The sequence below is a fragment of the Cyrtonyx montezumae genome, unplaced genomic scaffold, assembly GCF_038088225.1.
Source record: "Cyrtonyx montezumae isolate F1298 unplaced genomic scaffold, pur_monq_1.0 scaffold_15, whole genome shotgun sequence".
In the NCBI taxonomy this organism is placed as follows: domain Eukaryota; kingdom Metazoa; phylum Chordata; class Aves; order Galliformes; family Odontophoridae; genus Cyrtonyx; species Cyrtonyx montezumae.
Window position 1 is genome coordinate 8,753,451 of NW_027071881.1, and position 60,948 is coordinate 8,814,398.

At 50.3% G+C, this 60,948-nt stretch overlaps 2 protein-coding genes across 2 annotated transcripts; both read left to right on the top strand.

The window, feature by feature from the left end:
* The first annotated feature begins 8,802 nt into the window (after positions 1-8,802).
* Positions 8,803-13,074, top strand: LHX1 (LIM homeobox 1). The gene is made up of 6 exons (XM_065732115.1): positions 8,803-9,000; positions 9,777-10,003; positions 10,107-10,384; positions 10,712-10,877; positions 11,270-11,670; positions 11,748-13,074. The coding sequence occupies exons 1-5, from the start codon at positions 8,831-8,833 to the stop codon at positions 11,647-11,649; spliced, it is 1,221 nt and encodes a 406-aa protein (XP_065588187.1). The 5' UTR covers positions 8,803-8,830; the 3' UTR covers positions 11,650-11,670; positions 11,748-13,074.
* A 6,727-nt stretch (positions 13,075-19,801) lies between these two features.
* On the top strand, positions 19,802-58,365 carry AATF (apoptosis antagonizing transcription factor). The gene is made up of 12 exons (XM_065732102.1): positions 19,802-19,892; positions 21,037-21,225; positions 21,777-22,187; positions 22,632-22,769; positions 36,547-36,661; positions 36,972-37,176; positions 37,664-37,828; positions 38,572-38,655; positions 46,709-46,776; positions 47,341-47,421; positions 49,985-50,056; positions 58,296-58,365. The coding sequence occupies exons 1-12, from the start codon at positions 19,808-19,810 to the stop codon at positions 58,357-58,359; spliced, it is 1,677 nt and encodes a 558-aa protein (XP_065588174.1). The 5' UTR covers positions 19,802-19,807; the 3' UTR covers positions 58,360-58,365.
* Positions 58,366-60,948: the final 2,583 nt, after the last annotated feature.

A 60,948-nucleotide genomic window follows, 5' to 3' on the forward strand; every position in this document is an offset into this window, starting at 1 on the left:
AAAAAGCGTAAATGGATTATCTTCAGGTAAGGATGATTTATTTAACTAATCAGTCTGATCGCAGCGAGCATATAGACCAGAGATGGAAATCATGAGGTGGAAATGGGTCCTTCCTTTTACTGTCAGCCACGGAGCTGCTGGGACCGCAGTACGGATGGGCACGGCTGCATGGGTGCAGGACCCAGGGCTGCCTCCACCACGTCTGCTGCGTTGGTGTGCGGGGTGCTGCTGCCCAGGCATCACAGAGTGCCTTCGTGCTGGGACTAGATGACCTTTGAAATCCTTTCCAATCCATTCTGTGGTTCCGTGAAGTGATGGAGGGAGAGGAGGTGCACTGCTGGAGTCCAAGAGGCATCTGGACGATGCTCTCAGATGTGTGGTCTGATTTTTGGGTGGTGCTGTGTGGAGTGAGGGGTCAGACTCTGTGATCCTTGTGGGTCCCTTCCTGCTCGGGATGTTGTGTGGTTCCACGAAAGCCTTTGGTGGGGTTTTGTGCCACGTGGGGCTGGTGGGGCAGAGCTGTGTGCTGTGCCCGCTGTGCTGGCAGGACTCAGCTGGCTGCAGGATGTCCCCTGCCCTGGTTCCACGTGCAGGGAATTATGTATAGCCATTGCAACGTGACCTGGGAAATAAGGCACCTGTGGTGTTTTCTGTTATTCCCAAGAAAATTCTCCTTGTGTTTAATAGGTGATGTTTAATAAAAATGAAAATGAGCTTATCCTGAGCAGGCATGCACGCCAAAAGCTGGCATTTAAATTAGAAATTATGATTTAATAACTTGTCAAGAAACTCACCAACGTAACAGCGTGATAATTATTGAAAGAAAGCTTCATAAATAGGGGGAATACTGAGATCTGTGTGAGGGCCGGGCTCCGAGGGTGCAGCTTTGGGGCAGTGGGGGGTGGCACAGTGGGCAGAGCAGTAGGTGTGGGCTGGGGCTGGGGTTGGGGCACAGGGATGGTGGGGCTGGATGCAGCCAGAGCTGCTCCGAGCAGGGTGGGCTGGGCAGAGCCTTCCCCTTTTGTGCCATCAGCACTGCTGCCCCACACCCTGCCAGCCCCCAGCCCCATTTGCCATGAAAATGATGGTCAGTGGGGCCCTGCGATCTGAATCATGTCCCATCTCTTAATTTAAACAAGATGTTCACGTAAGGACTGCTTAATGTATATTTTAAATTACAGCCTTGACTTTCTGTTGGTTGATTGCGGCATATGACTCTCAGTTGGAAGGCCATTATTTCTGCTATGATTTACAAAGCAGTTAAAGAGAAATCAATGTGATAAATATTGAGGCATTGTAATAGATAATCCCGTGTATTCTGGGGTATTCGGTTCTCTGCTTCCACTGCCAATGGGACATTCTCAGTGTGGTGAAGGCACAGTGGGACCACAGCTGACCACTGGGTTCCCAGTTATCAGATATCCCAGTTATCCAGTCAGGTCAGGACTTCAAAACAGCCAAGGAGCTTGTGGGCTTTCTCCTAAGCTCAGGGAGTCTGCCAGTACTGGTGGCAGCTACAAGATGTGCACAGCTGGGGGAACTGTGGCCGCGGTGCTTGGGGACTCCCAGCTGCACATCCCAGAGTGTTTTACAAAGGTTTGTGCTTCAAAACCCAAAACCCCATACCAAGAGGGTGATTGATTCCCGTTCTGTGTTGGGTAATAGAGCCGTGAGTGGGAAGTGCAGTGCTCCCAGAATGACACAAGTAAATGCTGCCTGAGGCACAGGGACAGCAGTCAGCCCCCAGGTCCCACTCTGCAGCTCCTCGATCAAGGATCAATGGCTTACAGTCATCGATTATAAGTTCCAGTTTTGCTCAAGAAGGCAAAAAGGTCTATGAGAAGCTGAGAAACTTTGCTTTACAAAGAAGGCATCGAAACCTGAGCTGACTTCTGGAACTGGAACATTTTTATACGTGTTTGGGAAGTACTGGGAAATAAGACACATCGGTTCACATGAAAATCACGTCTCCTCAGAGAAACTTCAGGTCACTCCATGACCAGGAGGTGACTGTGCTTTGTGCTCTGTGTGCTCCAGCCCCACACAGCCATGGGGCTGCAGTCAGAGGGAGCTGCCTGGCATCGCTCCTCAACACAGAGCACAGGGCACAGCCTGGGGGGCCCCCACAGCACAGCCCCAGGTCCTGCTGCTGTCTGACAGCAGGTCCATGTGCTCCTCCTGGAGCTGAGTGGGTAAACCCAGGTGTCAGTGTGTCTGGAAGTGGGTTCAAGCCTTTGTTTTTATTAAATCTGCATAAAATCACACTTTTCCATGGTGTGGCTCTGTGTAAATCCCACTCCTGATTGACTCAGCACAACTCCGGAGTAATCCTCGTGTAAATGTGTTACGGTATCTTTTCACATCTGACTCAATCACGGCTGAGCTGCCGCTGCCCCACTGCTCTGCTTGGGGGGGCATCTCCTGCTGTGCACTCGGGGCAGTTCCTGCTGCACCAAGATGGGGAAGAGAGCAGGCAGCAAGGCCTGGGGGGCTTCATCCCAAGGAGCTGGGGATCTCCTGCTGACCCCAGCACGAGCGGGACCTGCCCTCAGCTCCTTGCAGGTTGGGGTGGGGGCTCAGAGCTGGACCTGCCCTCAACAAAGGGAGAGGAGGGGGACGACAACGGATGGGCCTCCCCTGTGCCCAGGTCTCCATCGTTAATATTAAGCAATCCCTGACAATACCACTCTGCTTTCCTCGAGAATAACTATGAGCCGGGTGAACAAACCTGGAGGTGCACAGAATGTCTCATCCAGAGAGGCTTTGTGAGAAATGCAACAAGGCAGCAGCTATGGAAAAAAATATGTATGTATTAAAATGTAGGAAATTGACACTTGGAATTGAGCTGGGACGTGCTGCAAACACCGTGGTGTTGGGGGGGGGGGGGGCACAGCCCTTCCCCAGCCCCCCCGACCCCCCCAACAGAGGCTCATTTATATGCAGTTATTCACGTGTGCAGTAAATTCCAATTATGTTTACAGATGTCTGCTTAACAGTTATGGAAAAGGAACCTCAGCATGTCTGAGATGTCCTTATAAGGGTTTGGACGGGGCTATCCTTTTTATTTTTTTAAAGCCAACCCCAATTTAATTATATTTTGCAGATTTACAACAACACACACACACAAAAAAAAAGGTAATCATTCCAACTGAGCTCTCTGGTAGAAGGTTTAACACGGAGTGCTTGTGCTTGGGTTGCATGGCCAGTTCCTAGATGTCTCAACCATGTTTTTGTTTGTTTGTTTCTGTATAGAGCTCAAAGAGTTGAGGGCGATGGGAGGGATGAGAGGGAGGGGGGCTGCTTTGGGGCAGGGTGCCCCGCTGGTACGGGATGCTCTGATCAGGGCGGGATGCCTCATCCTGTGCTCCCTGCACCGTCCTCACCCGCAGGTGCAGACACAGCAGGAGCGTGCACAGCCCGGTGGATGCTCTCCATCCTGGCTCTGTGCAAGTGACAGACCCGGGGACAAGCCGTGAGAGCAGCAGAGCTCTGCGGGCTCTGCTCCCGTGGCACCACACGTTCTCAGCTCAGAGCAGCGGGCGTGAAGCTGCAGCGTGCAGAGGTCGCAGCCCACTGCCAGGAGCTGCACAAACACTGCATGTGCCGAACAGGAAAAGCAGCAGGTCGGGCTGTGGCATGACAAAGCCGGGTGTGAGCAGCCCTTCACACCACGCGTTTGCCTCTTTGGAGTGGTAATGCCGCTGTGGGATGGCGTCTGCGGGACAGGCAGCCCCGGGGAGCTGCTGGGTGCTGCCAGACAGTGGCACCCCCGGGGGACAGCACTGTGTGCTCTGTTCTCCCTGTGCGTTTTGGTGAGGGGAGCTGGGGGCTGAGAGGAGTGGGCCGTGCCCGTCCCGCCGCATCCTGCCCCCCATGTCACTGGGGATGTGACAGACCATGAGACGAGGAATTGTTTTTCAGAACAATTTGATGTTTTCTAAGCAAGCTTCTGAGCAGGATGTTTGGCCCTTTGCAATGTTGTGCTCATGGGAGGGGCTCAACCTGAGGGGCAGCGGCACACAGGGCAGCACAGCATCCCCACACGGGGCCCTCCTGGGGACTGAGCTGTCCCATAGCTTCTGCTGGAAAAATGTTCTGCATCCTGTGACATGTCACACTCCAGGACAAAACGTTCTGGTTGTCTTCACCTTGAAGGCCAGCTACGGATGTGTTCCAGAGTGATGGGATTGTGGCTGCTCCTCCCTCCGTAGCGTTCAGATCGGCTGCAAATGCTCACAGCCAAACCCGGGGCGACGCTCACGGCCGTGCAAAGACGGAGGCGATGTCACAGTTGAGAATGTGCGTCTTTCTGAACTTGTTTGGCCGCACCTTACCGCAACGCTCCGGTGTCACACTGTGCAGCGGTGCCCCAGTAGGAGTGGGGGGGTCTCACTGTGCTGCTCGGGTGTTGCAGAGCGGTGTTAACGACCCTTCACCACCCCCCAGAGTGCCCCCGCGCTGCTCGGGGCCGGGCAGCGATGGGGCTGCCCCCGGGAATGGAGATAAGGCTTCAGCTGTGGAAGTGTCCCGGGAACAAAGGGTCCGCCCGAGGGGCGGGGGGAGACCCCCACGGCCCCGCACGGCCCCGCACCGCGGGGCTCCCGCTCCCCGGGAAGTGCAGCCTCTGTGAAATGAGTGAGGGGCACAGCCCCTCTGAACTTGGAAAAACGATATCGTCCTCGTGTGTGTGTGCATGTGCGTGTGTACGGAGGCGGGGGTGGGGGGGTGTGTGTGGGGGGGAGATAATTAATTCGCCAATCAGCGACGCTTGTTTGGTTTTTTTCTTTGTTTTTTTCTTTTTTTTTTCCGCCGTGCCGCCCGGCTCGGGGCGCGCCCCCGCGCTGCCGCAAATCACGGCCCGCCACTCGGCGCGGCCACGCGCCGCAATTAGTGCGGGGATGCAATTAACGCGGGGACGGGGCGCGCCGCCATCCATTACCGCGCGGCGAGGGATGCGAGCCGGGCAGGGAAATGATAAAATACGCGGTGAAAAGCGGCGGCGGAGGGAGTGCCTGCGTGAGTGATCGCCTCGGGCTTGTGCGCCTTGAACTTTGCGCGCCGGGAAATCCCCGAGGTCAAAAAGTAGGAAAATTGTTGTAGCCCGGGGAGATATATATTTAAGTTCGCAGAGGGTCCGCGCGAACCCGGCCCCGGGGAGGATGCGGACTGCCCGGAGCGCCGCGTTCCCCGTTCCCGGTTCCCCGTTCCCGGTTCCCCGTTCCCGGCCCGTGGCGAAGCGGCACTGAGCGCTCCGGACCGGCCCCGGGAGCTGAGTGCGGGCGGAGCGGTGCGGGACGGTCCCGGTTCCCCCCCTCCCCCCCGCCCGCTCCCAGCCCCCTCCCGCTGACCGCGCGGCTGATTTATGGAGAGCGATGTTTTAGCAGAAATCCCCCAGAGTCGCCCATCAGCCCTAAATCCCCAACCTGCGCTCCCTGGGAGACCTCATGACACAGAGCATGCCAAAACAGCTCCGTTTTGCCTATGCATTAGCAATCTATTTTACCTTTTTGACATCTCTCACACATAAAACCGTAAGAGAGAAATAAAATATCTGTCTCTGGGCGAAAATAAAGCTTTGCCTCCCTCCTGATCTATAGGATATAAAATAAAGCCATGGCTTTGATAGTGGCTTTTCCTTATACCGGAGTTGCTTTTGCACACACGGAGACAATGAAGATGGATGAGCGGGGATCGGTGCCTCCTCTCGGGGTTTGTTTCACCCTTTTTTATCGTCTCCCCCTCCCCACACCTCTTTACTTTTCTTTCTTTCTCTTTGATTCGCCTTTCCCTGCCCTCCCTCGCTCTCTCCCGGCGCGCACAGCCCCGTTCCCCGCGGCCGCGCTCGGCTCCATCCCGGCCCCATCCCGGTGCTTCCCGCTGTTTCCCAGCCCCTTCTCGGCCCTTTCCCAACCCCTCCCGGCGCTTCCCGGCCCCTCCCGGCCCGGTTTCAGCTCTCACTCAGACGCGCACACCGTCGGAGCTGTAATTATTTATTAACTGTATTTTCCCATAAACAACTCGGGCGCTTTGGATGTAAGCGACGACATTTAGCGACATGCGAAGAGCCCCGGGGAGGTTCGGCCGGGTTGGGGGGGGGGGGGATAGAGGGGGATGGGGGGGGCGGGGCCGTGCGTGCCCCCACATCGCTCCGCGGGCGTCACAGCGATGCGGGGCACCGCTCCGCAACTCCGAGGTCTTTTCTGCGCTCGTTGGCATTAACGCGGAGCTGAGTCCCGTTCCGCCGTGGGGAGCGCGGGGCTGTGCCACGGGTGGGAGCACCGCGACGTTCGCTCGGGACATCCCCCCCCCCCCCCCCCTCCCCCATCCCGCGGACCTTTGTTCAGGCGGCGTCCCGGCCCCGCGCCCTCTTCCTGCGGGGAAAGTTGCGGGAGAGGCGCGGAGGGCTGCGCGGGGCCGAGGGGAACCGAACGGATCCCTGCATCCCCGGGCCCGGCTGAGGGCAGCGGACCTCCCCCCCCCCCCCCCCCAAATCCCCATTTAGAAATCACTCTCGGGGGGCGAAGGGCCCTCCCACCCCCGCAACGCACCTCCACCGCCGGAGGCCCCGCAACGCGACGGCCGCGGGAAGGGCGAAAGCGAAGTGATGCGGAGCGCCGGGCCGAGCTCACAGAAAGGCGAGAGCCGACGGGAACGCTCCCACGGCCGCGCCCGGGGGTGTCCACGCGGGGAACGGGGGACAGTGGGTGCACCGAACCTGGCGGGAGCGGCCCCACCAAAACGGAAACTCGGCCTCGCCTGGAAAGGACGTTTTGTTTCCGCGTTAGATTTAAAATAAGTCGTATTTTATTATGATTATTTCTCCTTTTGGAAATTTGCCCCTTTTCCGGCGCCGCGCACCCCGAGAACGGAACGGGGAAAACGAAACGAAGTGAACGAAACGGAGGAGCGGCGCCGGGCGGGACTCAGCCCCGCGCCCCGACGGACGCAACGCCCCGGGGGTGCGAGACGCGCCCCGGGCACCCGCGGCTCCGGGGAGGGGGGGGACAGCGGAGCAGCCCCGGCGGAAAGCGGCCGGGAGCGGCGGGGGGGCGGGGGCCGGGCCGAGCAGATGCTTTCGCTAACGCCTGGGAAAAAAAAAAAAAAAAGGAAAAAAAAAATGGCTGTGAAAAAGTGGTGCTTGATGGACGTGAGATGCTCATCGCCTCCCGCGCATGCAGCCCCCGACACATGGCACTGGGGGCCGCAGTCAAAGGGAAGCGGTCCCTTGGTAGCAGCGCCCAGCTGGCGGAGCGGGGCCGCCCGCGTGAGAACGGCCCAGATGGGGCCGGGGGCATCGATCCCGGGCGGGCGGGGCGCGGGGAGCGGCCCCGACGGGGCGGGCAGGGCCCGGGGCCGCGGCTGCCGGCGGGGAACCTCCCGTCTGCGTTCTCCTTTTTATTTTCCCGTTCCCCCATCCCGCGGCTCCGACCACACGGAGGACGTGAACGCTCCCGTAGGAGGGCCGCGCGCTACTCGGGCGCGGGCCGGGCCGAGGGGAGGGGAGCGACCGCTCGGGGTAGAAGCGGCCGCCTCTCCATCGGCCCAAAAAGTGCTGGTGGCGGCGGGCGGCTGTCAACGGGACCCCGACGGGACCCCGCGCGGCCGCTCCGTGCCCCCCTCCCCGTCTCAACCCCGGCCGATAGCGGACAGGGACCCCGCGATGCCATTCCCCCCCCCCTCCCTCGCCCCACACCTACCGCTGCGGCGCGTCCCGGGGCTCCGCGCGGGGCGCACCTGTACCGGGCGAAGGCGACGGCCGCCGGCGCCCCGCGCCCTCACGGCTCTATAAAGGGGCGCGGACGCCCCGTCCGGCGGCGGCGCGGCGCGGGGGGGGGGGTCCGCGGGGGGGGCGGCGGCGGCGGAGGCGACGATTGGCCGCGGCGCGCGGTGACGTGAGCGCGCGGTGCATAAGGCTGCGGCCGCGGGGCTGCCGGGAACATGCAGTGCGCCGAGCGCTGCCGGACGGCGCGGGCCGCGCGGGCAGCCCCGCTCCCCTCCGCGCTCCGGCCCCGCCGCGCCGCTGCGCCCCGCCGGGAGGCGCCCCAGTGCCGGCAGCGCCGGGAGATGCGGCGCGGGGCCGCGGGGTAGCGCGGGGCAACGCAGGTAGGAGCCGGGGACGGCGGGGGACGGCGAGCGGCGGAGCCGGGAGCGAAGCGAGCGAACGGAGCCGGGAGCCGCGCTCAGCGTCCCTCCGCGCACGGACGGCGGCCCCGCTCGGGCCATGTCGCCGCGGCTGCAGCCGGCGCCCGTGTGACCGGGCGGCCCGATGCCCTGCGCCCGCGCTGTCCTCGTCTCGTCGTCTTTTTTTTTTTTTTTTTTCCTCCTTATTTTTCTCGTTTTATCTTTTTTTTTTTTTTTCCTTTATTCCTCCTTTAATTTCTGTTTGGGAAAAGCAGATGCACTTTGACTTCTGACTGCTCTACCTCAGACCTGAGAGAAATAACTCGTCACGCTCCTCGGCGGTTTTGTAATTATCGCCGTTTTCTTTTTTTTTTTTTCTTTCTTTTCCTTTTTTTAGTTTTTTATTTTTCTTGAGCGCCGATTTCTGCGTCTCCGCCGCGCGTCGGCCTCAGCCGGGCCGGGCCCGGGACCCGCGACGGGCGGCCCTGGGACACCGACCGACCGAAGGCATTATTCTCCCTCCCGTTCTTCTCTTCCACTTCTCCAAGGCTTTTTTCTTTTTTCTAATTAATAATAATAATAACATACACACATAAAAAAAAAAAAAAAGCAAACCTACGCCGGTGTTGTCGTCTTTTTGTTTTTATTTCGATTTTTCGCTCGCCATCTGGGACGCCGATACCCCAACTATCAGAAATAACCAAAGACAATGGTTCACTGTGCGGGCTGCAAAAGGCCAATCTTGGACCGGTTCTTGTTGAATGTACTGGACAGGGCTTGGCATGTGAAGTGTGTTCAGTGCTGTGAATGTAAATGCAATTTGACAGAGAAATGCTTTTCGCGAGAAGGCAAGCTTTACTGCAAAAACGACTTCTTTCGGTGAGTACCGCAGCCGCCGCCCGGAGCCGCGGCTCTTTCCGATCCGTTTTCCATCTTCTCCCGTCCGTTTATTTCTCCTCTCGCCGCGGAGCCCCGTTCTCACGGTGATGTCGGGCCGCTCTCCGGTGCTTTCCAACCCGCCCGGGGCTGCGCGGAGCCACCCCACGGCCACGGCCGCTCCGCGGGGAGCCACGCTGCGGGGATCGCTGCGGGCCTGGGTCGGGGCCCGGGTGCGGGTACCCCCGACGGGGCTGAGCCCCGGCCCGGCCCGGCCCGGCCGCTCCATCGTGCTGTGCGCCGGGGCGGCCCCGCAACGCCCGTTCTTACGGCGTCCAACTCCGCTCCCGTTTGTCGGTGCCGTTATCGGGGCGCGAAGGAGAAAGCCGCACCGCGCAGCCCGGTGCTGAATTCATGTTCTCGGCGTTTGCCCTCGGTCCCGATCGCGGTGGTTGTGTTTTCTTTGATCGTTTTGCGGGGTGTAAATCAGGCGGGCGCCCGCTGAGAAAAGGGAACGCCGGGAAGGGATGGTTTGGGATTGGATTTGTTTTGTGTTTTTTTTTTCGTTGGTTTGTTTTGGGAATTTTTTCTTTATTTATATTTTATTTTATTTATGCACGCGCGTGCGTTTTTAATTTATTTACTGCGGTTTCGGTTTGATTTTCGTTTCTTTCGGTTCGATGCGGTTCCGGGGCCGCCGCTCTCCCATCGGGGCCGGTGCAGGGCGCTGCCCGCTCGCTGCCCCCGTTCCCCCCCCGACCCACCGCCTCTCCCCGCAGGTGTTTCGGGACCAAGTGCGCGGGCTGTGCCCAGGGCATCTCCCCCAGCGACCTGGTCCGCAGGGCGCGGAGCAAAGTGTTCCACTTGAACTGTTTTACGTGTATGATGTGCAACAAGCAGCTCTCCACCGGCGAGGAGCTCTATATCATAGACGAAAACAAGTTCGTCTGCAAAGAAGATTACCTAAATAACAGCAATACTGCCAAAGAAAACAGCCTGCATTCAGGTGAGGGAGCGCGGCGCGGCGGCTCTCCCTCTCCCGTCCCTTCCCTTCTCCCCCCGCCCCATTCCCGCACCCCCGCTGACTGTCGGCCCTTCGCTGCCCGCAGCTACCACCGGCAGTGACCCCAGCCTGTCCCCCGACTCCCAAGACCCCTCCCAGGACGACGCCAAGGACTCGGAGAGCGCCAACGTGTCCGACAAGGAGACGGGCAGCAACGAGAACGACGACCAGAACCTGGGGGCCAAGCGGCGGGGGCCCCGCACCACCATCAAAGCCAAACAGCTAGAGACTCTGAAGGCCGCCTTCGCGGCCACCCCCAAACCCACGCGGCACATCAGGGAGCAGCTGGCACAGGAGACCGGCCTCAACATGCGCGTCATCCAGGTACCGGGCTCGGGCTGTCCTCCCGGCCCCGCGGAGCTCGCGGCTTCTCGGGAAGGTCCTAACGGGGCCGCCAACGGCAGCGGAATTAATAAGCGGAGACGTGAGGAGTTAATGCATAAGTAAGGATGACGATGCGCTGCAATTATTAAAAGGTTTATAAACCCGCAGCGCTGAGGGTAATGGGGGGTTAAGGGACCATTAAAGGCGAGGTTGAATGGGGGACGCGCGGAGCGAGGGAGCGGGAGCCATCCCGTCGGGGCGCCGGGAAGGATCACCGGTACCGGTGCTGTGCCCGTGACCGACCCGCCTTCCCCCCCTCCCGTCCAGGTGTGGTTCCAGAACCGCCGCTCCAAGGAGCGCCGCATGAAGCAGCTGAGCGCGCTGGGCGCCCGCCGGCACGCCTTCTTCCGCAGCCCGCGCAGGATGCGGCCGCTGGTGGACCGCCTGGAGCCCGGCGAGCTGCTCCCCAACGGGCCCTTCTCCTTCTACGGAGGTGGGTACGCGGCCGCCGCTTTCCGTCCGGTGCGCGGGGCGGGGCGGGCAGCGCGGCCGGGGGAACCGCGGCCGGGGGAAACGGGGCCGGGGGAACCGCGGCCGCCGCGCACCGGGCCCGGCTCGCAGCGGGCGCTGCCGCAGCCCTGTGCCGTCGGGCGCGGTTCCCCGCCGCGGGCGTCGCGGTTCCCGGTCTCGGCCGCGCCGTCGCGGTTCCCGGTCCCGGCCGCGCCGTCGCGGTTCCCGGTCCCGGCCGTGCCGTCGCGCTGCTGCCGGGTGCGTCCCCGCAGCTCCGTGCCCGCGGTCCCCGGCCCCGCCGCGTCTCTCCTGCTCTCCGTTACGCTCGGGCGCTCGTCCTCCGCGCTACCGCCCGGTGTCTCTCCTTGCCGCCAGATTACCAGAGCGAGTACTACGGCCCCGGGGGCAACTACGAGTTCTTCCCGCAAGGCCCGCCCTCCTCGCAGGCTCAGACGCCGGTGGAGCTGCCGTTCGGGGCCGGGGGCGGCCCGCCGGGCACGCCGTTGGGTGCGCTGGAGCATCCGCTGCCCGGGCATCACCCGCCCGGCGAGGCGCAGCGCTTCCCCGACATGCTGGCACACCCCGCCGGGGACTCGCCCAGCCCCGAGCCCAGCCTGCCCGGCTCCCTGCACTCCATGTCCGCGGAAGTGTTCGGCCCCAGTCCTCCGTTCTCCTCGATATCCGTCAACGGCGGTGCTAACTACGGCAATCACTTGTCACACCCCCCAGAAATGAACGAAGCGGCCGTGTGGTAGCTCGAAGCGAACTGGGTCTAAGTAAGTGATGATCATCTAGTCTGCTTGTTGTTACGGTGTACAGAAATGAGTAAATCTAACATCTCTCCCGCCCTAAGACAATGTCACGTTGGGAACGAACTGCGCCCGAGCGGAGCGCTGCTGCAGAGCGGGACGATCCCGACGTGCGCCGGTCACGGACACGGGGACCTGTGTGTGCCATGACAAAGGAAAAAGGAACTGGGGAAGCTGTGCAGTGACGTGCTGCCGCGCCGTGGGATGGCGCGAGTGCCATTACCCCGCCGGATGTCATCCCGAGAGCCACAATCCTTAGGAACTTCTCATTAAAAAAAAAAATAATAATAATAATGATTGAAGGACGGGAAGGTGAAAGAAAAGGGGGAAAAGCTGCAAGAACTCTAGTGCTCCCGATAAGGATGGTTCTGGCGTTACGCATTGGTTTGTTCATTTTTCTCTCTCAAAGTTCAACGAGAAACTCTTTAGCTTCAGCCATTGCAGCCTGCTGACTTCCAGGTGGGACAACTCTTTTTTTTTTCCTTTTTTTTTTTTCCCGTTTGTTTTTTCGCTCCTTGTTTTAATATTATTATTATTATTATTATTATTATTTTTCCCTCCCAAAATAACAAATACTAAATATTAAGCCCTCGGCACCAACTCTTCTACCTTCACAAAGCTACACATACAAAACCTCCTCATCATAGCGAAGGTCTCCAGCAGACCTCTGACGCAAATGACTTGAAAAATACAGGAAAAAAAAATACAAAAAAAAATACAAAAAGAAAAATACAAAAAAAAAAAACAAACGAACAAAAAGCATTCTACCTTCACAAAGAGAGAAAAGCTAAAACGAAAAGACTCTATTGAACTAAAAGCAGTCAACTGTTTACGTCTAACGTTAAATTCAGGAGCTCGGTGTTTTGCTAACAGATCCTGTTTGAGAACCTCTTGTTCAAAAGCGAAATATTTTGAGCAGCCAACCAAAATAGTTCCTTTTCTTTTCTGTAGCTGTGCTAACCGATCGCAGGGCTTGTGGTTCACTGTGCTAGTTTGTCAAAGGTGTTGTTTACAGAAGGCAAAGAGAAACCCGCGACTCCCAGACCGCTGCCAAATAAAGCAAACCTATAGCACAAATCCTGTCAGGTGCTCCGCACCAGCAACACGGAAAGGCGTTTCAGAATGTTACACGGTTGAGAACAGAACAAAACCGAACATCTTTGCTGATTTTTAGTCCTGTTGAACGTTCATGGGATTGTTAATATGACTTATATAGACCCACACAGGTTTTATTTTTGTGTCTTTAAAATGAAAGTCCAAAATATTTAAATTTTATGGTCAAATATGCAGTCAACAGCTGCTACTTTTTTTCTTTATATATTAAATTTCTCATATGTCTTTTATTGTTCGAATAAACCTAAGCTTGTGTGACCTCCAGTGCATATTAGACCATTCACTGTATGAAAGAAAACATGTTGGATAAAATTTGTGCGTTTTTAATAAAATTAGAAAAGCTGATGTTTAGATAACTGGTGTTCATTGGGTGTTCGGAGCCGCTCGGAAGGGACTCTCCCCACCAGAACAATGCAAACCAAACCGAACCAGCCCCGAGAGAGCTGTGTGCAGGGAACGAAGGGGAGCGGGCCGCTCCTGGGCCGTGCAGGGAGGGAGCGTCCTCAGAGCGCTCATTTTCCTCATTAACAGGAGTGTTTCCGCAGCGGCAGAAGCTGCCAGGTCTGTGTTGGTAATGGACGAAGGGGAATTCTGGTCATTCTTCAGATTTGATTTTTAGGTGTTATTTTTTTTTCCTCATTGGACGGTCTGGGAGGCAGCAAATCCTCAACGCCGTGAATGTGATTTTATTAGTAGTAGTCGTCGTCGTATCAGTGTTGGTATTATTTTGGAGCTGATGATAAGAAATCAATTGTTTGCCAGCGCGCGGTGTTTGCTCGGGCGGACGCTGCGGGACTGTGTGTCTTTGCAGTGGGTGCACGCTGATTTTCTCGGACCGAAATGCTTCCGATTGGGATTTGCTGCCGTGGAAGACGGGGGGGTGCAGCTCCCGAGCGCTCCGTCCCCGACGGCCCCACCGCATCCGAGGGCTTTGGGTGCTGAGTTCGTGGGTGCTCCCTTCAGCTCGGGAGCAGCGCTGCTCAGTGCCTTCCACCCGCGGAGATAATGGGACGGCGCGAGCAGTAATTGCGTCTTTCCCTTCATCCGGACTAATTGTGATTGTGTCGGGCTCCTGTTTGATTTGCTGCCGATGCAGGGGTGCGCTCCGAGGCGCGGACTTCTCCGCTCGCAGCACTTCAGCGCTTTCTGTCTCTGCACTGAGCTCGCAGTGCTGTGAAGTTGGTGGCTCCGTTATTCCCGTGGCCGTTCCTTGTTCTGCTCCCTTCCCGTCCCCCGTCCGTGTGAAGCACTTTAAACACAAAATGTCTTGCATATGCGTTATATATATCCTATAAAGACAAAAGCCAACTGCGAGGGATCCATTGGCAGTGTTTCTAAACAAGTAATTTGTTGAAGGGGGGGAGGATTCTGAGCTCAGTGCATCCGTTCGCCTTCGCGTTCTTGCTGTGATTTTTCCCTCTGTTTTGCATTTCCACGAGCGAAGTGACGGGGATCTCTTCATTATAAACTTTACTCCTCTGGGCCAGCGCTGTTTGTAAACAGTGCATTTTGTGCTGCAGTTTTATTGTCTGATCAATTGTTTGCAATGCGGATCTGACCGAATAGACTCATTTTGCAGGAATCACGTCTGCCATCCCGCTTTTCCTTTTTTTTCTTTCTTTTTTTTTCCTTTTTTTTTTTTTTTTTCCTGTAGCGAGGTGCTTATATGGTTTATTCCGTGCAGATTTAGGTGGAGATGTGATGTGGTTCAGCTCAGGTCACTGGTTTCTAGAGGGGTGCAGCAGAGCCTGTCTTGCTCCCCGAGCCGCCGCTTGCTCTCGGAGCGGCTGTGCCATCCACGGAGTGGTTCCCATGCCCAAAGCCAAGCACGCCCTGCAGAGCTCCCAGGACGCAGCATGGAGGCCCCAACCCTTTGCAGATTTGAATTCTGTGCTCTTCAGAGCGAGCTCGGTGTTTCTGAAGACCCTAATCCAGCAACAATCGCACAGTCAAAACTCCTTTTGAAACCATTGTCGCGTTGGGTTCTTGTAAGTCCTTGTTTACAAGAGCGTTTCCATTGACTTCAGTAGCATTACTTGTGTGAATGGAGGGCTGCAGGGGAAGGCCCCCGGAGCGATGTGCTGCTTGGACGGGTTTTACGTGCACGTATTAATTTTTTAACTGCAGCAGCACGGCCGTGTCGTGCACAGAGCTCTGCGTGTGCACAGTGTGAATCTGAAGTGTGTTTAGCATGACGGCTCTCGTCTCCTCCGATCCTTTCTTCCTCGGCTGCTCCTGCTTCGGTGCCCTTCCCTGGTGACGTGGGGCTGCGGGGAGTGGGACGTGTAAGTGGGCACCACCAACCTGCGTGTAGGACTGTACCGTTCCACTGGGAAGAAGGGCACGAGGAAGGGACTGTGAGCGTCGTTCACATTGAGCTCGTTTACGTGGAGATGTTTGCTGAGATGAAGTGTCTTTAAAGCACGGCACTGGGAAGCCGTGCTCCTGGCGCAGAGCGGCTGCGCTGTGCGGCCCTTTGCACTGCTTTTGCTCCCATTCCCACTTCGCTCCGGCCCCGGTGTGGGGGGCAGAAGGGGATTTATAAAGACCTTCACCCCGAGAATAGGGATGTACTCAGAGTACGATTTGTGGACAAATGATGTGTATTGTTTTAATGTGTGTATGTGTTCCCAGGCGCTGAGTGACGGGTACATGATACAAATCTATAAATAAATATAATTTACAAGTATCAGCAGTGATTTACATGCTCCTGCTATTCTAGGAAGTGGCCTGGAGTTTTTCCCTGAGCAAGAATGTTGTGTTTAAGCCTCGCATGCTCATACATACTAAATATAAGCAATCAGTCTGGCTTTCTGTTCCTACCCCAGCGTACAGACTAACGTATATTTTCCCCTCTGTTCAGCATATCTGCAAGGCCAGCAGTGCTCTGTGTTCCCGACGACCATAAGATATTCCTGGAGTTCTGACTAAAATTAATGGGACTGTTAAAAAAAAAAACAAAAAACATATCTTTTGAGTATAAATCCATTCTGGATTGCTGTCTGTCTCTATTGAAGCAGTATTTGCGGTGCTCTCAGTCACAGACGTGGCTGAGCTGCGTCTGCTTTTCATTCCTCACACAGGGATGTGAAGCAGTGATGGGAGGAAGCACAGCCCTGCGATGCTGGGCAGGGAGATGTGTGCCTCAGAAGGGCACTCTCTGACCGCTTCTGCGCAGCGTGCTTATCAGTCGTGCATGAAATCCCAGAGCTGGATGCATTGCTCCCATTGCACACATTGCTTTCTGCTGCTTGGGGAGTACCCTGTGGGCTTCATGCTGCTCTCGGGGCAGAGGGGCATTGCTGAGCCGAGCTCAGGGGTGTGTGTGTGCTCTGGTGGCACTCGGTGTGCTCTTTGGGCAGTGGTATTGGGAGCTGTGAGAACGAGATAGTTTTCCTGATTGGTTTTGCAGAATGGAGGATGCTGGGGAGGCCGATGGTATCTCCTGGTGTTCAGCACTCACCGCCCGGCTCCGTTAATCCGGGCAGTCCACGCAGAGCACGATGCTCTGCTGTGCTTTGAGGGCCAGAGCAGCCATATGTGCTGGATCTGGGCAGTGGTGAAGGGGGAACCTTAGCACAGAATCCGCGCCGTGGGGTTGAGCTGTGTGTGCTGAGGTTCTCTGCTGGGCCCCTCTCTGAGCTCCAGGGAGTGTCGTTCGCTCCGTGAGATTTTTCTGGGGAAAAAACAATAGGTTTTTGCTCCATCTGAAAAGGTTTTTTGGTTGGCCTTCAATTTCCTGTCTGCTTGGAGTGTCTTCAGTCCGTGTGTGTGTGCAGATAAGCTGTATTCATCACATTTTTAGGTGTACAAACAATGAAGTGTCGGTTAAGTCTCAAAAACAGTTGTGGTTTTTGACTGAATGACAGGTTGGGGACATGGGAAATAGTCAAGCAAATGCAAATTACATTAACAAATTCATTCATGAGCATAAACAAATATTTACAGGGAGAGATTTTTATCCCAGCCCCCTAAATTTGCTGCCATGGATTCCCCTGTAGCAGGTGGGTTTGGTGTGCACTCTTCCCTTCTTCCCCCCATTTCCTTCCTCTTCTCTCTCTCCTTCATCACTGCCGAATTTCGTCACTGATGCAAAAAGAAAATCCAAGAATGAAATAGTGCAGCCAGAAGGAAAAAAGGCCGGTTTGGAAAATGAACATTTGCTCACCAAAACACGGGGAAGATGAGCTCTGTGCTGCCTGGTGGCCGTTCTGGGGCACACACCATCCATGGGTGGCTGCACTCTGCTGCTGCTTAATGCCCCACAGTGCAAATGGGCGCTCGTCCTGCGTGGGTCCCCTGGAGCCCCACGGAGCGCTGGGACGGATCACTGCTTCTCTTTGTTGATGTGTTTAACAAATGCTCTGAAAGAAAAAAATGGATTTCTGTGAGGGACGCGTGGGGGTACAGACGCAGCAGCGAGAGCGGGCCCTTCACTGCCGGAGCCGCCCCCAAATCGGGCGGTGTCCACTGGGAGATGTCCACTTCCACCAATACGTGGGGGAAAGTTCTGCTTGTGGTGGTTTTGGGGGGTCGTTCCCCTTTTAGCAAATACGAGTTTAAATCAAAAACAAAGAGGAAACGTGCCGAAGGAATGATGTTAGGTGGTTTGATGGCTCCTGCCTGTAGTTCCCGAGCAGGGGGGGGGGGGGCTCGGTGGGACACACTGCCGTGCAGAAACAGCTTCTGTGATGGTCTGAAACTAGAGTGTGTGAATATCATGTTTGTGCAAAAACGGTCATGAACCCAAACCTCAGCAGTGTGGCTTGAGGGCATGCGGACCAGAAATTAACAGTCTGAGAGCCTGGTTTAATGACCCCACTAAGGGAAAGGCAAAAAGAGAGAATGGGCTGGAAAGAAGGAGCTGCGTTGGTGAAACATTTGAACAACCCCAGACTTTAATACGATGGATTCTGCTTGACCTCCTTATCCGAACTGGGGGACGAACACCTCCCAGTGTGCTCTGGCTGCCGCTGGGGGAGGGCAGGGGCAGCAGCGTGGGGCTGTGGGTCCCGATGCTGAGGCCTTCCCCTCTTCACATTCATTGTGCACCAATGTGAGTGATGCAGGGCAGGAGTTCCTGGGCTTTGAGGGGCTCCCTCCCATTCCCAGGTGTGGGTGTGCTTTGCTGGGTCGGGCTTTGTGCTGAACAGTTATCCCTTTCATTTCAAGGGGTGAAATCCTGATCTCACCAGAGTTGGTGACAAAGATCTGTTGGCTTCAAGAAGCCAATGCTTTACTAAGCAGCACTCGCTGCGTGCTGCTTAGGAGTTACACAGGGCACATTCTGTTTAAGCACCACTAAATCCGCTCTCCTGTTATCAATGGGGTATTTATCATTTGTTGGGGTACGGTTGGAAATATCCCCTCTTCACTCCGTGAAGTGCAGAGGTTTGAAAATGCAATTATGCACGGGGCTATTGCCACTGGTTCTGTGCTTGGCTGAGTACGTCCGAGGAGCTGCTCAGGTAAGCACTTGTTTCTGCTCCTTAACTTCCTCTGGATTTATTTCTCCTGCCTTTGTTTATAACAGCACCTTTTAGTCTGGAAACAACACGTCTGTGAGCTTGGAGGGGGGAAAAAAAAAGCAGAAGCAAAGGCTGTATGCATCTTCTGCGTTGGAAATCTGCCTGCAACAGGCGTGGCAGAGCCTCAATTTCACATCACAGCAGCAACAGCAAACCCACCTGAAATATAACGCAGAGCATTAGAGTCATCACTCACACCAGGAGAAAATAAACACGAAATAAAGTTGAAACAGAATTGTGACACCCGAGTGCATAAGATCCAGGGGTTTTGTTTGTAACGAAGACATTTCCAGCGGGCACTGGCTTTTATATAACCTGAGGTGCAGCCCTCGCAGCAGACAGTGCTGCCGTTTTGTAAGGAGCCGTAGGGCACCGGGGAGGGGGGAAAGGGGCGATGCACCCCCGGGCTCCTCCAGCGGAGCCGTGCGGGCTGCAGGCCGGGCCCTAATTAATGATATTCCTCTGCCCTCTGTAGGACGAGCGGATGCACTGAACGCTCCTGCTTCGGGGGAGCCGAGCTGGATCCCGGAGCCGTGGAGAAGCGCTGGGCCTGAGCCTTCCTGCGCTCTGATTAGGATGCAGGTCGGGGTTAATCTCTGTAGCGTTCAGAAGCAGATAAGCAGGGAGGGAGAGCCGTGCGCTGACGGGAAGGGGCTGAGCGAGCAGAGCCGCCTGCTCCGTGCAGCTGAAGTTTGCAGCTTGCAGCACCACAAACCTGCCGGTAGCATCCCAAACACGGGGTCCCACCGGACCTCCTGGGGCCGTTCCTGTGGGGGTGGGAGATTGAGGCCCCCATCCGCAGCTCGCATTTGAGTTGCCGATCCGCCCTCTATTCCCAGCCACGGGTTCCAGGTGATGCCGCACGTTTGGGGGCTGGGAGCTGCGGGCACAGCCTCGGAGGGGTTCCCAGCGCTCTTACCGCTCTGCTTGTCCCGCACTGCTTTGCTGGGACCCCGCACAGAGCTGCGGGATGCAGCACAGCCGTGCCAGATGTGGGCAGTGCCCCGCAGCCCCCACCGCTCACGTGGCAGTGCTCACACAGGTGCGTGCTGTCGTAGGGGGGAGTAGTATTTTGAGTTATATAAGGCAGCCGTGCTCGTCATTCTCGTGCTTTCCAGCACCGGAGCACTCGGCACAAATTCCTAATCACGACGCAGATGCGTAGGAGCGTTCTCCGCATCGTAGCGGTGGAAGCGGGATAGCGGGCGCCGCCGGAGGGCTCTGACGTTGGATTTCTCTTCCTTGATGGCGCTGATTTCCCCTCGAAGCACCGCGCGTCCCGCAACGCACGCAAAGGGCGAGAGGCGCGGGACGCGGCACTGCCACGCGTGGAGCGCGAAGGCCACGCCCCCTCCTCTATAGGCCACGCCCCTCAACGTACCACGCACATCGCTCGAGGCCACGCCCCTTCATCGAGGCCACGCCCCCCTGGACCCCGCCCCGCCCGCCCTCAGCCCAGGAAGATGGCGGCCCCCTTAGCGCGGCAGCTGGAGGAGCTGCTCAACCCCCGACCCGGACTGCGCGACCCCGAGGATGATGCGGAGGAAGGTGAGAGCGGGCGGGAGGACGGCCCCGTGCCCGCGGGGGGTGGGGGAGGGCCGGGGCCGGCCGGGGGCTGCCGGACTGGGGCTGCACGTGGCGTGCGCGGAGCCTCGGCCGCCGCCGTGCTGTGGGGGGGGCCCGGGGCCCGGGCTCGGCTCCGCGCGGGCTCCGCCGCAGGGCGGGAACCGATCCCGCTGGATCTTCTAGAAAAGCGGCCCGAGAAGCGGCTCCCGGAGCGCGGCGGCTGCGGGGCGGGTCCCGCGGAGCACTTCGTGGGCGCGGGGCAGCGCTCCGTGTGCGTGGGGTGAGCGGTGCTGCGGCCGCGTCCCGGACTGGAGGGCCAACGGCACCGCGTCCCCCCACACTGAGCCCCAAACCGCGCTCCTGGGTGCGGGGGGTCTGGGGTTGGGGTCCTGGGTTTGAGGGGTCTTGGTTGTGGGGGGTCCGCCGTTGGGGTCGGAGCTCTTTTCCTTGTGGGGGAGGAATAATCGCTAATTCGGATTAACGGAGCGCTTGGCGGTGTTGAGCCGCTTGGGTTGAACGAAGCCGACCCTGTGATGTCGCATACAGTGCGTCTTGCCCGTGAATGAAAGCAGGAGGACAATGCAGCGTGCTGAGGGTGGTTTTATTTTACTGGACCATCCTGGTTTTGTGTCTCAGGGAAGATAGATTCAAAAGAGAGCAAAAATTACAGTGCAGTTCTTTCCTCTACTTAGCTTTTCTAAAACGTTTATGTCTTTACGTGATTCAGATATGTAGGAAGAGGCCTAAGCGTGCCTGAATCACAGTTTTTCTCTTTGACTCAATAAATGCAGGCTCAGTGAATTCAGCACTGCTGAGTCCTCCAGACAGGGGACCACACTTCTCATGAGGAGCCCCGTGTAGTTCAGGGCTCTGTGGGAGGGCAGGAATGGGCTTCACCTGTTTGCTGCTTCCTGTGGGCTCCCTAAAAGGAGGAGGAGATGGGGAAGAAGGTGTGAATGTAGGGAGTGCTCATTCAAAACAAAGTGTTGCCATCCAGCTCAGCTGGTGTGAGGAGTTTTCCACAGACAGGGACGGCTGCTTTCTGCAGCTACTTCTAGCTTGAAATTCAGTTTGGCTTTGATATCCTCCCTCCGTTTTTATTTCTTTATTATTTTTTTTCCTACAGCCACAGTTGCTAAAGTGATTGACAGGTTTGAGGATGAGACTGCAGATGACATTTTACCTGTTGGTAACATAAGGAAAAGAGCTTCAGTCTCCCTCTTAGAAGCTGATAAAAGGTACAGTGGAAAAGCAACATCTCGCAAAGCCTTGCAGAAAGAGCTCTGGGGAGATGCCCTGTCTGAAGAAGGATCTGGTAAGAAGTCTTATTTCTTTACCTTTTTAATTGGGCTACTTACAATTTTAGCATCCTAGAGACTGAATTAGGGCCATCTCAACTGAGATGAGAAAACTTAAATCCTTGGTATAGGTTTATAAATGGGTATGGATAAGTTGGACACCTTTTTGAAGTGACCTCCTGAAATTCAGGCCATGTTTATTGACCTGAGGGAAAAGGAAATCCCAAAAAGGTCTGTTTCCTCGGGGTGAGGAGGGACTGTGAATGCAGGTGAGTTGAGGCTCAGCTAAGGGCTGGCTGGATGTTGTTTGGAGGAAAAGAAACAGTTGCTGTTTGAAGACCAATGTATGTGGAGGTCTGCTAGTGTATCTCACGTTCAAGATACATGAAGCAAATTGTGGCCAACTTGTTTGATTACTGTCACTCAGTATTGTTACAGAAGATGAGAATTAAGATCTTTTCCTGGAGGTAGCCTCTTTTTTTCCCTTATGGAGTTGGGAGTTCAGGTCAGTAGCCGTTGCTGATGCATGCTGCAGTGTGACTGACCTTGTTTCTCTTTGAATTAATAGCTGAAGAATCCTTAGATGAATGGTATAGTGGCAGTGAAGATTCAGAAGACAATGGCAGCTTGGGCAGTGAAACAGCAGGGCAGCCCAACAGTGCTGGCAGTGACCAGGAGGATAACCTGGAAGATGATAAAGAGAGAGATCCCTCTGCCAAAGCACCAAAGTTAAATTTCCAGAATATCACAGACTTTGAGAAATTTGCAGAGGGGATGGATGACGTTGGGAGCAGTGATGGAGAAGATGAAGATGATGGCAGCATTGAAGAGGGAAGCGATGAAGAGAAATACGAGGGGGAAAACCACGACCACGTAGAAGACACCAAAGACAGAGAGGATGATGGGGGGGTGATGACATTCTCAAAAGGACAGGCGAATGATGAAGTGGAAAAAGGAAAAGCAGTGAAGAATCAGCTAGGTTAGTGCTTGTTTGTGTGTATTTTTGTGAGATTCACCTTGTATAGAAGCTGCCCATAGCAGGAGCCACTGCAGATGTTGCACTAAATGTGCTGTGCACACTGGTGTCACCACTCCTACAAAATCTGATGTTACAGAGTGCATTTATCTGCTGGCTTACTTGAAGGCATACTGAATATGCTTGTAGTTTGGGTGGAATTGGGGACTTTATGCTGTTTGTCCTGTGCTGTCTGCTGTTTTTCTTTGCATGCTGAAGTTTCTTCCAGTTTATTCAATCAAATTACCAGTGTCTGTTGACACGTTATTCTTCTAACCAGTGAAGCAAATAAACTTTTTTTGTGGTTCTCAGGGGAATTGTGGTCAGGATCACAGATACACTGGGGAAGGAGCAAGTGCTTTGACTTGCCAAGTAACTTGTTTTTTTTCTCCTCTTTCTCTTATGAAGCACTGTGGGATCAGATTTTGGAAGGCAGAATCAAGATGCAGAAGGCACTTGTAATAGCCAACCGGCTTCCTCAGCCAGACACCTTCCCAGCCTTCAGAAAGGAAGGTGGACAGGAATTCGATGATGCTGTGGAGAGCTGTAAGAATCCTTCAACCTTCTTACTTTGGGTAGAGTCTGCTGTAGGCATTGTGTTTCTCCTGTGTGAGAAGCTGTTAATGGGAAAGTGAGGGCTTTGAGTTGCATGCATTTGTAGTATTAGCTGTTTGCCTTAATCATTAATTAGTGTATGGGAATTGCTGAGTCACAGTCTGAACCACTGATTGAGCACCTGGAGGAGAAGACCAGTCAGCCCTGGGAGCACAGGTGGAGGTAATGGAAGCCTGGCTCCACCCCTCTTAGATCTCATTTAAGGGCTGACTGCTCTGAGGAAGGATCTCTTGCTGCAGTTCCCTTCTTTGTGGAGTCTTTCTCTGAGCCTAGATCTTCAGAGGTGGGTGAGCCTTTTTGTAGCACCTCACTGTGCTGGTTCTGCTGCTGTTACAGTTAGGTGCTGTGCAAGCATGAGGTATTTCTGATCCTGGACAAAGAAAATGCATCCCATCACTGGTGTCTGTGTATGTGTAGTTGATCTCTGGTGGCCTGTGTTGTCACTTATGTGATGCTGGTGAGCCTCAGTTTGGCTCCTGCTGCTGTTTCTGCTTTGTGTGGGCATTGAAGTTCACTTACCACTTCTTTATTGGATTATAGAAGTACCTGGTGCAGTTATCACTGCAGGGCTGGGGTGGTGCTTGGTCCTGAGACACTGTAGGTCCCAGTTCTGTGCTGGGTCTGTTTGCAATCATTTGTCCTAACCAGGAGTAAATGCAGCACAAAGGAGAGGGCCTGTGCTGCCAAAGCAACAGCAAATATTTCAGTTTGGAGCTGCTTCAGATGCTTGGTTTTTAGGATCCCTGGTGGTGGTACTGGTCTGATGAGACCCGTGGTCAGTTCTCCAATGTGGTAAATAAAGTCTGTGCTCCAGCTGATAAACACAAAGTGCTCAACTTCAGTGCATGGTGGATCTGTTTGATTTATTAATGCTCCAGTTTGTGTGGTACTGATACCTGTGTGTTTGAGAAACTTTGACCTAGGCTGGCACAAGTTATTTTAAAACTGCATTGGGAACTTTTGCCACGATCCAACCTGATTGTGGGCCTTGCCCCTGCACCAGGGTTTGGCTATCACCTTACAGCTCACAGCTGACCTGAACATGTAGCTGATCAGCTTCTCTGGAGTTACAGCAGGTGAGACTTTGTTTTTGAAGTTAGCTCAGCTGCTTTAAATGAAGTGATTAAGGAAAAGAAGGCAAACTCCCAGCCATACTAAGCGGACCTTTCAGTGAAATGCATGTTATTAATGTGTTTAATGAGATGCATTACAAACTGCACTGAGCGCCGTGTTTCATTACAGGTCTAAAATGCAATATCATTAAAGACCTTTAACAGAAACAATGGTTGACATTTTGATACTTCCCATAAGCAAAATACATCCAAGAACACGCCGTGTAACACCGTGCGCTGCGGCAGCGAGGTTAATCTGCCAGTTGTCCTGTACATTAAAGGAAAATCCACAGTTAATAGCTGTGCTGATTCCCTGCCCACTCTGTTTTCATAATCCAGATGGGAAAGTTGCAGCAGTTTGCTCTGCTGTTCCTAATGAGCTGTGTTCAGGATCTTTATTGAGTGTGTGGAGACAGCAGAAGAACCCTGCTGGGCTGACCTTGGTGATGTTAGCAGGGGATGAGGTCAGGCTGACAGGTGGGAAGTAAGGAGCTTAGGGGCATTCTGGTGCTGCAGTGTTTGTTTAGCATTTGCTGGCATTCTCTAAGGGACTGAGTTTATGTTTATTTTTATATTTTTTTAAAATACATTCTGTAGTTGTACAGTAGAGTAGGTTACAGCAATTGTTTGTGATGATCTGCGCTGCTGTCCAAGCATCTGTTCTGCAGAGGTGCTCTTACCAGAAGTTGAGACGTGCCAGGCATGAAACGTAAGGCACAGACTTGTGTGCACAGGTCTCAGAGGAGATTGGGAGCACAGTAGGTGACAGTGACCCATTTCTCTCCCATTTGGCAATGTTGAGGGATTTGGGACTTCCCAGCACAGTGAGGGCATTACTCGGCCCAGGAGCTGGGGCCAGGGTAGCAGGACTGTGAAGTTTTAGTTTCAGTAAGTGGAACTAAGTCCATTCTGAAAAAATGTATATTTTATTATATTTAAATCCTTTCTTGAGTTGATGGGCCTTGGTTTAGGAGGGCAGTCTCACTTTTTGTCAGTCAGCTTTGAGTTAGAGCCCTGATTTGAGGGGTTTGGAGGGTTTATACAAATAAACTTGTAGAAATTCAATTCTGAGCAGTGAGGGGGCAGGCTGGGGGTCTGTTTCTGCACTCCTTGTTCTCCTTGCAGTTGTGTTACCAGCTCATAGGCAGGAGCCCATTCTCCAGACAGGAAAAAAATGATAGAATTGGGCATGAGGAGGTTTAAAGATGAGTCATTTTATCATGGGTTTAAGGCACGGCTTTGTGAATGCTGGATGTTGAGCTTGTTCCATCGCACATCGCGTGCTTCAGACTTGGATGGGATTTAAGATAATCATGACACTGACACTGTTTTGGAATGGATGATCCCCTCCTTTCAGGGAAGCCTCAGCGATTCCTTCCAAATCCACAAAATAAATCTGGCATGCTTTCACGATCTTCACTGAATAGGAGGAAATGATCTGGAGTGTGAAGCTGCACGAAGCAGGTGGTGCTGGAAGTCGTGGCTCTGAGTTGGAAGTGCTGCAGGCTCCTGGCACCCAGGTCCCTTGCACCTCTTTCAAAGCTTCCCCAGCAAACTTTTGGTGTTATCCAAAGTCCTTTCCCTTGCTTGTGAGGGTTCTGCTCTCTGCCTGTAGGAGGGGTGAGTTTGTTGAGGTGGGAAGCAGCCCTCCTCTATTTGGCTTGCTGGTGTGTCCCACTTGTAACAGCTCTCTGTGCAGCCCATGGCAGCAGTGAGGCTCCCCAGGGGACTGATGGTGGTGTTAAAGAGCAGGCAGTGATGAGCTATGTGCTTTTGCAGTTTTACAGCCAAATCTGAGCAGAAATGGTAAGGTCACACATGCTTCCCAAATTCTGAGGTTGCATCTTAGTGAAAGCTCAAGTGTTTAGTTTATTATTTTTGTAATCTTTTATGGAAAAAAAAAATTAAAAAATGATGCAATGTACCTTGGATTCCTGAGATCTCAGGTTCTGGTGGATGATTTACTGCAAAATTGCTTATAAATTGAAGTAGAAAATGTTTTGCAGACCTGGCAGCTTTCAGGCTTCACACCCATTTGTCACCCAGCATTTCCCTTTGTGTATAGAACAAGAATTAATTAGGCTGCACTGCAGGAAAAGTTTATGGCCATAATTTATATAGGATGAATTCCTGTTTAAAGAGACAGCATTGCTTTGTTTGCACCGTTACTTTTCCTTTTTGCCCCCTAATCTTTAATTATATCCCAGATTTATTTATTTTTTCCAGTCCTCCTTTTTACCTTCACATTGGAGACTGTGGTCACGGAGCTCACGTTTCTTCCTGCTCTGCATCCATGGAGGAAGTCAGAGAGGTCTCTTTAATATCAAAACCACAGTGGCTGTGCTCTGAAGGCAGTGCAAATTTTTAATGCACTGCACACGTGAGCTCCCACAGCTCGTGTTTGTGAGGTGCTGCTGCCTGGGGCAGTCTGTTTCTCCAAGATACGTTTGTATTCTCTCATACCATATCTCCTAGTCTGGTCCAGGGCTTGAGATGTTGCCTCTGTTTAGGGTCTTGCACGTTCAATTAATGTTTTTCATAATCAATGCAAGTCAGAATTTGCAATCTGCTCCTGATTTGCACATTAAAGAGACCCATTAATTAAAAATTCCAATCCCTGGCATGTTCCCGCAGGATCCTTGCATTATTTACATAGAAAAAGAGTGCAAGGTGCAAGTTTCTGTGCTGTGTCTCAGCACAGATTGCATGCTTGCCATTCATGTTTTTGTGTATGCTTTCAGGGAGGAGGAAGGTGAGAAGTAGATGTCATGAAAATGGCACCAAAATTAGCTCAAGGGCAGGAAGGAGTCGGGGCAGAGGTGGGAGCCATGCTGGTAATGCCATATCCAGTGTTGGGAATTAAATAGTGCTGAGGTTTGGGGCCCTCATTCAGTAACAAAAAGCCATGGTTAGTTGTGGGAGGGGGACAAGCAGAGCTGTGAGCAAGGATCTCTTGCTGTCAGCATAGACCTGGAGCTATTCCTTACAGCACATGGAGCTGGGGTTCCTTGTAGGGCCCTGCAGCTCCGTCCTAGCTGCTGTGACTCCTTTCTCTTTACAGTCCTGGTTAAAAATACCTGGGGATGTGTCAGTGACAGGCAGCTAGACAGCAATGCTTTGTGATTCACAAACAGTGATGGGAATAATGTGTTATTTTCAGTTTTTAGTTGGAGAGACAGCCAAGTAGGAACACACAAACTCACGTGTGTCTCTCGCAGAAGGCAAGATGCTGATGCACATTGGAAAACTTAAAGATGTGTGTTTTCATAGGCACGTCCTTTCACTTTCCTACAGCAGATGGCTGCAATAGGAACTGCCAGCTGAATGTTTTCATTATTTTTTGACTACGACTCTGTCAGTGGGTTGGGAGTACCAGACTGTGGGTTTCCTCAGTGTGAGTCCTGCAGAAATGGGAGGATCACCAGCTGTGCTGAAAACAGGCAGGGTCTGTGAGACTGGGCTGGCTCACGTGAGGATCAGAAGTGGTGACAGCAGATCTTAGCTGTTATTCATGCTTTGCAGGGCCATGGAGAAGTTATGCAATGGTTGATGATCAGTAAGAAGTGAATCTAAAAGAGGTGAATTTGATTTAAAAAAATATTAAAACAAACAAACAGATTAAATGCTCCCTGTGCTTGCAAGGCCATTATCCCCAAAACTGCCTGGGTTATTAATGTGTTCATGGAGTAGCAGCTCCTCCTGGCAGCAGCCTGAGCTACTGCTCATAGTCACAGCATTGCATCCAGCTTTAAAATTCTGCTGAAACTTGTGTATCTCCTCCCAGCTCACAGTGACGTTTGAACTTGGATTTGTATTGTCTGTAGTCAGCTTTATCTTCTTTCCCTGATTGCAGTGACGTTGTGCTGTGTTGCTCATCTGTGGGTGTTTCCTCCAACCATGAGCTCATGGCATCGCATCCAGGGACAGTGCATAATCAGAGAGAAACCTCATTTCCTCAGATTTAGAGCATTTGTATGGTATCCCCTTTGGTATATCTCCAGAAGATCGGTGTGGCTCATTCACAGAGGTGAGCACTGAAGGGCACTGTAGGTAGCACCTCTGGATGGTAAGCAGTGCTGTGAAGCAGGACCTTGTTCACCCTGTACCCCAACCACAGGGCTGTGGGATAGTGCCTTTAGCCTCGTGGGAAAGTTGAAGGTGAGGATGGGGACCAATCCTTTCCTACGCCTGCAAGGAGTCCTTCCTGCAGCCGGTGCAGCACTGGGAGTATGTGTCTCCCTGTGGCCTCTCTAGGGACACAGTTAAACCATGATGTGGGATGTGGAAGTTGCTGCCTGAATGCCAGTTCCCAGCCCTGCCTTGCTTTGTCAGCACCCCTTTTGGGCTGCATGCTGTTAGCAGGTTCACCTTTCAGTTCATCCAAAGAGTGTTTTGAGTTGAGTGCTATGAAGGAACTTTCTTCCAGAAGAAAGACAAGAGAAATGAGTGTGAGCTGTATGTACCGTCTACAGGAAGCAACTCCCTATTCATAATCTTCCTGGAGCCAGTTTTTTCATGTCAGTTGCTGGTTAATGTGTATTACACATTGATTAGTTATTCCCTGAAGGTGTTATATGTCTCAGGTGCAGCAAGCTGATGGCTGCTTTTTAATTATACCTTAGAAGTAGAGCCAGAAGGTGCACTAACAAAACTTGGTGGTGCTTGCCTGGAACTGCACGGGGCTATCTGGGGACTTGGGAAACCAGGACTGGTTTGCTGCTCCAGTGGCACCTATCTGGCTTGTGGCTGAGCAGAGCCCATTGGTGGAGAAGGCTTCTGAACAATGAGGCTGAGAATCCTGCTTGCGTTCAAGACAGAGGGAATGATTCAGTTGGCTCTCTGCTTAGTTTATCTGTTTATCTGCAATGATTCCTCATCTTTAAAACCTATTTCTATTCAGTATCCATGGAAGTTGTGTCCAAGAAGCTGAGCATTGGCTAACTTGAATAATCATGGAATCTTAGAGTGGTTGGGTTGGAAGGAACCTTAAAGATCCTCTAGTTCCAATTCCCATGCCATGGAAAGGGTCACCAGTCACAAAATCAGGTGAGATCAAGTCTAAATCAGAATAAGATTAAGCCTGCACCAGATACTGGAGAACCTGTTCCCCTTCCTGCAGGAGAGGATGCGTTTGGCAGAGGGTCCTTTGGCTGTGCAGCACAAGTCCCCCCCCGCCTCACTCCCCAGCTGCTGCTTGGCACTTTGCACACCTGGTTGGGAAGAAGATGCCATATAAAATGTGTTTTATTGACAGAAGCTTGGGATTTCTCAGGGAAGTCTTCAGGAATCAGCTGCCAATAATTCTAGTCAGAATTCTGTTGTCATCTCATTTCATGGATCACTTTTAAAACTGAGGTGTAGCCCATATATACATCTGGAGTGGATAACACTGATGCAGAGCAAGGTGGGCATCACAGGGCTGAGGGGGGATGGATTGAGGCGCAGGCAGATTATGTGGTGCTAGGCAGATCATGGTCTTAAATATATTCTTGCTTTGAAGATTTTACTGGGAGCCTGCACACATGTGTGACAGCAGCACTGAGTTTCAAGCCTGAATCTAAATTATCATGATCAGATCTAGCCCACTTAACACTGATAGTTCATTTTAATTGAATTGTATTAGTCTAAGACACTTTATGAATGCAAAAGCATCGTGTTTGTCGATCTGTGCGGTGGTGAGTTTGATTTTTAAATGGAAATGTGAGGACACTTGCATCTACATCACCTTTCTCTCTGATCCAAAGAAGAATCTGTTCAATTCTGTGTGGGACTGAGCCAAAGCTTGGTGGTGTTAATGATGGCTTTACTGACAGCTACAATAAAGGAATGAATGAAGCCATCTCTGTGTGTTGTGCTGTGACCACCAGGCCTTGGGGAGTTTTGCTAAGAATTAGGATCCATGAGGATGGGCAGCCATTCTGCAAATGGGGCAGCAAGGGAGACAGGAGAGGTATGAGCTGCAAAGCTTAGGGAAAGCTACAGATGTCAGCTCCAGAGCTCTGTTCTGTCCGTGTGCTTATTTAGTTGGGTAGTAGGGCTGTGAGGGTTCATATGTATTCATCCCAGTGAGGGGTTTGGGCTGTGTGAGGCACCAGGAGTGTACTTTGCAGATTGTCCTTCCCATCTGTGGCTCGTGCAGCAATTCTGCATGGGAGCTAGTAGAGGTATTTATTTGATGGGGAGTTTGGGGCCTTTTTCAGAGCAAAAACTGCTTGCCCTTCCTCGCTGATAGTCAGGGCCGTTAGCCTGTGGTATTTAGTCTTCTGGAGCAGAATTGGTGTGTGCTTCTCTTGTACAGATGTGCTAAAATTGAAATGCTCCCATTTTATAGGTTATCTCCATAGCCATATGTGTTGGATGCTATTCATGTTTGAGGTTTCTTCTAAAGCTATCTTAAATTCTAGTGCAAAAAGAAAAAGGTAGGGAAGGATGTAGTTGTTGACCTGATGCACCTGAGCTCCGGACCATGGGATTGCACCACACTTCAGCAACATCAAATGGGTTTGCCTACGCATGAGTTTCTCAAGATAATTAATAGTTAATTAAATGGAGTTTAACTAAATACGTGTGCATGTTAGTGTGCGTACCGTGCAAACAAGATGCAGGGAAACAAAGGCTTGCAAAGCATCCAGAGAGCATGTGCAAATGTCAGCTAACTCGAATTAATTGGCAATTGGTTACCTTGAGATGGAAACTCACTGCTTGTCATGATAAATGTAATTAATGGCCCGATATTGTGTGGGGAGGTCAGTCTTGATGGGCTACTGCTCCCTTCTGCTCTTAATATCGAGATAACTATGAAATTTCACATTTCTTCCCCCTTTCTCATTCCTGCCTGTGTACTTGGGGAATCCTGCCTGGCACAGTCTGCAACGCACAGTGTCAGCTTCTTTACATTTACAGTAATGTAAAACATCAGTTTTTATAAATCTCATTTTTACGAGCCCCGTCCCTCCCTGCTTCAGGCTGATAGCAAAAGATGACGGTCGAGGCGAATCAGCAGAGCATGAACTTCATGGAAGTGTTTCTCTTTCTCTCCTTTCTCAGCTTCCCCCTCCCCCAGTCCCCACTAATAACATCCTCGGATACCAAACCTTTATTCGTGGCTGCATCTAGTTATTTGCTTTACTCTTAGCAAGCTCATCTATGTCTGGTCCTGTTGTTCTTACTGTCAAATGCGGTAATATTTGAGTGAAAGGAATAAATTGAGCCCATTCTGTAACTTTGGGAGTATGTGAAAGCAGTTTGCAATATTGGCTCCTTTGTGCTGAAGGAATAAAATTTTCCCCTCTGCAGAGGCTTCTGCATCATTTGCATTCCAATGGAACCAGCAAATTGGGCCTCTGCTGTGGAGCAGATCTTTTCATCGCCATCAGCAGAAAAGTAGGCCTCCTTCCTACCACCCCTTATAGAAACCCATGAACTTGGTGTTTTGGGAAGCGTGAAGGGAACGTTCCTCCAATTATTTCCTAAAGCAAGCTGCGCAGACTTCAAGTGCTCCGTGCTTGTGTTCATCTGAGGTCACTGAGGAACGTGGACTTTGGAAGAAGTGAGGTAGTGCTGCCCTGCCCGAGGGCTTGGTGCCCACTGCCCTGCTGCTCCTGTCTCTCCAGCTCGCTGCTGGACTTGTGCTTGCATACCAGCTCTGTGTAGGGGCAGCCAGGCAGAGGGGGCCCTGCTGCACTGTGCTGATCTCCTGCAGTGGCAGCAGCAGCAGGATGGTTGTCCCGAGCTCAGTGGTACGGGATGCTGTACCTGGAGGAGTCCCTCCCCCCTTTCCAGGATGCTAACGTTGCTCTGCTGCTGGGAATATAGGGCGAGCTGCTGAAGTAACACCGACAGACTTCAGAATTACGATACGGTGGAGCTCCGGCGTAATTCTTTGTTGGAGAAGTTAGAGGCCTAAAATGTTAAGGCTTATTGTTATTCTGAGTTGATAATCTCTGCCTTGCTTTAATAATTTTTCCTCATGCCTGGATAGCCTGCGAGTTGCACAATAATCACTCACACAGCTTTGTAATCAATGCCCAAAGTAATAGGATTCCGCTGGCCAACGGCAATTAATAAATTTGTGTCTTTTTTAAAACACTAGCAAGTCGGGCCTGAAATACGACTGACTGGCTTTCCTCATTTGCATATTTATTGCAGTGGAAAAATTCTTGCCGAATGATTGATGTTGAGCCTGCCTCTTGAATTCCAAACAGCACATTATTATGAAATGAAAAATGCCGGCCATACAGTTGATTAAAGTTGAAGACAGTGGAATCGGTGTTTTTTAAGATTGTGGGAGAATTAAAGGCATATTTTAATAGATGTTGACAAGAAGTGAACTAACAAAAGCAAAGCAAAGGATTTGCTTGAAAAGATTTAATCAAACGTGTTTCTTGGGGGATTAATTGCTGGGGATGACTAGTGCAAGTGGCTGGCTGGTGGATTTGAATGAGAAGTATTGTTCTGGGGCCGCCGTATTGAGTGCCATTTTGACCTGTAGTTTAACTCCTGTCCCACTGCCGTTTGAAAGCAGAGAAAATTTCCCCTCTTCATCTGAACGTTGGGATAAATACGTGCACCTGATAACAATCCCTCTCATTATGCACAGCTGCTGCTGTGGAGCACGTTGGAGCCCTTATTTCTGTAGGCATGATGTGGCTCCTGCGGTGGGGATGTAGTTTCCCAGGGTGGGACCGAGCCCTCCATGTTTGGCAGCTCAGCCCTGGGAGACCCAGGATGCTGTTACCCACTTTGCTGGGCATCACGAACAGCATCCAGAGGTCTCTTTTACCCACGAGCATCCGAGTGCTGTCTGTTCCCAGCTGCCTCTCTCAGCACTTCTCCTTCTGTGCGCAGTGGACCGAAATCCAGGAATTCTGCCCCAGTTTTTAGGGTTCTGTCCCTGTCCACCATAACCACACCTCTGCAGCTCGGAGCCCGCGCTGGATGGAGGCAGTGGGGTGGGGAGGAGCCTGCCTCGTGGAGCTGCTGGAGCCTCGCTGGTTGGCTCTCTATGAATACCTTTGAAAATGTGGCCTCGAGGCACCCGCTTTTTGCGTTGACTCCAAGTGTCTCTGCGTGCAGCCGCTCCCTGCTGCTCCGTGCCAGCTGCTGCTCTCTGCAGCTGCTTGGGAGGATGAAATGAGACCCCAGTTTTAGAGGTCATGACAAAGAGTACGGATGTTTATCTGCACGTGAAGCTGCCTCTCTGTATAAGTGCTGAGTTTACAGGGGTGTCAGCCTGCAGGGCAGGCAGGGTGGTACCCACAGCCAGGAGCTGCTGCCATGGACAAAACTGATTCTTGTGGTTTGAGAGCTGTAGGACGGATTCCATCTCTGGTGTGTCTCTTGACACTTTGATGCATGGCAGGGCTATCCCTGAATGGAGCTAAATACTCCAGGGCTACTTTGTGACTAGGTGAAGGGATGTATAAAATGAGAAGGTATGAGAGAGTATTAGCAGAAAGGCACGCTTTGATTTACTGGTACTGACTCACAGCTTTCTTGGTGGATTGATGTGCTGTCTGCTGAATCTGGAACAACTCTTTCACTCCTGAACACAAAATGAAAGGGCTCCCACAGGCTCTTAAAAGTGACTCTTACAAGTTAACATCTTACGCGGGTGCTCTGAGTCCCGTTGGAGCTGGAAGTGGTGTTCAAGCCACAGTTGTTGTATTCTTGCTGCGGAAGTGCTGAGCTACCCGTCCTCAAAAAGACACAGGTTGGGCACGCAAAAGAAACTTCTGGAAAAGGAGAGTTTTGAGTTTTTTTCCATTGATGCTTTATGGTCAGGTGTTAAGCTGTGCAGAGGTGTTGCTGGCTTTGCTCTGTGAATGGAGCAGGAGAGAGAGCAGGAGGTAGAAGCCATGGCTATCACGCGTGAAGACTGCTGGTTGGTTTTCTTAATATCCTGGTGTACTTGAGAGCTCCATGTTTGTGGCTTTTCTGTTTAATTGTCTGTTTCAGATGATGAGAATCATTAAAAATACGATGAGTGTTGGGAGGGTTGAAGAGCAGGAGGGTTAGTGCCTGGCTTTCCTTCAGAATGACCCAGTGTGCGCCTGTGGGTGATTTTGCATTACATAGCATTTGTTCACAAGCAACTTCAGTCTTCTCCCCAGTGCAGGCAGTGTAAAAGCAGATGAAGGCATTGGAGGGAAGAGAGGATGGAGAAGGTGAAGGGGGCTGGGGAGGAAACAGTCCCTCCAGGAACTGCATGTGAGATGGGTAGGGCTTGTCTGGGTGGGGAGAAGGCAGGGGAGGGTGACACGGCTTCTGAAGTTGAGTTTACAGCACGCTTATGCACCCAGCATTAACAATGAGAATGCCATCCAGTAATGCTATTAAATACACACGAATTGAAAGCAGGAAATTACCCAGCTGTAAGAGGCTCACGACGAAGCCGCCGCCGTCTGCAGTAATTAGCCCTCCCACCTGATTAGGCGCATGGTCATTGTCTTCCCTGCCCTCTCCATCCCCTTTGCTCCAAGTAGAACTGCTTCCCATCCCCACTTCTGCTGGGGTCTGTATCTCATAGCCTGGGGGAGCTTGAGCCTGTCTTTATTCCTTGCCTGCTTGCTGTGGCCCTGATATACCCCAGAAGAGCTGGAGTGCTACTCCAGTTGTAATTGACAGGATCAAAGCTGCCTGGGGTGCATTAGCACTGCTGCTGGAGGATAGACAGCGGGTAGAAAATAAACAGTTTCAGAAGCTCTGGGGACATTTAGCTGTGTTGCAGGCAGTGGGAAGGATTTTGCTGTTGTGAGCTGTGCTCTCAGGGTAGGGTGGGGGCAATTTCCTTTGCAAATGATGCTTTAGCTGCAGTCACGTACAACAAATGTATTTTTAAGGGGTTTTGTCTGTTCGTCTCTGACAATTGTTTTGATGCTAGCACACAACTGTTTTACAAGTACAGCAAACCTAATCCGTTAATAGGTTTATATAGAAGAGCTGTCAGAATGTATCTGTGATGAACCCTGGGCTGGGGGAGCCCGACTGCTGATCTACAACAAAAATCTGAAGGCGTCTTCTCCCTGACATTCATGTTAGTGAGGTCAGGCCGTAATCTGTCTTAAGTTGCTGACAACTAGACAGTATCACAGTGGTAAGGTATGAGGGATTGAGAGCTCTGCACGTCAGGGCTGAGTTCTTCTTGGCGCTGCCTGTGTCCGGCTGATGGAGATTTGCTCTTCACTCTACCCATGATCTCTGCGTCTTCCATTAACAAAAGAGGAATCAGGTGCTGAAAAGTTGCTTCTGTTCTGTTACACCGCCTGCAGAGCAAGAAACAGCCTCGGGAGTTAAGTAAAACAGCCCCATTGACTTCACATCGGAGGAGGGGACTGGGAGAGGGAAGGCAGCCCATGTGAGCGTGTCCTGCAGGAGAGCAGATCCTGAAGTGCTGCATTTTCACCCGCTTTGCAGCAGTGCCTCTTTGTAAAAGCAAAGGCAGTGCACCTCTGGGGGGCGAATATAAAGGAAGCTATGAAGTTGAGCCTTGGGTTTTGGATAGGAGCATACTCTGTGGTTTTGCCTTGAAGAGCTGACGCTGTGATTGATGTACAGCAAGGTACAGAAGGAGCATTGTGTACACCCAAACACTTGTTTAGATCAGAGTGTTCTGCAGGGGGGCTTGCTGCTTGCCACAGAAGAGCTGTTTTTAAAGGACAGATGTGGCAGCAATGTGCAGTTAACCCTTCCCTACAACCAGCTCCCTGCATGCCCTTAGAGAACATAACATTGCTGGAACAGAGATCATTTCCTCAGCATCTACGTAGATGCAGAAGAAACGCCAGCCCTGAGCCTTGGGATAGGAAGCATCAGATCCACCTTCAGGATTTGTGGCCTGCAGTTCTGCTTTTCTGCTCAGAGTCCTCTCATTAAACTTGCCAGGTCATTGTTTAAGTTCTCCCCGTAGATCAGATCTTGCTACATTTAATTTTACTTACAATCTAATTTCTTATACCTCCTGCGTGGCGAGCACAGCAGCGTAGAAACCAGCAATAGTCACAGCTCTGCAGGAGTTCAGGCTTTTTCTTCTTGCCCTCCCTCCTTCTGCTTCCTATAGCAGTATAAGAAAGAAAAGTCAGAGGTCGTGCTTAGAGGAGATGTGTTTATGTACATTTTCCTTTGTGTTGCTTCATAATATTTGGCTGAAACAAGCCCCTATCACAGAACTTAGCAGAGAGAAGTGAGTTAGGCAGCAGAGAAGGTTGTTGGCAGATGTGTGTGTCACAAAGTACATCTTCACACATTGCTGTGTTTCTTCAATACCTTAATCCTTCAGGCTCTGAGGACCAAATGTTAGTCGATGAAACGTTAGATCGGTGTACTCCCAGTGTGCAGCCAGGCGAAGTTTAGAAAGTGGTCCTCCCTCCCATCCTCCCCTTTTAGAGAAAAATTGTTCTTTATCAATGTGGTGTTGATATTCAACATTAACAGTTATAAATCAGCTTGAAGTGAAAACCACAACTCTGACTGTCCATTTAATTGGACACACGGTAGCTGTGGCAGCAGTTCAGATTTGAGAAGTGAAACTGGGCACTGCAAAGCTACCAAAAGCAACAATCAGTGGAAAACTGTCACTTGTGTCTCTTGTTCTGCAGGTTCTAAAGCCATAGACACATTGCTGAGAGTGCTGGTGGACATTCAGGATGAGCTGCTTTATCAGTGCCCAGGCACGAGGCACCTGGTAGATGGAAAACAATCAAAATCTGAGAGGTAAATTCAGAGGATCTTTCTGAATCCTTTGGGCTCCAGTTAAATGAGAGAATGGGCAGCTTTTCTGACCATACTCATTCTCTGCTTTTCTCTCCATTGCCATTGCACTTGGGTGGCAGACATGCTGGGTATGGGAAGTTTGTTTTGTAATGTTTCTGAAAGCAGAGGAGGGGCTAAACTGTAGCTTCTTCCCCATAAACATTGCCGTGGAGTGGAGCAAGCCTGAGTTGCAGTGGAAGGGCTGCAAAGAATTCACACGTGTTGCCTTGGATAGGTGCAGGGTGCTAGTCTGTGTTTGTTTATTGTTCAGCGAGGATGAAATCCCCAGCAGCAGCGATGAAGAGCGAGGGGGTGAAGCTCAGGAGAAGAAGAAGCGTGCTCCCAAACGAAAGCTGAAGGCAGAGGACTTGCCAGAGTTCATAGCCAAGAGGTATGCTGACTTCAGGACGTATAGGAACAACGTATTGCAGAAGTGGCATGAGAAGACAAAGCTGGCGTCTGGCAAAATGGGCAAGGTAAGTCTCTGTGTGCTGACATGCAGTTAGTAGAGATCCGTGGAACAGCAGTTGATTTGAAGGTCTCATATCGTGGATATTCCAAGCTAAGCCAAGTTTTGCTTGAGTAGTTTGTGTTTTACAACACAATTGGAGGTTTCTGTGCCCATTCCTCCTTCACAGCATGTATACTTTAATGCTATGGGTAAACATGTCCCCTAAGATCCAGGGTCTCATAGCATCTGTGAGTTAATATTAATCACTGAGAAGTTCATCTGAACCAGAACGACAAAGGCATGTTATTATGAAACCAGGCCTCAGGTTGGGAAGGGAAGGAGAGAGAAAAACAAATAATAAAAAGAAAATAGCAAGAATCTCTGCAACAAAACCCAAGCCCCCTCCTCTTGGAATGCTGTCTGCTTATCCACTGACATGGAAAGATAGGGGAACATTGCTGCCTTGAGGAAAAGCTTTCTGCATTATCTGACACTAGTTAATGTCGTTGCAGGGTTTCGGTGCCTTTGAGCGTTCAATCTTGACTCAGATTGATCATATTTTGATGGACAAAGAGAGATTACTACGGCGGACACAGACCAAGCGATCAGTGTACAGAGTGCTGGGAAAGAAGGAGCAGGAATCTCATCCAGCCCCTGAACATTTGCCTGAAAATTCGGTAAGGGTATTTCACTTATGTAGCGCGTGCTGTAGAACCAGGGAAGCTCTCTGCAAAACAATTAGCCTTTAACAGGTAATTCTTGTTTGTGAGATTGATGAAGAACCTATCTGAGTGTTGATTCATGTAATGCAGTGCCTAGTGACAGTATGTAGACGTTTCAATTCCAGTTTTATGGTGTGTGTGTTATCTCCTGTGCCAGTTCTCGACAGGAGAAAACAATGTTTGGTCTCTGACCGTGCTCCTCCTGTGCTATAGGAGCTGCTGGTCACTAAATCTGCAGCCTGAGGCAGTGGCTACAAAGCTTTGTTTTGACTTTGGAGTTCAGAATCTTTAACCCAGAAAGTGTCAGAAAATCATACTGCGTGTAACCTACAGAGTGTATTGGTAGTGTGCCTGTTATTAATTTAGTATTTAAGAATGAATAAATACTCAATTCTGATAAATCTTGTGGAATTACAGTGCAAGATGTATTTTTGCCGTTACGTTAAAAATATCTGTAGTATTTTGCCAGACAGACTTTGTGTAGTTCTATTTATTTCCTAGTAAAGGTATCATAAATCTATTTTGGCATTGGCAGCATTTCTGCCTTGCCTTTAAATGCATTCCTTGTCCTTAAAAGCTTTCTATGATGGGAGCTGTTCACCATTCCTTCCTATTTTCAAGTGTTTACAAGCAAGTTGTCAGAGCTGGGGATGGGAGCATGCATGTATGAGCTTTCAGTATTTCCTTTGCACTTCCAGGAAGTCCTCCCTCAGACAGATTCCAACAGGCACCTAAAGGACATAGATGAGGAAATATTTGATGATGATGACTTTTATCACCAGGTAAGTGACTGTCAGTCTGTGCTGCTTTATGACTACACTTATTTTTGTACGTTCACTAAGCTAATTTTTGTAAGTTCACTAAGACTCTGTGGTCTAAATCTATCTGACCAGTGAAACTCAGTCGTCTCTCTTAGCATCTGGAGTCTCTGTGGATTGTTCAGGGAATTTTCACAATCAGCTTTTCATGCAGGGCTGTGTGAGCTCAAACTTGTGCTCTGAGAGTAAGCCTACTGCTATTCCTGGTATGGCTGTGTTGGAGAGTCAGGGCTCCGGCGTTGGATCTCCATCTGAGATTCTCACTGGTGAACATTGCTACACAATAGAGAAAAAATTACTGAATTATCCAAAGGTGACTTTTTTTGTTGTTGTTGTTGGTAGAGTGCAGTTATGAAAAATGATTCTAGCAGATTCTTAAAAGCGCCGAAGTTACTTTCATCTCAACCTAACCCATCTCATCTACTTAGGATGAGAAACCTGCAGAGCTTTTCTTGGAGTTATGCCAGGTTGGATTTGGGCCAGCTATTCTTTTTATTTGCAGAATTCTTAGAAACGAGGTATCTGTGCTAAGTGCAAGAGGCTGAAGCTTAGCAAAATCTGGGGCTTGTAATGCATTTAATAAATGGCAGAACCAGCTTCATAAAATACTGAAATTGCCATGTGTTGAGGAGTACGTCCCACCTCAATGCATGAAAAACTGCTTTTGCTCTGGTGATCCACAGAGTGTTTTCATGTCAGGACTAAACAAATATAATTACATCCTTAGAAAGGCAGACATTTCTAATCTGAATTAAAACGGCTAGCAAAGTGTGTGGGCATTGGAAGGGAGCTGTTACCACGTAGCTGTGCTGGGTTAACTGGCTTAGCCACAAACATTCACAGTTTAAAAATTTGGGATGCCATGTGCAGAGGTAAGAAGACATGTTAAGCCAGGTCTGGTGGTGGTGTTGGCAGCAGTGGCTGAAAAGACACCAAATGTGTTCTGCAGTGAGATGGCACTGTCAGAATTTGGGGCCCGAGTGGACCTTTGGGACACAGAACAAATGCACTAAGTACAGTAAAACAGTGGAGTGGTCAGGGAGAAATGTCTGTGACAGACACTCTTCAAACCTGTGCAGGTAAGGTGCTTATTGACCATGAAATGTCCAAATTTTTGGAAGAAAAATAGTGATAGATGGACGGTCTATCTTCATTTCTAATAACTTAAACTTCGATAAATCCTAACTTCAGAATTATGAGTACTCACAGCTTAGCTTTTCCCCACACTGGTTAATTGGGGTGCTGGGGTTAATCTAAATTAAAACTTAAACTAATAGAGGTCATTGAGGGAAGAGAATCACCTGAGTAAAACAAATGGGTCTGCCAGGCACAACTGTGTCTTGGCCATTTCCCAAGAGGGAAGTGGCAGCAAATTGGAGTTGTTTCAGCATTCAGGAGAGGTGAAGGATGGGTGACACGGGTTTAATGTACGGCACCTCCGGAAGCATTCCAGATTGCATTCCTTGCTGTACCAACTGCTGCCTCCCGCGCACGCTGAATGAAGCGGGACCTGCCGACAACATCTGGCAACACAGCAAGCAATGGGTGCAACTTCTGAAACCCCATGGACTCTAAATATGGTGCTGAGCCTGGCAGAGGCTTTAATCACTTACTACTCTTTGGCAGCGGGCTCCGACAGCTTATCCTAGCCTCGTACATCACGCACAGACATCTGCTGAGCTGCGAGGCAGCTACACATTCATTTTCCTTTCTTGTTGTTTTTTTTCCTTTCCCCTCCTTCCCTCCCTCCCTTCCGCCCTTCTCCTCCCGTCCCCAATATGCTTCTTGGGAGAGATGATCTGTAAAGATTACTGCTTCATTGTGTGCAAGTAATTGTGGGGATGCCAGCCCCTTGACAGACACGGCGCAGCACCTGTTCCGCTGACCTGGTTAATTTCTTCTGTTGAGTGGGATTTGGCAGAGATTGGAGCTGAAGCCAATTCAGTGATAAGGCTAAAGAAAATGGCTGTATGTTTTCTGTCACCTCCCAATTAAATTGGTTTCATAAAGTGCTTTCCTTTATTTGTCAGGGTAGTAAGCTGAAGCTGAACATTGCATTCAGAAAGGGTAGAGTGCATTACAATGGAGTGCTGACAATACAGAGAATGTGTTTTCTTTCAAACGGGTCATAACTGTGCAGTGCTTTTGTGTGTGCACGTATGCTTGTGTGCTTGTCTGTATGTACACGTATAAATATTAGGTAGAAAGGGCACTGCTTCTTCAGCAGTAATCAGCAGCAATGCCTCTGATGGTTGGAGCTGGGGCTGCTCAGAAACTCTGCCCTCCGTGCACAATACTTATTGCAAAGTGCAGAAGTACACTTAAATGGAGAGTTATGTCTTTGTTTTTAATTTCAGGTCCAGACTATTTTTTTAGCGTTGCTTTCATTTCTCTAGATATCATTTAGGAAGAGCTCATTTTGGTTACTACTTGTTGTAGGATGGTGAGGTATATGAGGGGAAGTCATGTGGGTAAAGAAGGACGTGAGACACCTGTTCCTGTATATTTCAGTGTGAAATTAGGCAATTAAAAAGGAACGAGATTAATGGAAACAGAATGACTAGCTGTTTTATTATAGGATATAATCCTGAGCTCTTTCATGAATCTGTTTTTCCTTTGGAAAAGCATTACTTTTCCTGTCCAGACCTTGGTAGCTGATGGAATTCACCACGTGGGGCTGGGGGACCTCGCAGCAATTTGGGATTTAGCTCTGTTCTGCTGTTTGCCCCTCTTTGCCTTCTCTCATCTCCTTCAGTTGTTTGATAAGCAGTTGCAGTCCTCGTTGTGGCAGCCCAGGCTGAGTGCTAGAGTCCGGCTGGGCTGAGTCGTGGAAGAACTGCTTCAAAAAGGTCCTCATTAATGACAGTGGTGAGAGGCCAGACTCCATTTCCTTTTCTCCTAAACTCTAATTGGTGCGTGGTTTTAAGGGGAGAAAAAAGGCTGGATATTTTTAGAAGTCGTATTTACGCAGAATTCATTACGGCCGATATCGCAGCCTAAAGACTTAACATTCCGCCCCGCTGCCTGAGAGCTGCTGGTCTGCCATGCTACAGTGGAGATTTTATTATTAGCTTGAAATACTCCAGTAAAGGAGAGAGTGGAAATTGGTTTATTTCCAACAGGAATTAGAGTAGTGTTCATATGCTAAGCGTTGCGCCCGTGGCGGCTCTTCCCAGAACAAATGTTCCTCATTGATGGCAGCAGGTACACCTAAGGAGAGGTAGGAATGTACATAATCCCCTTTTCTCTCTGCTCTCCTGCTCCCTCCTCCCCCTGACTTGGTCATGTTGTATGTCACCACCCTTTCTAACAATGCAGCTCTTGCCTGCGGTCACCGCAGCTTCCAGAAGCTTAACTGCTTTAATCTGAGTGAGCACAGGTGAGCTCCTGGCTGCCGTGTTAAGGTACAGGTATCTCACTTTGTTCCTCTTCTAGGTTGTACACACTGTACAACTTTTTAAGACTCTTTGCATCCTGGCCAGGAGCGTGCCCGAAGCAGTTCCCTGTCACATGCTGTTTTTCTCTCCCAGGTTTTTGATAAACAAGTAATTACTAATCTAGTAACTATTAGAAGCCTATAGTTGTGAAGCATAGAGAGAAGACTGGCTTGCTGACCATCTGATTTACCTGAATTAAACTGGTGAGTGATTAATATGGACAGCTTTAATGAGTTGAGTTTTGAGTTTTGTGTGAGTAGGAGATCTCGAACCATCCCTAGGTTATGCAGTCCTCTTATCACAGGCATGTATCTTTCACGTGGCTGCGTTGGTGGTTAATAACGCATTTTAAAGCTTGATTTGAAATGTCTCTTAATGGGTTATCAGAATACAACACAAGCCAACGCTGTTTTATCCAAAACGGAGTTTCAACAAAGTTTTTTGTCTTAAGATGACCATCCTGTGATGTCACCATCCAGTTCAGGTGCTTACAGATAGACAGGGAGTTAAATATTGGAGTGTTTCATGGGGATTTAACAATGGAATTTGTGCTGTGGTATAAATTTTCTCTGATGCTGCTGGAAATCCAGGTGGTGTAAAGTGTCTGCACGGTGCCAGCTCAGAGTGGAGGAGGAAAGTCCAAGCACAGAGCTGTGTAGGATGCATGCTTGGGAATAGCATAGGAATAGAAACTCCCTCTTCATTATTTATGCTGTTCTGAATAATCGTACAGTGTACGTATATGAGAAGGAAGGAGAAAAATGATGTGATTTACCATGTCTGTCCAAAGAATGAAGGAGAGAAAAGAAATAAATTAGAAAGCATTGGAGTGGCATTGATAAAAGGCCGCGTTGTCAACTTTCCGCTGGGAAGCAGAGTGACATTGCATTTCCACCACTGAGCAGGGCAAGCAGTTGGTGTTCCTGTTCTTATTTCTTCACTTGGACTTGACGTGTTGTCCTCAGCTTTTCTCTTTTTATCTCCTGCAGCGATTTCTTAAAAAAAAAAACAACTGCTTTTAAAACAAAATAGTGGCACGATAACTTAGTGCTGAGGTGTGCTCTCCACGTGGCATTGCAGCTCTGTGTGATGGGATGGAGGGAACCTCCCTGTGCTTTTGGGAGGATTTTGTGTTCAGGGCAGTGGGTGCTGGGAGCAGAGCTTCATGCTGCAGTGGCTGTGGTTACTGTCTCTGGTTACAGATGCACATTTAGCTGGAGAAGTCCTGCAGATGGTTTGCACCGTGCTCTGATGCAGGTGGGCAGCTGCTGTAGTATCTGCCATGTGGGATTCTCACATCTTGTGAGGAAGCTTGTGCTTTTTCTGCCTTTTCTGCAGACTTTAATGACAGCAGAGAAAAAGTATTTCCTTGTTCTGCTTACATTTCTAAGGTTTGCAAACTGAACTTTATCCCGTGATGCACTGCAGATAACTTTTGCAGGATAGGAACGCGAAGCGGTCTGTGAGGGCATGGAGAAGTCCCTTTGGTCACGAGGCTTCTTTCAGCTGCACTTAGCTCTTTGTTTCAGCTGGCAAGTCCTAGGTCTGAGCATCAGAAAGGTCAGCAAGTGTAGTATTAGAAACACTGATAGATAGTGCATGAAAATGAGACCTAACCTCTACAGCTCAAACTGACCTCTGAGATGAGAAATGAATCTCTATTACCCTTGAACAACACCCTGATGGCGTTTATAAATCCCTCTAATTTTCTACAGTGTACTTGCTTCTCTTTAAGCAGCGGGGAAAGGAGTCCTCGTAAGGGGAATTCTTAAGAAAGCACACATCACTGACTCCAGTTTAACCAAGGCTTTGGTGCTGGTGGAGGCAGGAGGATGGATACCAGCCACTTCTGCAGGAGCACTGCTTTGCTCTTTGTTAGCAGTTGCAGGTTTTCATTCCTCGTGGGTGCTCTGAGCACAGGAGGGGGCTCGGTTCTGTTCTGCCCCCCAACCCACAGCTGCTGTTGTCCACTTTGCACGTGGTTTATCCTGGCTTGGAGCTGGCAGCTGAGCTGCAGGCAGTGTGGGTGGGCAGCTGTGTTTGTTTGCATGGCAGTGAGCTTCTGAAGTTCAGAGAAGATGGGAAGAAGTGAAGGAGGGAAAGCAAAAAAGGGTACGTTTCAAATCACAGCCTTTTGATGCTGAAATTGCATAACTCAAACTCTTGTCTTCACACATCAGGGCTTAATTCTGATAGTGATTTACCTACACTTCCTAGTTAATAATTAGGCATCGGGAGACACCATATATCACTTCTAATGGAATATATGGGGTCTGATGAGAGTTTTCTGTTTTGACTAATAAATTTTAACCTGTATCTCCAAGCTTAATGAGATATTACAGCTTCGGAAGTGTTTTAAGTCTTGTGCTGTGAAAACAGTGTTACGTTATTCAGTAAATGAGTTTATCATTCAGTCCGTATCCTGAGCCCTAGCTGGCTCTGGAGCATGGGCTGAATGCAAGACTCTGAACTAGAAAGTGGAAAAACTAATCAAATCCTTAAAGACCAAAGGCAGCGAGGCAGGTCTAGACTGACTTTTTCAGCAGTAGCCTCTGGCAACATCCACTTTTATTTTAGTAACCATTGTTAGCATGATTTATAACAAAAGCTTTAAGATGTACGCTATTTAGATACAGCAAGATGCTTCACTGTTCTTCTTGCTCTCTCCTAGTTTCCCTCTTGTGCCTGCTCTAATCCCCCCTCAGCTTTGTCTCCCCTGCATCTCTCCAACAGTGCCTGGCAGCTGAGGCTGCACTGAAAGAGCATTCAGCATCAGCCCCAAGGTCATTGAGGCAGAGTGTGCCCCACGTAACAGCTGATCTGCTGGAGGCCAGGGGAGTGCAACAGAGGCAACTGCCTGCAGGGCTTTTGCACTGCTAGGAGGCAGGACTGTTCCCTGTGCTTCTGGTGTAGCTGCAGGTCTGTGGGGTCAGTGGGCTGCCAGGAAGAGCAGGTCCTGCTGCAGAGCCTTGCTGCTCAGCTCCTTACCTGCACAGCTCAGCACTTCTTTGTGCATAGCACCAAGAAAGCGAGGTAAGGGGAGACAGTAAACACATCCTATTGCCAGTACAGGGAGAAACCACTAAAACATAGCTGCACCATTTCTTGCCACTGTTAAAACCCTCCCTCCCACCTTGCTTTTGACAGAATATTGACTAGAAACCAAGATCCCATTTCTGCATAGCCTTAAGGGCAGCTGTTTACAGAGTGGCAGTGTTACATAGGTTTACTGTGTCGTATGTCTGTGTAACACTGGATTTGGATCTTGTATTTAGCTGCCAGAAGTGACGGTGATGAAGTGGGAGAGATAAACTGATAGATTGTGTGCCAGAAAGATGTTGGGAATCAATCAGATAAACGGGGCAGAGAAATAGCTTGCTGTTTTCTAGTGATAATAAACCTGAGACCTCAGTTCCAGGAATTTTTAAATGTAATTGCTGCAGTAATAATCTCCAAAAATAAGCAAATAGAAAAGAAGTAGTGGCAGGTTTTTAATTGTGCTGGAATTGTTCTTTTTATTTTTTTTCCTTTTTATTTTTTGTAATATGATGTATGCCTTGAAGGTAGGGGAAGATGTGGACAGGAATGAAATGTTCTCTGGTGCTTGTGTGTCACTCGTTTAGAAATAAATTTAAAAAAATGTCATAAAATGATAACTACTTTGATGGCATTTTCTGTGGGGTGCATGCCCTGCACCTTCATTCCTGTGGTGTACTTACCTGATCAGGAGCTTCAGGTGTGGGTGAGTTGCCCAGGTACAGCTCTGGGCAACTGACAGCTGTGCCAGCACGTGCAGCACCTTTACCTCTGTGTCTGTTGCTCAGCTGTGATGGACCATTGTGCTCCAACCCCTCCTCCTTCAGCAAAAATATGGAGAAGAAAAGTGTCACTCATTCTGTCGTCTCTAGCACATTTGTTGGGTTGGCTGGGCTCTCATTCCCAGGGCTGGCTCTGGTTTGGGTCTTTCATCAGTGAAATGTGGGCCCCTCTGTTTCAGAGGGTTTGTTTCTGTTCTCTGCCTCACTGTGTGGGTTGATACCCAAGGTACAGCATCTACAGTGAGGAGTGATAAACACGCAGCCCTGGTCAAGTATCCAAAAAGGCTGTTCACAATGTTCTTTGCTCGCAGGAAGTGAAAAGGACAAAACCTAACCCTCAGGACATGAAAAGAAATAGAAAAACCTCCTTGAACATTCCTGCTTTGGCTGTAAAAATTACACTGCTGTTCTGTTCCTCAGAGCGAGCACGAGTGCCGGGCAGTGCTCGAGCTCTGTTTTATGAGGGTATGTGGGGCACAGATCTCACTGCACATCTTCCACTGTTCTGCCCCTTGTCAGTAAGAGTTGTGTACGGTACAGCCTGTGAAAGCTCTGGTGTTTTTTATCCTCCTGAAAGCCCAACAAACAGTAATGATCCCTGAAATACAAGCTCAGCTCTTCATTCTGCCCCACGGTGAGGGCAGCTGTCTCCCTTGGGAACTTGGGGCAGCACATTTCTAAGGTTTTCTGAGAACATGTGAACCTGCTTGCATTCACTTATCTCTATTGTGCTTTTGAAAAGGACTGTTCTCTTTCTTCTAGCTCCTTCGAGAACTGATAGAGCGTAAAACCAGTTCATTGGACCCCAACGATCAAGTAGCCATGGGCAGGTGAGTTGGAAGTTGTCTGCAGCATCACCAGCAATCTCCCCAGCCCCAAAATGCAGAACTGCTCCTGAGCTTCCAGTCCTCCCTGCTGGAAAAGTAGCTACAGGAGTGCGTGTGTGGGAAGGGGGGAGAAGATTCACTAGGTGAAATTTTGGAAGTCACATAACTTTTATCGTTGTAAAATACTACCCAAATTTTAGTACAATGTGTCAGATTTATTTTTGTGTGTGTCTGAAATGCTGTGAAAAGCTATTCACTATAATTTAACACGATATAGACAAAATTACATTTAAGTAGTGATTACATTGTACATTTATCTGACTTTACAATAAAATAGATTACTGTAATTAAGATTATATTAAGATTGCAGTAATTGGATTTTGCAAGATTTTTTTCCCCGATGTTGAGTTTTCGTTGTATAAATCAAGGTGAGATGACGCTCATTTTCATAAAATATATAGATATATTTATAACTTGGAGAAGTTTTTCCCTGCTGAGAACTTCCTCCACTTGATGACGTTCTGTTTGAGGACTCAGCCCCACCTCATGATCGTTTACATTCCTCAGACAGTGGCTGGCCATCCAGAAGTTACGAAGCAAAATAAAGAAGAAAGTGGACAGAAGAGCCAGCAAAGGCAGGAAGATCCGGTGGGTGACAGATTCTTCAAGCATCCCAAAGTTCTGGTTCTGCCAAGTAAATTTGGGCTGCGGTGGGTTGGGCTCTGGGGTGCCTTGGCACACTTGCTCATCCTCTTCAGGGCAGGGTACCATGCCCCAGGGATTCTGCTGGGGAGTCTTAATGTTCTTGGAGCCTAGGGTAAGGGGTTGGATGGATGCAGCCTGTGAGTGTTACCCATATTGGACTTAGCCAGAATGTTTGTTGGTGTCAGAACACACCTGGGAGGGCTGTTCAAATGCCCCTAAGCAATTTGGGGTTGCAGTTTCTGGTGCAGTATATATTTAGCAGGAGAGCAGCTCGAGGGGGAGATCTGTAGGCATGCCCAAGTGAGGTAGGTGCCTGTTTCCCACTGGCAGTCAGTACAACTCTAGTTATGTTTCCAGTTGAAGAGCTGTCCATGCAGTAGGGTGAAGAGGGAAAGCAGCCTGGAGAAGATAGTTGCTTGCTTTTTTCTTCCCCTTTGCAGAGCAGATACATTAGTCTCCCTGAGTTTAGCATGGCTGTGTGATGATTTGTAGTGGAGGAGGTGTTTGTGGCAGGGAGGCATGCTGAAAAGCTGCGCTGCGTCCTGAAAAATCCGCAACATTAACCATCCTTTTGTGAGTAAACTATAAATCGTGAGTTTAGATGGCATCTGATAGAAAGTCAGTGGAGTCAGTCTGGGTCAGGCCTGGCATAGCAATTTTTAAGATAGATGTCATAAAATAATTTATTAAAAGAGGGAAGAGCTACTTTGTTGGCCTGAAAAGCCTGTAATTATTGACTATCAATATTCTTTTCTGTCAGCATCACGCATAATTGGATATATTCATGATTCAGTCAAAACTACTGACAGCATCACACAACTGAGTCAGACTCGTAAACCTCTAGGAATAATGGGGGAGCCTCGTTGTGTGCAATCTGTGTGCTTCAGCATTCCTGAGAGATGGGCTGTCTTGCCAAGTCCATTGCCTCTTAGGTACCTTTTTTCTTTTTGTCTTCTCTACATAAAAGTTGCACTGACCCCTCAGGAAAAATATCAATATTAACATGTAGGTAAGCTCCAATGTCTTGTTCAGAATAGTCCAGCAGAGCCCAAATGGAGATAATAGATGAATGGTTCTTCCACTGAGAGACTGTGTATCACCCTGACCACACTGCTTCTGCCCACATTGCTTAGCATCTGTTCTCTCTTAGATCGAGGTAGTGGTACTAAGATTTCTTTTCATAGAGGACTGAGAGATCTTAGAGAGCAGAGTATCACACACTATGTTTCATCCATCTCTGTAATTCCTCCTTTTTGGCTGTGAGTGAACTGTTTCACAGTTCGGGCTGTTGACCCATTGTCTGTTGCAGCACTAGCACGTGATGCTGTGTCTGTTCCCCCATCTGATCACACCTTATTAGGTCTGCACAGCTCCTTCTGTTCCCAGAGAAACCCTTGTGCAAGGGTGAATGTGTGCTGTGCCTGAAGAGGCATTCTGAAATATCCTTGTAAGCTAAAAAATCCCCTCGAGGGAATGTTCCTGCATAAGCAAACCGAAGGGAGTGCAGAGGTGACAGAGAGAAAGGTGATGGTGGGCAAATGCTTGTGAATCCTTTTGCCTGCTATTTGTCAAGCTCTAAAAATAGCAGCAACTCAGGTAAGACATTTCCGAGCTGGGGAGGCATGGTGGGGTCCACCAGAAGCCACTGGTTTGCAATCTCCTGCACTACACACAGGGGTTTGAAGGCACGTTCTTACTTAGAGTTTGTCTGTTAAATTGTATATGTCAGATCCTTGAGTGTAAGTCATGAAAAGCCACAGCAAGGTCCTAGCCCCGGACAGAAAGCAGGAGGGGAATCCTGTGTCTGTAGGTGCATTACAGCTGGCAGAAATATTGGGGTGGATCAGATGTAGCACTGTATCAGACCTGCCCCTTCTGTTCTTTGGGTAGGTTTTTTCTGTCTTCTTCTTTGCCTCTTTTTACATTCTGCACTTCAGAGTTGCTCGAGGTAAAAGTCTCCAGCTTATGGATATTGCTGGGAGAGCGGGATTTTGATATCCTTTGGGTCCCCAACTACCAAAACAAGGAAAATGTGATAGCCTATGGGTGCTTGGGAATGTCTGATGCTCTGGAGCTTCTGCTGCCTGCAGTGGACGTTGGGCACGAACTCCAGGAGGCGATTAAGACACCAGCTGAAGAGAACAAGAGTTCTTGTTTCTCTGTCTGCCTTTTCAGGGCTGTCTGTCTGGGAGTCTGATTAGGTACCCGCACGCAATTAACGGATGCTCTGTGTCCTCTTTCTAGCTGTGCTGAACAAAGGATTTGCTTGTTAGTCATCCATTCAGTTCCCTGTATCATCTGATTATTTTTCTGTCCATTTTATAAGAAAGGAGGAGGAGGGGAGGGAGGGGGAATTGCCAACTCTAAGTAGTAACTCATTAGATAGCAGCCACCAGGAGAGCCAGCCCTTCCTTTGCAGGGACTGCTACGTTTCTGTTCAAACAGCAACTTCTCCCTTTCATTAGTAGTTACTCATGTGCTGCCTGCTTTTTCCTGCCCTGTTTAGGTATCATGTCCATAGCAAGCTGGTGAGCTTCATGGCACCTATTGACCACTGTACGATGAATGATGATGCCAGGTGAGTAATAGATTAATTATGTTTCTCAAATGGCTTCATGACAGCGTGATATTGACCTGTTCTTCAGTCTGTCGCCCTCTCCATTTCTTCTTATCAGTTAACCATTTGTCACTGGCATCATAGCCTGGGTGTCTTGGTCACATCTGTCCAGGCAGTCTGGCTGAGCTTTCACTCTGCAATTACTGTGACACCGAACAAGAAATTTTCATAAATCTCAGTACCTACATTTTTACTCCTGCTTTAAAGTGATTTGGATTTTGAATTCTTTCAGTTTTGTGGAATTAATGGACTGTTGCTAAAATAAGTCATCCAACATCTTCAGATATAACTGAAATTTACAAAGAATTTGTCTTTTGATAGTAGCAGCAACTATTCTGAATTCTGTTCAGTATGTGTTTCTGAGTTCAGAAGTGGGATAGTTCTGTCAAGGTTCAGACAAGACCTGAACGTTGCTTGTGTTTATTGCTAGTTGAAGAGTGAAATATTTGGTTATAAGGCAGTAATGTTTTCATTTGCTAACGATTAGAGAAGTTAAGTTTTGTACATCATTGCTGGACAGTTTTCTATGTATTTATGCATAGTTCTTATGTGTTGTTATTACTTTTAACTGAACCTTTTACATGTGGGCTTTCTATGGGAGGGAGCTGGTGTAATTTTTCAGTGAATGGATGTAGAAGGCTCAAGCATCACCTTTCCCCTGTGTCGTGGAACATCTGTGGGTGAGAAATGTCAGTTGTCACTTCGGGAAATGTAATTTCTGTTGCCTTTTGGGATATTCCACAGGATGAGAGCCCTTCTGCCACTGAAATGTTTTCTGTGCATAACAAGACCTGTGCTATTTTGTCCTCAAGTGCTTAGGGTGTTTGTCCTTAATTGCATACAGTACCTATTGCAGTGCCCTGCAGGCAGGCATGCAGACTGCTGCTCTGTCCCAGATCCAGGGAGAGCTCAGCTTGTGTGGTGTGTGCAACTGAGGGAGGTGAGAAAAACTAATGCACACCGATCCTCATAACCCAGGGGTGATGGCAGTGTGGCTGTCCCCAGGGGTGACACTGCCTCCTCCTTTGCAGTCTTCTGTGCTCACTTGTGTCCCAAACGTTGTGCAGAAATCACATTCTGCGAGCCAAAATTCTCCAGCATGCAAATGGCAGTGCATCAAACAGCTGTGCTGCTGGCACTGTTTGGCTCCATGGGCTTCTTGGGCCTCAGCTACGAGTCAGCTGGCTGCCATCCTCATCAGCCTGCCTCCCCACGCCCCCCCAGGTGCCTGCAGCCTGCCCCACGCCGCCAGGGGTCCGGCTGACCCTCAGAAGCCATCAGAGCTGATAGGATGCTGTCTGTGTGGTGCTGTGTCGACACCGTTATCGTTGTGGTAGGGACACAGTGTTTGACATTTGGTTTACTGAATGAAAAGGTCTCCTGGGGGTTTTCTCGGCTCGGGGCGGCGATTGCGGTGCGTGCATGCTTTACGGGCTCTTTGGTGGCAGCAGCTGCTGCTGCTTATTGTCTGACTGCAGGAACTTATTTCTTACATTAAGTTTATTAGTGGCTTTGGAGGCCTGCTGCACTTTCTGTTAATGTTTTAGTCGCTTATCTCTTGGTGCCGCTTTAGCCGTGCACAGCAAAGCTGTCAGTGATGTTTGCACACCAGAAGTGGGCCTGAGGGCCACATCACGCCTGCATCTGTGTCTCCTTCTGCCAGGGTTGGGCTGTCAAGCAAACCCTGGGTGGGACAGGGCAGTGGGAGCCTCAGGCTGGGCAGGTTCTGCTCACGGCCTCGTGGGTCACCAGGGATGGATGGCATGGTGTGTACACGTGAGAGGGAAGCGGTAATGTTAACACCTTTCTTTAGTGACAGAGGAAGGTAATTTTATTGTTTGCATGTGTGAATTACTATATTGAAAATGCAGCATACACTTGGTGGTGATGTGATGGTGCTCTGAGCTGTTTTTTTCCTGCTCAGGCACTTAAAAGACATGACCCCAAAGTAAATACGCATCAGAACAACAGCGTGCTCTGTAGAGAAGTATCAGTGAGCTGTGTATAAAAAAAGAGTAGAAATAGGGCTGCCTTCCTCCTTAAGTTCTACCAGTGGCCACAGTGTCAGGTAGGAAAGTGCTGGTAAATAATTATGTGCAGATGTGGGTGGGCAGAGGCTGAGTGGTGTTCAGGCTCTGCTTCTCCTTGGGCTCTGCCAAGTCCTCACTCCCTGGGTACAGCTCCTTTGGGGTGATAGCAGAAGGGAGTTGTCCAGGTCTCTGTGGCACTGTAATGCCCACTTTGTGTCTATTTAAATGGTTCACACCACCTGGTTCCATCTTACCATCTTACAGCCATTTTTGTCTGTGCAGAGAGACCTTAAAATTATGCCAGGGATTGTGAGAGCTCACCTGAAGGTTCCTGTGTGTTGCTGGTGTGGCTGGGGGCAGCCAGGGGGGGTCTGGCACATCAGGTTTATCACTGGGAGGGGAAGCAAAAGGCAAACGTGTGACAGCCTGAGCACTGCATGGGGAAAGGGATGGGCGCCCACTCCAGAATTGTTTTACAGCCTGAATTTGTGAAAAGAAACATCCAACTGTAATACCGCCTTTGTCAACGTCACTGCCACGTTCTTTCTTCTTCTTGCTGCTGGTTGGAATAATAGCATTCATGCAGGCAATTAATCTTCCACTTGCCAGTTTTTCGTGCACCCTACGCATGGGCATGGCTGTTTAACCTTGTGCTCACATATATTATGTTGTAATGTGTGGGACACTGGTGGCCTCGAGCCCTCCTCTGTTTTAACCCCTCTTTGGTAGTATTTTAAAACACACACTGGGAAGTGATTTTTATGATTATCTTGGGGTATGTGTTTATAGACTTAAATACATTTATAGTACTCTTGGGCCGAGGTTTTCCTAATCGGTCCAAGGTCATTGCTATGTAAATGGGGCTGCCCTGTGACTAGGAGGCTGAAGGCAGAAGCTTGAGCTGAGTGCACTGCAGTGGTTGTCTGGAGGAGGTTCGTGGGCTCAGGCAGGAGCTCTCCGGGTTATGTCAGGGTTCATATTCAGGGTTAGGTCTGTTTGTGATTCTCCTGAGCTTGAGGGTGGCCCCGTGCAGGTGCCACCTCTTGGGCTTCCCTTGAAATGTGCTTTTCCTATCTCCTCAACCGAGGGTTCATCCTTTGACACCAGCACGTACAACAGAGCTGGTGAGGTGCCCATCTTCCCTATTTTATACTCTGGGAAAGGTGGCACAGGAAACAACAGCCCGTGCCTAGAGATTCCCAGTAAAGGGATGCAGTTCCGTGGCCAAATGAGTGTATTTTCACATCTGCAGAGGCAGATCCTCCAGCCAGCCTGGCTGTAGGTCAGGTAAGGTCTGCGCTCCCAGGAAGGCGTGAGTGGATCTTGCTGGTGTTCTGTCCCTCTGTCAGCTTTGATATATAGATCTTCGGGGCTGTGCGTGTGTGGAACAGAGACAGATCGTGGGCATTCTGGAGAGAGGTCCAACATCAGATTACTGCTGTGTTTGAGGACTGTCCTCGTCACTTCACCTCTGGAGGATGGGTAACTTGTGGGAGGGACGTTCTCTAAGGATACAGATGTTTGGTCCACGGGCCTTTATCTCCGGAGGCAACTCAGGTTATTCTGACAGGTAAAACAAGATTGTGCAAATATGCAACAGTGATCTAATCAGCTGGAACAACAGCAATATTTTAACTGGCGCTACCTTTTAACAGCATCATTAAGGGCTCTCATTACTCTTTTATTAGAGGCTCACTCTATTTCTTATCAGATTACAGAATGAACATAACTCATGGCACTGATTTGATCTCTTGTTAAAGAGGATTACAGCTTTGCATTAACTTGGATTGACACGGTTTATAATTTGCTGTTGATACACATGCTGGCGGTGTCACATGTTTGACCCCCCCCTCCCACAGCACCGCTGAGGAAAAGGACACCCATACATCATCATTAAAGATGGCACCGGTGCAGGGACGAGGCGAGGGGAGGCCGTGCTGCAGTGGAGGCAGGCAGGACAAAAGAGATGTGTTCTCAGTGCAGGCTGGAAGGCAGTGCTGGCTGAAGGTGAGAGGTGAGGTGGCAGCTTTGGGACGGGTCCGGTCTCACCTCAGCAGGTGCTTCTTCGTGACGGATGAGGCCTTGGCTTTGGTGATGAGCACCTGGGAGGAAGATGGCTGTACTGGGACTGCATCAAACCGGGCAGTGCTGTCCAGCAGCAGGCGGGCGTTGCTCTGCCCTTCTCAGGCTTCTCAGCAGCACAGTTGTCACCCCTTATCCAACGGGTCACTGCTTTCAGGCAGAGCTGATCACACACCACGAGATAACCTCTTTGCGTGGCAGAAGTTACGCATCCCTGCTTGTAGGGGCTGCAGGGGCTTCAGGCTCTGGCTGTGTGCCCCTGCTTGGCAGGAGAGCACCCAGCCCACTCTGCTCTTGGCTGCTTTATTGCAGGCAGGCTGGTGCCTGCTGGGGAGCAGAGTGAAGGCACAGCTCATCCAGCTGCCAGCGAGCTGTGGATTAGAGCTTCTCCCTTGGATTCAGCCTGGACGTTCGTGTGTTCCCAGGCAGCATTCTCACTTTCGGACTTAGCACGGTTGCTTTGTCGCAGTGCGTCTTAGAGCAGGCAGAAGGGGGTACGTGGTAGGAAATCCTGGTATTAAAAGATTAATTTACTTGTGTCACATAAGATTTTAACGTAAGAAAAATATAATAAAAAAAAAAAGTTGGTGCTATCAGCCTTTAGCGTAGCTCACTTTGTGCTGTGGGTATTAGAACACCATGGGACTAGATTAATGGAGGAATTTGGGCACTGAGATTGTCAATCCAGCCCCGTTCATCACAAGAGAAGCCCCTGCAAGCAAGCAAAGCACTTCTTCCTGGAACAACCACAGCTCCTGTGCTGCATGGCACCAACAGCAGCGACTGCCAATGGGAGAAGGACCCTTCTGGGTTCAGATAGGCACAGCCTGGAGGGATGTTAGTCCAGGTTTGCACCAGCTTTGTTGTGTGAAACAAAGGGAGGAGCGCTGACATCAAGGGCAGTCCCCAGAGCGTGACATTCTGTGTAGTGTTTGTTCAGTGGGTTTTTACCCCATAGCTGTTGCCTCGGCCTTAGGAAGTCAGCTCATGTCGGTGTCGTTAGGTGCCCCATGCGGCCTTAGGCTGCAGTGGTTGGAAGGGCTGATGTTTGAGGAAGGAGGTCTTGTATGTTTTGAGGCCAGTGGTAGTGGTGTACGTGACCCCAGCGAGTGCCAGTGGGCTGAAATCATTGTGTCCCAGCATTTGATGTTTGACATCCCCAGTAAGAAGACAGACGCCTCTGTTATGGAAATTTCCTTTTTAAGGGGAAAAAAAATAACCTGTTAAGAGCTGCAGGATGATTTGTCGTCCTTCCTTTGTGAGACAATTTGTCTTCTCCTGCATCAAATCTGTTATAAAACAGTCAAGCTGTGAAAGAGGGAAATCATCCTAGGAATATGGGATGTTAAGGTACACAAAGAACGGCTCCTCCGTGTGGGGTACGCGGAGCGCTTCCACGGGCAGCGTCACGGTGCCTGCTCTGCTCAAATACCCATCCTAAACAGGGACCAGGAAGGCAGCGTTGGATGAATTTCATGGGGAAATTAAAGCTGCTCAGAAACTTGCCAGCAGAGCGTGCTGGAGGTTTCTGAACCTCCCCGTGTTTTGCTGCTCCTCCAGCCGCTCCTGGAACCGTGAATGCTGTTGGGACTGAAATCAGGATGAGAGGTGCCTTTGCTGCTCGTGCTGATTCTGTCACATGTGAGGCTGGAGAAGAGGCCGTGTGCTGGCTTAAAGGGAGGGTGGTGAGCCCAGGTGAGCAGGGTGAAGGCTGGGAGGTTCCTGGAGAGGCGGCCTGGCCATCCGCCCGTCACGTCCCGGCCTCGCAGCGTGCAGAGTCCCTTTGTTTAGGGCAAGAACCAGCTTTCTGAAATATTATAAATCCTGGTGCCTGGTCTCATGAGACAAACCAGAGGTCACATGTCACCTCTCGTAATTTAAAGCCATGGGGCTAAAAGCATTTGCACAGACTTGAGGGACCCAATCCTGACCTGCCTGAGCAAGAGGGAATAGCAGCAGACCTTTCTGAATCTCCTTCAAGCGCCGGGCACGGCGATGAGAGCTGTCTGCTGCAGAATTTATGGCCAGAGTTGTGTGTGCTGCTGTTGGGCGCTGGCAAGTGAGAGGGAGAGTGCCATCTCGTGGGGCTGCTGCCACCTCCAGGGGCTGCCACTGCCTGGCAGGACTGTCCTCCTGTTATGGGGCTGCCATCGACGTGGGCATGTCATCACCTTGCAGGTCTGCCATCAGCGTGGGATGGTCATGGTGTCATGGGGCTGCCATCATTATGGGATGGTCATGGTGTCATGGGGCTGCTTTCAACATGGATTTGTCACTGTGGAAACGCTGGAGTGGGAAACACACGCTAGTGTGTGAAAGCAAAGCCAAGTCCCATATGCCATGTGCTGATTTTGGGTAACGCTTTGGACCAGGAACTGGGAAAGGAAGGGCTCCAGCTTGTTTTACCTTCCTGGGTTCCTGCTGTGCTTGCTTGGCACCCAGTAATCTGAATTTCCTACTGGTGGACAAAAGATTTCTTAGGATACAGGTGGGAAACTTCCCAAGCAAACGCTGGCAGCCTTCTGTGCTCATCAGGCATGTGCTTTTCATCCTCTGTTTCTTCAGGGGTGTTCATGCTGTATCTTCCACTGGTTTTTGTGAATTAAAAAACGCCTCGTTCCCAGTGGAGGATGTCTCTAGCAATGGGGTGGTTGTACTTATTTCAGTACTGCTTGGGGCATCTTCTAAATTATCTTCTTTTTTTTTTTTATCCTGGAAGAGGAGAGGAAGGAAAAGGTACCTGGGAAAAGGCACAGAAATTTGTTGGGGGTGTTTTCCTAGAAGCAGCACAGCAGTGACTCACGTGGCAGTGCTGTATTAATAGCACTCTGGAATGGTTTTTTCCCCTTAATTTTGCTCTTCTAGCAGCAAGCAGAACTGTATTTTGTTTTAGAGAAGGAAATGGTGTGGATGTAATGACAGAGCAGTGCGGCGTTGGCTGCTGCCCATGCGTGGGGATGTCTTTGTTTTCCCCTTCGTGTGTTGATGGGTCCAGCAGTTGAGCAGTGCCCAAATAATTAAAGCCCCCGTACTCACACACATGTTTTATGGCAAATGGCCGTGTGGTTCGGGATCTCTTTTTTTTTTTTTTTTCTTTCCAGAAACAGGTTTTATGATAATACAGTAAAAATATTAAATTAGAAAATGCCTCACTAAGGGTGATAAAACCTTACTACAGTGGAAATAGGTAATTATCCCCTCTACAGCCTAAATGACAGTTTAAAAGAAATAAAAATGTTAGTGCTCATTACTTGCTTTTGTAGGTTGCAATAAAGGGTAAGTTAAATTTTAATTCAAGGAAGACCCCTGTATCGACCTGCTTCCTCCGCACTCTACCTGAGCTGTAAGTGCTGTTAATTACTCAGCATAGGTTATTCCTCAGCACATCGTTAGCATCAGTGCCCCTTTGTGCTAAAGTCACCTTCCCTCCGTCCGAAGGCAGCAGCCTTGTGCTGGGCTGGGTGGTCTCAACTCAGTGGCTCAAAGCTGATGGTTCATATACGTGGGTGGAGGAGAGAAATTTGATGTTTTTTAACCAAAATCCGGGTTCATTACGCATAGCCTTAAGGGGGCTGAAAGTATTAAAAATCCACACTTACCCTGGTGAATTGAAACAGAGACAAGGTTAAACCTGGAGGATTGATGAGTTTTACTCTCTGCATGGTTAAATCCTGCTGAGGGGAGATGCTGTGGAAGAAGGGCAGCCTGGATGGTGGGAGGAGGGGGAAGGGAGGAAGGTGGGTTTTTTTTTTTAGCAGGGTAAAATGTTCATTCTGTCTCAGATTGAAGGGGCTCTGGTTTTGCTGCTGGGTGTCTGCCTGTGCTGTGTGCCCACCCGGACTGCTCCACTTGGGTTGAACACTGCGCTGGGGGGCGAGGGGCAGCACAGAGAGCAGTGGGGTCCTGGGATGGCACTGCAAAGCATGGAGGGGGAGGGAGTCCCGTGCTTCTGTACGGGCATGGTTGGCCTTGGGCGAGTTCCCCCCTTTGCTTGTGTTTATCAACAAAGATCGCTGAACAGTTTCATAATTACAGTCAGTGCTTCGTTGCGTGGCAGTGACACCTCCCCCTCTGCCTCCTCTCCCCAGGACTGAGCTCTATCGTTCGCTGTTCGGAAAAGCGGCGCGGACTGAAGACCCCGAGCGCCATTAAGAGCCTCAGCCCAGGACCCCTGCAGCCACGGTTCTGCCCCACGCGCTTCTCAACCCCCCCGCCCCAGCTTTGCAGCCTGCTCAGCACAGCGAACCGCAGTGCCAGGGGAGGGGAGCCCCCATGGCACCCTCAGGGATTTTTGTTTTGGACATTGGTGGGATTCTGAAGTTTTTAAACTACATATTTTTTGTTCTTTTGTTTTTGAAGCGAGTTCTGTTCCTGGCTGCGGATCTGGGCTGCGTGACCTTATTCTCACTGGGTCAAGAGGATTTAAATGGAGTTTACATCATCAAACGTGGCCTTAAAGCAGAGAGTGGGGGCTTTCCCTGCAGCAGCCCCAGCTCCCATTCCAGCCTCAGAACAGCCTCACTGCAGCCACAGCCATCGGCCCACTCGAGGTGGGCACATCTGGGGACACTGCTGCAATTAGAACACAGCGGTGCATTTTTCAGTCCAGCATCGATCCTGGATGCTTAATTATTTCTGCTGAGCGTGGCTGTGAGCGCTCTCGTCTTCACTAGCACTGTGACACACTTCTGAAAGATGCCAGCACTAACGCAGAGCTGCCCAGAGGGGATGGCTCGGGGTTTGTGGGGTTTCTGTGGCCAAAGCCCCCTCCTTAAGGGGGCTTTACCAACCTGCTGTGATCAGTCTGAAACAGAGGTCATCTTGTGTGAATAACATGTGCACATGTATGTGTAATGAGACGGCCATTGCTTGTGACCACGTGAACTGCACTGTCTTTGTTTCGTGTTTGGTGGTGTTTAATTAAACCTTTGTACATGGGGTGTCTGGGTTTGGTCCGTGCAGAAACGGCACCTGCAGCTGTGGCCTCTCTTGGGCCCACCATCAGATGCACTTACCTGCAGTGTCACTTTGCACAGGGCTGCCCAGGCTCCAGCAGAGCTCGTGCAGAGCAGCTGGAAGTTTGCAGCAGGGCAGAGCATTGGTGCCCAAAATGATTCTGCTGTGGGATGGGGCTGGGGCTGTGCAGCTGGAGCACCTGCCACCCACCTGCACTCCTTCAGATCTGCAGTCAGTTCATGGCTTTGCAGTACATCTAAACGTGTGGCCTTACGGTAAGTATGAGGCATAACTAGATGCAGCTAATTAGAAGCATGCAGTTAAATCAGATGATGTTTTTGTGCATTTAATCTCTGAATTTCCCTTCCTTATGCAGCAGACTCGATGCGTGGCCCCACGAAGGCACTGCTGTGGGCAGCTCAGCCCTGCAGGGGACAGCCAGGTTTGTCTGAGCCATGGGATGGGCGTGGGGTGGGATGGGATGGCTGTCTGCAGGGCCTGGGCGAGAGCTCAGCGCAGCACTGGGCAGCAGCAGTGAGACTTTGTATCTGCATCGCGTGTCCCCAGAGCTGTCTGCAGATCTGATGTTAATTAATCCTTCTGCACCTCTTCGTTACAGCTTTAAGTCTCCTTTCTAGTTACCTGCTTCCAGTAAATAGCTTCCCGGCACATTACACCAGGTACTGAGCAGTCTGCCCAGCACAGGAGGAGCTGCAGAGCTGTGGGGAGCACGTGGCAGCCAGGTCTGGAAGTGGGCAGGAGGATGTGGGTGCTGCTCTGCCTCGTGCCACCGCCAGCAGTCCGTGCAGCGTCGGGCATTCCCAGGTACAGAGATCTCCTTTGGGAGAGGAGCCCTTCCTACACTTGTGTGACATTGCTGTGTTGCTGTTTTCTGAATGTGGGGAGTTCCAGCTAAGCCCACTTAAGCCCACTAAGACCCCCCCCCCCCCCACCGGAGTGGTTTCCCCTCCCATTCACAGTTACCTGCGTTTATTTCCCGAGCAGTCATCTGGCATCATTAAAATCCCATGGTTTAATAACCCCAAATCCTGAAAGGCATCAAGGGGAGTAAATGAGCTGCTTCCAAACTTTGTGTGGCTGGAACGCTGTCCCGCTGCTCGTGGTGGCAGAGCAGGAGGGGCTGCAGTGCTGGGAGGGGCTCTGACTCCTGTGTCCTTTTAGGGGTTGGTGGGGTGGGTTTTTTTTGTCTTTTTTTTTTTTTTTTTTGAGAGCTGGATGCGGTGTTAAAAGGGTAATGTGGAACACTTTAAGTGTGATAACTTCTCGTTGGTATTATTTGAAGAGATAAGAGTGGAAGCCGTGCTAAGCACGCTTTTGAATTGACTTATCAGTGTTCAGGCAGGCTCCTCTGCCCGCAGCCCCCACCACCTGCACGGCCCCCCAGGCCTGCTGCCCTTGCTGGGGAGCTCAGCACTGGTTGCTGGTGCAGGCAGTGTCACAGTGGCAGTGTGTGTGGGTCGGGGGGGGTGACAGGTATTATCCACCATCGTCAGGCTTTCCTAATGATGCCAATTAACGGCCGGCGAGATTTATTTTATTATTTTCAGGCTTTATTGGTGGATGAGTTAATGAGTGCCATCACAGCCAGCCCGGGTACCTCCACACAGCACCAGGTGTGCATGGGAACGGGGTGTGCGTGGCGGGGCAGCATGGGGGGGCTCCTCTTAATCCCCCCCACCCCCAAACCCCACAATAGCGAAGAATTCCAACTTTCAGACAAACAACTTCATTTACAAGTGTGTCTCTAATTAGCTGCAGAATTAG

What these genes read in the sequence shown, in the direction of transcription:
- AATF (XM_065732102.1), top strand. Translation starts at nt 19,808, where the DNA reads ATGGCGGCCCCCTTAGCGCGGCAGCTGGAGGAGCTGCTCAACCCCCGA. An exon ending in AGCAGTGAAGAATCAGCTAG is followed by an intron (nt 22,188 to 22,631) that starts GTTAGTGCTTGT and finishes TCTCTTATGAAG; the next exon opens with CACTGTGGGATCAGATTTTG. An exon ending in AACATTTGCCTGAAAATTCG is followed by an intron (nt 37,829 to 38,571) that starts GTAAGGGTATTT and finishes TTGCACTTCCAG; the next exon opens with GAAGTCCTCCCTCAGACAGA.
- LHX1 (XM_065732115.1), top strand. Translation starts at nt 8,831, where the DNA reads ATGGTTCACTGTGCGGGCTGCAAAAGGCCAATCTTGGACCGGTTCTTG. An exon ending in TCAACATGCGCGTCATCCAG is followed by an intron (nt 10,385 to 10,711) that starts GTACCGGGCTCG and finishes CCTCCCGTCCAG; the next exon opens with GTGTGGTTCCAGAACCGCCG. An exon ending in GCCCTTCTCCTTCTACGGAG is followed by an intron (nt 10,878 to 11,269) that starts GTGGGTACGCGG and finishes CCTTGCCGCCAG; the next exon opens with ATTACCAGAGCGAGTACTAC.